Here is a 60,948-nt window from a genome sequence, read left to right on the forward strand (position 1 = left end):
AGCATGACTGAATTGTAGTGTATTGTGACTGTTTACTCAGTGTTTACTCAGTGCTTAGCACGCAGGGAGCTATCAGTGCTTTTGAAACTCATTAACTTAATTTGAGCCCCTTAACGTAAACAAAAACAAAATTCGACATTTTATTGAAGTGCGCACAACCTTGTTCTTCGCATCGCAAAAGTCCGTTTTCTGAAATAATGTAAACCATTTAAGTTTTTAGCCTCACCAATTTGCCAGTTTCAGTAATTTATTATAGATGTTTTCATATTATAATTAAGTGTGAAAAAACTCTTGATATGAACATGCTGAGATAGATTTCATTTGTAACAATGGCGATTGTGTACTAGGTGCACCAGAGGGCATGTGTGCAATGGAATAACTTCAAATAACCAGGGACTACCTTTTGAGGAGAGCAAGAGCAAACGCTCTCTACTGCTCTCCTTAAATCTGATATAGGAGAGTGATTTTTAGCTCTCCTTAGTTGACCATTCTCTCCTTGCATTCCATTGTTAATACTCCTTGAAGACTGAAGAAGAGTTATTTAATGCTCTCCTGCAAATTCCAAAAGATAGTCCCTGAATAACTTGAATATAAGGGGGATTTCTTACCCACTGGCATGATAATGATGAACACAGTGAGTTAGCCACATAATAATTCGCTAATTATATTACTCCATCTTTCCAATGCTTAGCACCAGTCAATTGCTCATTGAACCAATGGACAGACTGGTCCGATTGTACCATCACATGTGGCGTGGGTGAGACGACACGTACAAGAACAAAGAATGTTGCACAAAATGGAGGTGAAGATTGCCCAGCAGGTGACCCAATGGAGGAAACAGAATTCTGTAATACTGATGCATGTCCAAGTAAGTTATTGCTTTAATATGTATATTAACCATAACAAGCCCAGGTACTACATGGTGTGATGACGCAATCGCCCTAAGTGATATAATAGGCACGGTTTCGCTGGCCAGCGAAGCCAAGACCAGTGGCAAAGTGTCACCGACCAGTGCTTGGCATGCGAGGGGTCTCAGGTTTGAATCCCACCCAGAGCAAACAACTTCTTTCTTTGTTTCCTCTCTCTATTCCTTCCTTCTTTCCCTTCCCATTGCCAAAAAGCCCCTGAGGCATTAGGGTTCAATCTTAAATATCTTTATGTCAAATGGAAGTTAACTTGACAAATTGTAATTGTATACACTCATAAATATATATTTTTCCACCTCCTTTTTTTCCTGCCAGCTTGATTGTATTTTGAATAGAAAGCGTAAAATTATTGTAACTTAAGCTTATAGAAAGAGTGGTGCTTGTTTCGGGCCTTAGCTTCGCCTCTTATGATTCAAATGTTGTACACTTTGGGTTTGAATGAACAAAAATTTAATGCCAATTAAATAACCATCATTGGTTATTCATTAATTTGTACTATCAATGTCATGTTGCAGTAGTCCACTTTTTGCAGTGGCGATGTCCAAAATATTTTCTGGGGGAAATGAGAGGGCAAAGTGAAATTTTCTGTGGGGGAATTTGGCCTAAAATATTGCAATTTAGGCCCAAAATAGAACAAGTTAGGTCCAAAAAGGGGCAATTTTATAGGGCTAATTTGGTCCCTGACAGGGGGGGCAGGGGCTGGGGAAAGAACAAATATGGAGGTAAATGTCCCCTTACAGATTCCTGTCACACCACCACTGACTATTTGCAACCAAATGCCACATACCTTTAAAGCCATCTAACTTCTGACTTTTGCTAACTATTTTATTGGTGTACAGTTGATGGTAATTGGAACCCATGGAGTGAATGGACACCATGTGATACAACCTGCAATGGCGGTACTACCTTTAGATACCGATTATGCAATGATCCACTTCCTAAGAATGATGGTGCTGATTGTGAAGGCGATCCTATGGAGACCATGGTCTGCAATCCACAGCCATGCAATGGTAAGCTGAAATTTTAGAATTTTGTTATGAATTTAAATAAAATGAACAGTGATGAAGCAACAGTTGAAATTCAAAGTGTAACATTCCTCAATATGGAGGGACAACTAGTAATTTGTTTAACCAGAACACCCTAATATTCTAGAAATTTAGATTTTGCCATATTTTGAGCCACCATGGTGTATGGGGAAGCAATCTAATAAAGACAGAATCTGATATGAATATTGCTACCTATGGTAACAATATTATGCTCTGAATTCTCGCAATAAAACATGCAACCAAATGTATTTTGCATATTCTATGCCCTTTTTTTTTTAAGAAACCATATGTGAGAATGGCAAGGTGTATGAAGAAGGCTGTGTCAGCAGCTGTCCATATCACTGTGCTGACCTTCAAGCAGGCACTCAGTGTGTGGAAGATGTGAATTGTGAACCAGGATGCAGATGCCCTGAAGGAACACTGGAACAGAATGGTGAATGTGTACCACAGGAACAATGTGATTGCTTGGATGAAGAAGGCAACTTGTATGCACCTGATGATAACATAGTGGAGGAATGCAAAAATTGGTGAGAATTTGACATTTAGGCACCACATCTAATTTGTTTATGGCACTATCGAGTCCAGTTAGGTACTGATGACTCTGTTATCATACCCTGGTGATGTCATAAATTGTAACATTTGCATAGTGCTATAATTTTTCATTTAAAGGAGTATTTCGTGATCCTAGCATCCTCTTTTTATGATATCAACAAAAAAGCTTATTCCCAAAATTTCACTTGATTCCGATTTTGCGTTTGCAAGTTATGCATGATTATGTGTATTACACTGCTCCATAGGCCAGTGTTGTGATTTCGTTCTGGTGTACCAGAACGTCATTTAAATATGACAATATTTTTGCTAAACGAATTGATCTGCACAAACAATTTTGCACATAAACATTATGTATCCAGAAGTTTCCTGTGGTACAAAAATCTCGAAGTGGGGGCTGAGGCTGTGGATGACGAAATGCCCCTTTAACTAAAACTATGCAAATGTTCAGGGTATGATACAGGCTGAATCTAAATGATTGGTACCCATCAATTTTGATGTTTATTAAAAAGCCAGCCTCTTCCAAATGCAATGGATGGATACTCTTAAAATGTCCACATTGTGTGGCTTATGACTTGTTATACAATTAATGTACAAATTATTTAGATCTTATTAAGTTCAGAATTCTTAGAAACAAATCCAATTTTGATGGTACATACCTTGATCAATGACAGTTTCGTGCTAACACTTAGCACTTTCTCAAATTGAATGACCAATCCCTGCACCTCAACGGCTACCTAACTGTCATTGATCGAGGTATGTACCATCAAAATTGGATTTGTTTCTAAGAATTCTGAACTTAATATTTCATTGACAGTCCTGATGAACTTATTTGTGGTTATTTAGAATTTTGAATTCTGATGTGTCAGACTTATCCATTATCAATGAAAACCAATGGGTACGAATCATTTTGATACAGCTATGTACAATGAGCCATTGATCAGGGCACCAATAGCACTATAAAACCAAATTAGACGGTGTGCCTTATTGAAAGATGAGGTGATATTAAACAGTTGGTCGGCAGGCAATCTCCTATGGAATAATCTATAATGCGAGTTCATTAACAAAGCCTTTACTTTATCAATATACATAATATTATTTTTGTATAAAAGTCTTACTTGTCAAAATTTTACAGCACATGCATCAATGGTACTTACATGTGTGAGGAATATGACTGCCCTATTGATTGTGGATGGAGCTCCTGGTCAACTTGGACAGAATGTTCTGAAACCTGTGGAAATGGGACACAATACAGATTCAGGTATAGGATGGTCTTTAAAGATGTTTGATAATAATTTTACACTTTATACTTGCAATTGTCTTTATTTTGTTTTTTATTCTGGTTTGACATTGAGAATACAAGTAACATAAAACTTTCACTACTTTAGTTAGGATGGTGAAAAACAATGGCGACATAATATATAAAGTGAAAGACAGAATAATAACTACCGGTACTTGTACTTGAGTTTGATGACATCAGTTAAGTTTTGTTTTTCTTAGTCTGGTTTACACACGTTACATGGGTCCAGTTTGTGGATTGTCTATTAACCCTAACCATACCAGGTACTACAAAATACTACTTGATATATGCCCTGTTCATGCGTGCATCCAACGTGGTGTGATGACGCAATCGCCCTAAGTGATATATAAGCACGGTTTCCCTGGCCAGCGAAGCCCAACACCCATGGTGAAGTGTCGACGACCCAGTGCTTGGCATGCAAGGGGTCCCAGGTTTGAATCCCACCCAGAGCAAACAACTTCTTTCTTTGTTTTCTCACTTTACTCCTTCCTTCTTTCCCTTCCCGTCACCAAAAAGCCCTTAGGCTGTTAGGGTTAAGGGCACTTCATGATTCACGCTCCCAGCCTCATCCCTTTTTATACCTTGGACTACATGTTTGTGTGTATAAACTTTCTTACCAATTATAATAGTGGCCAATGGGGCGTTATAATACACATAATATATCAAAATGTCTGAACCAACTGAAATTTTCGAAATAAGACTTCTTTCCTAGATATCTATATTGAACTATACCCTAAAAAATATCAAAATCACAAAATACCACTTTATTTCAACTATACGTGTTCTTACAAACCAACATATTCTGGGAATGGAAATTATAATATACCAAGCAACTTTAATTCTTTTCACATTAACTTTTTCCCCTTTGTAGATCTGGAAATAATCCTACAGCATTAAATGGCGGTGATGACTGTGTTGGGGATAGTGAAGACCAGACACAGTGTAATTTAAGTGAATGTCCTACTGAGTGTGTCTGTGAACCTGTCACATGCAACCTGGTAGGTGTAATGATCGAGGCTATTCCAGTTGAAATCCATAAACCCTTTTGAAAGACCTTAATCTTCCACAAAAGGAGTGTGAATTTCAAATGTTGTTGCCTGAATGAACGACCCCCATTTTCAACTGGAAAAGCCAAAAAAAACAAATCCATAAATGAGCATTGAAAACTTTAAGCTGCCCATGCACATGTCCTACTGAGTGTGTCTGTGAACCTGTCACATGCAACCTGGTAGGTGTAATGATCGAGGCTATTCCAGTTGAAATCCATAAACCCTTTTGAAAGACCTTAAGGCCAAATAAAAAAATAAACATGTTTCACGTCCCCTCCCGCTTCCTTTTTTGAGGTTTCCTCAAATATATTTTTATTTTTTGAAATTCAGTTATAACTTTTCAAAAAATATGTGTAGGAAGTTGGGATGCATTCTATAGCCTTGTTAAGATACAAGAAACACTTTAGGAAGGTTTTGTGATCATTAGAGGGGGTGTAACTCTCAGAACAACAAATAAAAAAGGGCCTCCTCCTTTTTCCAGGCATTATTGTATACGTTAAAACAGCTCTAAGTATGGGTATTTTACCGTATTTACACCAATTTTGCGATAAAAAATAGAAAATAAAAGCCCCTCTTCCTCCTTTTTTCGAAAACCGGACGTGAAACATGTTTTATTTTTTACTTGGCCTAATCTTCCACAAAAGGAGTGTGAATTTCAAATGTTGTTGCCTGAATGAACGACCCCCATTTTCAACTGGAAAAGCCAAAAAAAACAAATCCATAAATGAGCATTGAAAACTTTAAGCTGCCCATGCACATAAATTTCATATTTAAAATATAGTAGTAAATGATTTTCATGACATACAAATTCATTTTAAACATTTAAATGATTTTCCTATCACATCACATGATTCATGTCAATTTTGCTTATACTTTTTTTGCTGTTGTTGATCAGAACATTTCATCACAAAAAGTAAAAGATTCTCCCTGAATAACAATCCATTCCTCCAAAATGATATGGAATCTTAAGTCTGCACAAAAAGTAATGCAGCTGTTATAAATACGCCTATAGCTTCAGAACTAATAATTGCTTTCACAATATTTTAACATAAAAAGACGGATGATTTATTTCCGCACATTTTGATACCAAATTTATCCAATTTTGTTCAATATTAACAATACAGCTGTGTTTTGAAAGAAAAATACCCGAATTTAAAAGTTGCCGCTATTTGTATTGATTTGAAGTACGCGCAAAGATAATGGCAGGCTTTACGTGTTACAGTGCTGGCATAATTACCATTGATCGCTGTAAACTGCAACTTTTAAATTCGTGTATTTTTCTTTAAAAGCACTACTGTGTTGTTATTATTGAACGGCATTTGACAAATGGGGTATCAAAATGCGCGTAAATAAATCATCCTTGTGAAAACAATTATTAGTCCTGAAGCTATAGGCGTATTTATAACAGCTGCGTTACTTATTATGCAGACTTTATTATTTGAAGTGAAACTTTCAATCATGGTACTTATTTCCAGGGCTATATTCCAGTGTTTATAGAAGCAGAAGATGAATGCTGTCCTGTTTGCAAACCCGTCTCAGGTAGGTCCTTTTGTTTCAAGACCCATTCATTGATTTGCTTGTTTGGTCAATTTCATTACAGATGAGCCATTATGGGCCGCCAATGATGGATTCTTATGTTTTGTTTTGATTTTGGTAATTTCTTTATTTTAACACAATACCATTATAACAATGGCTTTATGGTGTTTATGAATGAAGTTAATGACTGATTCTGATTTTGTTGATGTGCAAATGACAAAAATCACTGCACTTGCCCTTAACTTTTTTCCCATCACAATACGCTGGCGAAGTTACGTAATTAATCGGATTAACTACCATAGCAATAGGTCAAAACAATTTTGAACATATCGCGCTGCACTTGAAGCAGGTTGAACTAATCGCCTGTGTATGTCTGCAATCATAGATTGAATACTATACTGGTCTTTTCAAAGATACTAATCTTACAGGTGCAAGTGATCAGCATGATATGGTTCAATGCAGAGGTACCGCGTGAACGTATCAGTGCGGTATATTCAAAAATTGTTGACCTATTGCTATGGTAGTTAATCCGATTATCACGTAATTTCGCCAGCGTATACACTCTCCCTTGGGGATTCTGCATTGTTATGGTGAATAAATTAAAAAAGGTGCCTGCATTGATTTTTGTCATATACAACACAACAAAATGGGCTTTTTCAGTTGACATCTATACATACCTATGGAAGACATGACCTTAATCTTCCACAGAAGGAGTGTGAATTTCAAATGTGATTACCCGAATGGGTGATTCCATTTAAAATCAACACCCCCTGTGTGGGATATTGAGGTAACATTTGTCTTCCATAAGGAGCGTGTTGATTTCAGCTGAAACAGCCCATTATACCTTTGCTATGAATGCAGGTCCCTCGTCAAAGGATTTTGTTATATTATTTATGAATTTTTGTTTGTTTGTTAACAGAACCAGACATATGTCATGTAACCTATAACACAGCAAATGTCAGTAATGTTGATGACTGTATCGCCACTGATATCATGGTCAGCATGTGTGAGGGCCATTGTAAATCTTCTACAACGGTAAGAATTGGTTGTGGATGTTTAATGTCCTTTATTCATATCCATCAGAGAATAAAGTATATTATTTTTTGTTTTACTGGTGTGCGCCGACATCACTACTCAAAATATTGGACCTGCCTGCTGTCTATCACACGGTAGAGGATAATAAAAACAAAAATATATTGTTTATTCTCATTCTTATGCGGCCCATGCATGATCAATTTGATTGATCAATATTGGGGACCCTAGATGAAGGATTGGATACAAAATATATTTCTCTTCAATATTATTGAAGAGATCTAATCTAGATTGATTTTAATGACGGTTGGACAATAAAATCACTATTGATGTTCGTGTGTACAGTGCACAATAACAAATTTTGTATCCACTCTTGTATCTATGGTCTTTGATATTGATCAATTCAATTGATTGTGTATAAGCCGCATATGTCAGGTAAATATTATTGTAATAACTAACACCTATTTTATTTAGCAAAAATTAAGTTTCTATTATACTTTCTGAAATGAAAGAAACTAGTTTACCATTTCAGTTCTACATACTGTGATCTCATTCATGTACTACACTCTAGAACTGGCTACATATTCGCACTTAAAAGCTTGTTCCATGACAACTGTGAGTTAGACAACATGCACAAACCAATGATATTCAGCACTTACAAGCTAAAGCACAGCCATTGTAGCAGATTTAACCCATCGTGAGACGTTTTCAAACAAATCCAGATTACCAGGCAATCATGCATATCGCGCTAAAGAAGAGGTACAAGTGATTGACCGACAGCCTGGATTTGTTGGAAAAAACATCCCACCATAGGTTGAATCTGCTATAACTAATATGTGTACATCCATATCAAAACGATGCACTTGTCGGCTGCTACATGTGTCTTATTTCACATAATAGCTATGAATGAATACCAGACTCATCTCAAGTAGAGGTCACTTCAAATCATCCTCAGGTCACATGGTTTAGGAATATGTTTTCTGTATTCCTAAATCAAGTGACTTCGGATTTGAGGTGACCTCCACTTGAGATGAGTCTGGTATTTATTCCTAGCTATTATGTAAAATGAGACACATGTAGCAGCCTACAAGTGCATCGTTTTGATATGGATGTACACATATGTATTACACCCAAAGCATTGTTCAGTACCAAAGATGACAAAAACTACAACAATGAATCAAAACTATTACAATCAATCTTTGTCAATGCATCATGATCTTTCTTCCAGGTTCTACTTGGTGTACCACTCCTCCAGCATGACTGTAAATGTTGTCAAGGCATCAAGAGTGAAGACATACAAACCGTTGAAATGACTTGCCAAGACGGCAGCAAAACCAATGGAGAAATACCTATCATTGACTACTGTGAATGTATGACAATTGATTGTCCTGCACCTTAATTTAGTAAGGAACAAAAGCACGTGATTTTTCAAGACAGTTTAAAATCATTGTTGTAAAATGTCAAATATATTAAGTTACTATCTCAGGCTTGCTAAAAACAGTAATTGCTAAACGGAACAGATCCTTCATAAGCAGTGACCTGTATGAGATTTTTTAGTGATAGACAACTTAATTTAACAGATTTGTTTACCAACTGGATGGAGACATACAATAGATATTTATGATTACGCAAAGGTCTCTATTAAATCAAAACATGCCTAACCGGTATACATATCATATATAATAATTTGATATACTATGTCTTGACTCAAGTGATGCATATTGTCAGTGTCTTGCAATACCAGCATGACGACAAAATGATCTTATGGGCCTGTGTATACTCTAGCAAGAATGATTTGAAACTGCCATAGTAAAATATGCATGCTGCGATATTAGCATTTGAGACGAGACACAGTGTAATTTGCAGCTGTTGTTTTGTTTTTGTGTGTTGAATGTTTGTGCAATGGTTTTACTATTACTTAGACCTAAACTTGAAAGCATACCAGTTTTCTTTGCAAGAACCTATGATACCCAGGCCTCGAATTTTAATTTTGCAGGGCACCCATTTTCAAGGCCACTGGGGCAATGATAAAGAAGGGCACCATGGCCAACAAGTGATGAAGAATTCTGTGGAGTTAGACAAAGATCTAGGGCACCACGGCCAAAACTGAAAAGTGGCATGCAATGGCTTTGGTGGCCTCCCTGAAATTTGTGAGTCCTGATACCCACCTCCTGTAACCTATTGCGAATCAGACAGCTATAAATATTGAATCATATGGACTAGAGTTGTACATACACACCTTCTCCAGTGTTCTATGCTTTTGAGGACTGTGTGTTTCTGAGAACATTATTGACATCACATTTGGGTATTCCAGTTGAAATCCATATGCCTGTTATGAAGATATGACCTTAATCTTCCACACAGGGGGGGTGCAGACTTTAAGATTTGAAATGGAGTCATCCATTCAAGTAACCCATTCGAAATTCACATTCCATGTGTGGAAGATTAAGATCATGTCTTCCATAGGTATGTATTTCAATTAGAATAGCCCATTGCCAATCTGAGGACATAGGCTCAAGTTCGGCATCCTCAAACAGGTTACGGGTTTGAGTGTTTTTAGTTTGTTAATTTCTTGTTTTCTGGTTTAATTTCTTTACTCCTTTCTTTATTCCATTTTTGTATGTGGGTTTCTGATCAAATTAACTTCATATTTGGCCATTTTAGCCCCAAAAGTGCCAATTTGTGCGCGCCTCACACATATAATATTCAACTTTTGCACCATATTTCATCATTTTAGTTTCAATATGGCAAAATTTTTCGTGTGCTTCGTGCACATTTAAAATTCACTATACTTTCCAACGCCATCCCCCCCAAAGTCAAAAAGAAATCTATGCCACTGGTAAGTATCGCAACAAGCAAAACTTATAGTGCTAATAACGATGCCTTATTATACAGCTTAATTTGAGGTCTGAATTGGAGAAATGTGTAGTAAATTAACAATTGTATATACTTTCACATATATAAAGTAAAACTTGTCAATTATGCAAACGCATTATAGCAATCCTGATTTGCATTGTAATATATGATAAAGAATTTCTTTCTGTTCATGAAGTGCTGGCGTAAGTGTTTTTCAGTGTCATGGGACTTCAATACTCAGTAGTTGAAGTGTTCTGTTGCCTAAACATTACTGAATGAAATGACACTAAATCTGACTTACATCGTTCAGACATTTTTTGAACAATGCTGATAATAGGTCTGATCCTTTATTTTTTTGAGCAATATATATAAAATTTCAACTATTTTAATATGTGCTTAAAATATTTAGACAAATGTACTAGTCTAATGAGTGAAAATAAATCATAACATGAGATAATATATTTGGATTCTGAAATTTGGATTTGAATATGAAAGACCTGCTATAATATATATGGTTCAAGCACACCAACGTCATTTGAACCCTTTGCATGGCTTGGTAGAGATGCAAGTTTCCTCATTGTAATAAAGTATCATATCTGCAATATATAAAACCTTATATTTACCATTATTATGTTCTCAGAATCTTCTTTCATATACTTTGTACAGAGTTGAAGAGTCCAATATACTGTAAAAGTAGAAATTTTCAGCGAGGTTCTTATTTTCGCGAATTTCATGAAGTGGACATAAAATCGCGAAAATAAAAACTGGCGAAAATAACCTTTTGCATTAGGTTTCTATTGTATCAATTTCAAAACCGCGAAATTTAATTCTCGAGCTATTTACAAAATCGTCAAAATCGCGAAAATATTGACTTTTACAGCACTTGGACTCAAAACTTGGGACTGTGTTGGATAGGCCACTTTCCCCAAAAAATTTTGTTTTCTACAATTTTACCAAAACTCAATTTTGACTTGCTCATTTTTGACCAAAATCACATTTGTGACCAAAAATCACATTTTTGATCAAAAATCATATTTTTGACAAAAAAAAATCACATTTTTGACCCAAAATCACATTTTTTACCAAAAATCAAATTTTTTACCAAAAGTCATGTTTTGACCAAAAAAAGATTCTGAAAACATAATAATGATAAAATAGGATGTTTTTTTCACCCAATACAAAAATTATTGGTCTCGCTATGAGTTTAAAAATATTCGACTTTGTCTCGTCCAATATTTTAAAACTCATAGCTCGACCAATAAATTTGTGTATTGGGTTCAAACCATCCAATTTTATATCAATATTTACTACATACCTTTGTCGTTAAACTACAGTGCTTGATAAAATTGGTTTATCACTTCTGGAAAATATGTTCCCCTACATCCATTATTTGTTAACATGCCGGTTGCTTTGGTGACACCATTGACCATGATGTGCTAATGTCCCGCCTAGAACATAGATTAGGGATTTCAGGTACTGCATTACAGTTGATACGTTCATACCTCACTTGTAGGACCACGCAAGTTCACATCGACGGTTTCTTCTCAGAAAAGCGTTCACTTGACTACGGTATCCCTCAAGGCTCGGTTATCGGTCCACTTATGTTCATCATCTATACACTGCCCATCGGTGAGATTATACATAAACACAGACTCTGTTACCATGAATTACGCAGATGATACGCAACTATACATATCGTTCAATCCTAGGGATCTTAACGCTCACAAGATGGCTCTTCACAAACTTGAATCCTGTATCTCAGAACTCAAAGACTGGATGTGCGTGAACAAATTGAAACTTAACAACAATAAAACTGAATTCTTCATAGCCGGTACTTCTCAAGGTCTTAGTAAACTTCCGCCATTGCAACTTAATGTGGGAGACAGCGTCATTAAACCATCTGATAATGTTCTGAACTTGGGCACAGTGTTTGACTCTCGCCTAACGATGACTCCTCACATTAATAGCATGATTTCTTCAATCAATTTCCAGCTCCGTAATATTCGCCATTAATTCGCTTTTTGGACCACAAAACACTTCACACAGTTGTGCAAGCTCTCGTGATATCACGCCTTGACACCGGGAATGCTCTCCTCTATGGAGCAAAATCAAAAGACCTTGATCGTTTGCAGTCCCTCCAACACAAAGCAGCCAAACTCATATTTTATGCCGCTAGACTTGATAGCCCCACACCATTAATGCACGACCTTCACTGGTTGCCAGTAAGAGATCGAATCAAATTCAAACTCTGTCTGTACGTCTTCAAATGTTTGCATGAATCTGCTCCTTCATACCTCACAGAATTACTCTCATACAGAACGCTCATCTGGACCCATCACAAGATCCTCTATGGATACCAGTCTTCTGAACACTCACATCGGTAAAAATCGCAGTGGTGACATGTCTTTTCGTTCTGCTGGTCCAGCGTTGTGGAACTGCCTCCCGCGTAACATCAGGGAGGCAACCTCAGTGGCAACATTTAAAACATCTCTTAAGGCTCATTATTATCCTTTTTGACTCTTTGCTTTTGTTCATTCTCTTGTTTTTGCATTGTATCACTTAGCGCTTTGATCTTTTTGTAATAGCGCTTTATAAGCTCTAATATGTATGTATGTATGTCAAGCCTCAAGCCTTTACCCACCAATCAATGCTGGATACAATTACATGCACACTACAATCCCGGTCAAAATTGTTGGAACACCTTAACATAGGTACTTCACATATGTCCCCATTGCCCCAATTTTAGTCATGCACCCCTACAGACATCCAGCATTAATTGTTCACACCAAAGAAAGCAAAATTTTACTATGTCAAGTATAATGGAAATAAGGTTCCAACTACTTTTGACTGGGATTATATAGTTACCTAAATACTGAATTTGCAATGATATAATAAGTTATTTGCACAGGTGCAGGAAATTTCACTCATATTTTAGGTTGCGGAGTCAACTATTACCAGATTATTGTGGAGTCATCACTCTAGCTCAAACAGTCGATCAAGATGTGCAATCCTACATCAAATGAGTAAGACTTACCTTCCTTGCACTGTTTTGAAGAGTAACATCAGTGTATTTAATCCAATGCAAATCACAACATTTTAATATATTTGGACCAAGCCATCATCAGCATGTAAAGCATCATCCAACCTATTAAACAAAGAAATAAAACATTATTATACTTCTTCTGTTCAAATATGTTCAGCTTCAACACATAACATCTTTCAGCTGGATTTGAATGATTCCCTCTGAGCACTCTATACTGGTTTCTCTGAAAAATGGCAAATGCAAATATTTGTAAATACAAAGAATATGCAAATAAGCTCATTAATATTCATAAATGTGCAAACAACCTGACACAAAACCATACAGCATTAAGTTGTAATTTATTTGGTTATTGTGTGTAAGCTGTAGAGTGCATACCAACAGGAAGGGGTAAAAATGGCACTCAATTCAAAAATAAAATTGACACCATCATTTAAAATAAAATTGTACTTTGATTATAGGCCAAAATAGTGTACAATTGCACAAATCACACACACAATCTTCTGGTCAAGTGATTGGGGGGGGGAGAGTCGCTGGCATATTTTTGCAATTTAGACCCGATTGGAAATTTTGCCCGGAATCCTAGTGCACATAATTACTTCATTCAATCACTCATTATTTTATCTGTAATACCATTCTTAGCTTCAAGTTTCTAAGCATAGAAATAACACATTACGGAAATCAAGTTTCCAAGCATAGCATAGAAGTGACACATTACGGAAATCAAGTTTCCAAGCATAGCATAGAAGTGACACATTACGGAAATCAAGTTTCCAAGCAAAGCATAAAACATAACACTTGTCATCTCTCTTCTGTGATTTTGTTTTGTTTTTTCCCTTTTTTTCTCTCATGTTTTTTTGTTTTGTTGAACCATTTATCATAAAATTCCAAAATATTTTTCATTGATATTTTCTTTTTGATGAATCGTTTTTTTTTCTTTTAAGAATTCTTTTCTGGTGTTCGATCATAGGTGATTTTTTTCTCCCAATATTTTTTTCAGTTTTTTTTTCTGATCACCATTTTTTGTTTGCCATATTGTATATGGTTCTTTTCAATCTTCTGTCTTTTATGTTCAACAAAATTACATTTGTATGGTTCTTTTTAATTCTCTTTTTTCTTCATGTTCAACAAAATTCCACATTTATTTACAATAAAAAGTAATGATGCCTTCAGCTTTGTAAATGGTTTTAAACGAAATGTGGTTTATATGACATTTCAAGAGGTTTGAATAATAGGGTGCATCATGATTTCAACAATTGACGGAGTCACATTTAATATAGGCCTACTTTATAAATTCTTGTCATATATTTTAATCACTCTCCAACCTTCTATGCATGCCATAGGTAGGGAGTTGTAGCGCAAAAATAAAAATGCTAAAATCTTTATAATGGTAGTACTATTATATCCATATACAAGCGCAAGGCATCATCTTACAATATAACAAGGATATTTATATCATAATTCATATCAAGTATTTCAAGAGTTCTGGGACAAAATGCAACACACAATATTTGCTGCCTTGTGTAACTTTTCTCACCAACATTGGTGTTCAAAACAATTAGTAAGTTTTTAGTACCCTGGTGACACAACCACATAAACGCACTAATGGCACTCTCGTCGGCTCTCAACTTGAGATGAGACAAGATTACCGTGACCATCCCTTATTATTGATGACAAAGGTCAAATAAAATAAAAATACACAAAGCAGCTTTTGGATATTGAATTTTGCATCTGAGATCTCAAAATTCAAGAATAACCCTAGAAGTGACTAAAATTTCAAGAATGACGCTTAAAGTGACTAAGTTTCTTTGTGCCCAAACAGATAACTTCTCCAGTATGATTCATCACGGTCATTAAATTTTGTCCTACATCTAATTATCATAATAATTACTTTTGATTAGAACAAAAGAAGGGAATTGCAAGGGGTTTATCTGAGCAAGCACACTTTTTATTGTGTAGAGTATCTGATAATTAAACGTTCTGTGTTAAAATGAAGAAACCGACACATATGCCACAATCCTTTTCCAACATCAGTATGCACAATTCAATGTTGGGGAAACTCATTCATTGAAGTATTACTGATGAGCCGGTATCTTCTACAATGCTGCATAGCCATTGAGCCTCAATGAACGCGAGTCACTTAACAAGAATGCCTTAAAACAACTTGTTACATCATGCATAATGTGATATAGATAGATGTCAAAAGTGTTAAGTTTCTCAAACATTTAGTTGCCAACATTTCATTTTGTCAATTGTAATGTATCATCCCCCAATGAGTTGGGCAATTAACATAGCAGGATGAGGACATGTAAAACACAAAAAGCCATGATAATGTGCACCAATTAGGCTTTTCTTGTGACTTTAGCAATGTGCGGCATTAACATTTCATTATAAAACAACTAAATAAATCGACCACTTTCACACCTGTTCCACATGGTTTACTTGAACAAAGAATTTAAATTTAAATTTAAGAACAGAATGATGCAATGATCATTTAGATCACCCACTCAAATTTTCAAGTCAACTACAGAAGTATAGAAATTTTTGCAAGCAACATTCTAGTGCATTCAACAAAGGGATTAGACCTAAGAGAGCCCAGACTCTGAATGGCCCAGTGTGTAAACCCCTATATTGGAGTGTCACGATGTAGACTAAAATAGTGTGCCTCCAGCATTAATTGGAACACACATATTAGAGCGTAACAAGTACATACTTCATATCAATGTTTGCATGACGCATGGTGAAACAGCCCGCAGGTATACTATAGAGGTAGTCATTGTGACATCAACGCCACCATCTTGTGGGTACGGAGTGCCTTGTTGCTAACATCACCGCGTTGACGCTTGATTGAAGAGGTGCGTCACATGCTGTAACTTCCGCGTAATCGTGGGCGTAATGTCTTACACATGACATGCAGAACGGCAGTACCCACAAGATGGTGGATCCCGCGGAAAAGGCTGACGGCCTCTATTGTGCCTTCCATGAGTGACATGCAAACAAGGCCAAGTATGGGCTCTCTCAAGTCTTATCTCTTTGCCATTTAATCCAAAGATATTTAACGTATTGTCCATTTGGTTATCTCGAAACAGCGGCAAGGTGTGATGCACATGTGATCAAAAGCAGTGCATCTGTAGGGTGCGGACACTTCACACCTTACAGATGCACTGCCTTTGATCACACGTGTATCACTCGTAAACACCGTCTCAAGGAAGCCAAATGGACTATAGGTCCCAAGGATTGACTCATATTCTAATACCAAGTGCTGACAAAACCCAAGAGGGTCATATATAACATAATACTGTAGAACAAACACAACAAGTCCCAGATTTTAGATCAAAAAGATGACACAATTGCAACAAAAATATGCAACCATAATAGTTGTAAATCATTACTAAAATGGAGCATTTCCATAAAAGGGCCAATCAGCGATTTCTGTACAAAATATTTGAAAACAATTTTCCATCAAATGATCATCAATCATAAGATATATTGCATATAACACATTCTGCATGTATTAGTTGACCATTCGTATTAGTATAATAAGCATGGTTTCTAAATTCAACAGAATCACTACAGAACGAATGAAAGTACACAAACGGCTATTCCAGTTGATATTCATACACCGGTTTACACCCCCTGTGGAAGACATGACCGTTATCTTCCACACAGGGAGTGTGAATTTTAAACGTGATTACCTGAATGGGCGACACCATTTCAAGTCTGCACCCACTGTGTAGAAGATTAAGATCATGTCTTCCGTAATTAAGGTGTGTATGGATTTCAACTAGAATAGCCAATGTACTTTCATTATGTCCTCATGTTGAATGTCATCATCATCAGTCGGCTGCAGAGCAGGCGACTACAAGCTTTCTCCAACTAATGCAATCTTGGGCGAGCGAAACAATTTTGTTTGGCTGCAGCATCCCTTCATCAGAGTGCTTTCAAATTTGGCATTATATGAACTTTATGAGCACACATATATACATTTATGCTTGTTTCATAAATGAATTCTAGGTTGTTCTGCTTTAGCAAATGATTATCTCTTCAAGGAGTGCTCCAATATTTCACATTTAAAATGCTATCCACTCGCTTTGATTTTTAACTTTGTAAGTATATACCCACTCCAGTTTGAAGTATGAAGTCAGTCCATTGAAATCAATTTCGGTGAATTTGGACTCCCTATCCCATACTGTATATAGGCGGCATCAACTATGGAGCAAATATGGGATGTTCCGGTCCATGCTGACCACACATGCACCAAACTAACACAAATTCTGGTCTTCGAGTGTCACGAAAAAAAAAACAGCGATTAGTTTCAAATGCACACTGGCCAAAACACAAAAATACCTCCAAAAGATAACAGCGAGTTCTGAATCTCATTTTCTACATCTGTGACATAATTAGATACATTCATTCTAATTAACAAGCCTGCTTCATTGGGCTATTCCATTTAAAATCCAGACTCCCCCTGTGGAAGATTTTGGAAATATAGGAGAGTATGAATTTCAAATGGAATGAACACATTAGCCGTTCCATTTGAAACTCGCATTCCCTCAGTGAGAGTCGGGTTGAATCTTTCTCAGAGGGTGTATGAAATTAAAATGGAGCTGCCTAATGTGTTCATTCCATTTGAAATTCATACTTCCCCTGTGGAAGATATTTCCAACATCTTCCACAGGGGAAGTGTGGAATTTAAATGGAATAGCCCATTTAAAGGAGGCTGTTCCTCAGGCTGGGAAGTAGAAGCATTGTGATGAAATCACAATCATGCTCCTTTAAGCAGTCCAATGACTTCATACTTCAATATGGACCCGGTATAGCATTTCAACACTAGTTCTGCAACTCATCCTTCGACTTGTTTTACAGTCACTCTAGATCAATTGCAAATTATTTAAATTTAGCCAGCAAATTTTTACTGAAAAAAATACATTTTCGTAGCTACAATTGAGTCAGTAATCTTATTACTCATAAAATTTTGAAACACAGAAATGGTAACAGCATTCACAAATACACAAGAGGGTTAGGGGACCCACTTCTGATGATGCTTCATCATCTGTTCAGGTACAGCTAACAATGCCATCAGTTTATTTGTAAACATTGGGACTTGATTGTGCATTGTGCATAATTATACCAAAGTGGGTCCTAATGATTGGTTTCCAATGCCATTGTTTTGTTTTTACATGAAGATGATGACCGTAGTGCATGCATGCTGTGATGGGAGAGATACATTGTATACAAAATTAATCAAGTCATACTAATGAAAATATTAAGACATTAATTGATAGGTGCATGACATTGCAGAGGTTCCCTTTTGGCTCACGGAATCAACATTGATCCGAACAAACACATTCAATGAGAATCAGAGGGAATCAACAGATTCTTTGTGTTCAGAATGTGCACAATTTTGGAGAAATGATTTTGACTCTTGCAACACAGTTACAGAGAATCATGGCAAGAATCAGTTTAGTGCTACAACTTGGTTACCTCCCTCCATGTTGCTAACAATACAACAAAATGGTTGTGAGTAGGGTCTTAGCTAAATTTGACAAGTGCCCATCATATTCACCAAAACTGCCAGTTCAAAATTTGACCCTGAAAACATAAATCAGACCTCTGCCCCTTCTAGGGGTTCCGTTAGTTTAAATAGATTTTGCTATAGCCTCCATTTATTAGTCTGGTTTGTTTTGAGTTCACAGAACTTATTCAAGCATCATCTGTAGAAGTTAGCATATGTCACAGCCATTAATTTTACCTGTCCCAATGACGAATAAATGGGTAACACCCTGGTTGCGAGTGAATTATGGCATTTTGTGATGTCTTTAACTTCCAAATGCTAAAACACATGCTCATGTTTACAGATGATCAAATATCAGCAAAACACATTTTCTTCTCACAAGTTTTGATACCATTATCAAACTGACACTGCATGGTAATGTATTTATGAATGCTGCTACAGTGGACCATTCCAGTTGAAATCCATACACACCCAAAGGAAGACATAACCTTAATCTCTCACACAGGGAGTGTAGATATCAAATGGAGACCTTAAATCAGGTAATCCCATTTGAAATTCACACTGCCTGTGTGTAAGATTAACATCATGACTTCCATAAGAGGGTGTATGGATTTCAACTGGAACAGCCCCATTCCTACAAATCCATTGCAAACTGTCCATAGTATTCTTCACAGAATAGCTACAATTATGAGGATTTGAAATATATACACATGTATATATAGATACACACTCCTCAGCTAATCTCTAAGTAAGCTCAGTATAAAATACAATTTGTAATAGTGGTCATCATCGACGCCATGCTCTAGCTTCTGAATCTTCATCATCGTCATCGTCGTCTCCCAGGAGCAAGGAATCGTCCAAATCATCTTCCTCTTCTTCCGGTTCCTGAGAAAATGAAGCAAAATAGATCAGACTTTGTCAGAATTCTGAATCAGGGTTGGAATTTTTGGCAAGAAATCTGGGAATTAACTCTCACCAAGATTCCCATAAGATCAAAATTGATTCTTGTCAAAGGGGATTTGTGTGCGAGAATCCAATTATTCCTACAAAATCCCCTTTGCAAGAATCAAAATATTATTGATTCACACACTACATGTATGCAGTTTTGGATTTTTTTATATATATTATGAACTGAATACAAATTATAACATTGCCCATTTTGGATACAAAAGTTTTGGTTAAATCCTGGCACTTGGCTCTAGGTTCAGGGACTCTCCAAATCCCTGAAAAATATATACTGTCCATTGTCTTAATCTTTTTATCTTAAGGCTCACCACTCCCCATGCCAAATATGAAAAAAAAACTTATGTGATTTCCTGATTGTTCCTTCTTCCCTTCCTATTGGGCAATAGAAGGCATGTGGAAGGCAAAACACAATTATTTATCATCATATTTGGCTCATCATAGTGGCCCAGAAAATAATGGTTTACTGGCCCAGGTAGGAATTGTATTCAGCCCATATAAGAAAAAAAATCTTCTGCTGAGGGAAAGTCCACCTACAAAACCTTCAGATTATGGTTATTTGAATTTGTCTAAGTGAAGTGGAATGGTCCATATTGCAATGGCCAATCGGGGTTATTTTCTGACCTTCCCTATATGACCAGGGGTCAATCTTATTTAACTTTACTTAACTTTGTAAGTCTCAAAATCATTCGTAACTTACGCCCAAGTTCCATTTCATTAACTTACTTACAAACGGTACCCTTCATAAGTAATAAGGGGCTCTTTTTAAAGTTATGTCTAGTATTGGGTATTCGTAACTTTACAAACAGTTACTTGAGTTATGAAGGTTTAAAGTGTAGTGAAATTGACCCCTGTCCCGATCGTGAGGTCATGCCACTCACCTGTTCTTCAGGTTCAATCTCCAATTCATCTTCTACTTGTGGTTCTTCTCCTACATCTAGTGCTGCTGCTTCATTGCCAGCGACGCCTACATGTAGATCCAAGCTGGTTACTACAGTTGGTGGTGGTGTGTACCATGACACGGTGAGAACGTTGTCTTTATATTTGGCTCCTTTACTGCCAGCCTGGAGGGAGATATTTTACCATATGATAATAATCAATACTGAAGTATTCAACAATATTGAAATATATATAGGCTACTAACTTGGGCGTTCACAGCCTTAGGAAGGACAGCCAACACATTCTAGCGAAGGGGTACCTGGCTTTTAGCAAAGCCAAAACCCATAAAAGCCTGTAAAAAAACAGCTCCGATTCAACCATTGACCAAAAATTGATCGAATCTATTTTACGACCATGCTTGAATTGACCACCCCATGACACCTAATTGACTTTCTATTGATCACAGAAAACAACCCCAGACATGCTTGTTTAATGACCACTTGAGCATTTGATGAGTGGGTCATTATGTACTTTCTAAACACAAAGTAAATTGATTACGGTTGTGTCATCAACCTGTGTTTATATTATAACCCTACTGCTTTACTGACTTTGTATATTGTTCGCTTGTTAGTATCAAAGCCTCTAGCGAAGCTGTACCGTCAGTGAAGGCAGCAAAGTTTGGCTGAGCTCAGCAAACCATTTGGCTGTACTCCCTTATCAAAAGCCTCATCAAACATTAATTCCATCCCCACTTCAAAATTTAAATGTGGGTACCGCGAGAAAACCTTTACTTCTTTCTCATTAACAATGTGAAATACTATAAAGGACTGTTGTCTGGATATAAGCCAAAATATGTCTTGTTTCAAATTATATAAGTATTCCACAGGACCTAGAAAAAGGAATTTCTTATTTTTTGCACCTTATGTTTAATGAGATTTGAGTCTGAAATCAAATACAACGCTTATCTCTGCAATCCCAAACAAATAACCTATTTTTCCCAAACAAATAATAAATTAATCAATAATACCCAAACTTACCATTTCAGCCTCTAATCTAGTCTTGAAACCTAGTATATACTTGGTACTGACATTATCATATTCAACTGATTCAAATTCACCAAATGCCTGTCACAAAAAAGACATAAAAAGAACAATTATTAAAGGTAGGTGGTGAGATTTGTTCGTATTGTTTTGTACCTCACATTGAGGCCTGTACCAAAGTAATCCCATTGCTAAATTTTGAGGTGAATTGCACTAGCCGTTTTGATATTAGAAGTAAAAACATGTTTCACAATGGCCAATAGAACATTATGTGTGATATACCATGTTTGGGGATCAGGCTATCACTTTTTTGTTCATAACATTTGAACAGAATATATATATTTTAGTCCTAAAATTTCATTGGGATTATGAGAAATATATGAGCTTTCTTCTGATGCCACAATCTCCATTTTGTGAGGAAAAAGTGTGGGGGATGAGGCTAGGTTACCCATCTTTAATTCAATATCATCTCAAGTGCAACAATAACTAATAAATTCTTATATCCACAATATTTAGTGGTTCAATTGAGAACACGACATACACAAACAACAAAATGTAAAACAGAATTTCACACAAAACTACTTACACTAAAATGCATTAGTACTTCGTCTTTGTCCTCTGCATTAAACCCTGATACACTTAGCACACGAGGGCGCTTGTCTAATGTAGTTGTTGTGCGACTATTTCTTCTCCCTCTCTGGAATCCCCGTCCTCTTCCCCGACCAGGACCTTGTGCGTGAGCACCTCTAGAGGTAAGACTGCCTCTGCCTCTGCCTCTGCCTCCTGGTAGTAAACCCAATGACTGTGCCTGAAACAAAACAATTCATACAATATTGCTCACATTTTCAAATCTAAAATAAGTTTACTTAACCCTAACACAGACCAAGGTCTTTTGATATTGTAAGGCAGAGTAGGAATGAAAAAGGAGAGAAGATGAACAAATTCACTTGGCACCCCTGGGGAATTGACCCTGTGATCCTTCAGATACCACGTACACGATCACCAACATCTTCGCTGGTTTTTGCACTGCTGGTCGCGGATAAATTCCCAATCAGTCGCCGTTAAGTTCTATCGGTGACGCTTCGTGGTCACCACCTAAGTGGACGGAGATATCATGCAGAGCCGCCTAATCGGCCAATCAGATTATAAGTAGGTTCTTATGATTGTCACATGATTGAATTTGCCAATCAGAGCCCTACTTTTGAGTTTACGTTCTCAAAATGTAAACAAATGCCTTTTTTTGCCAGCAAGCAAGTGATTTGTGTTCTGCATTGCTTCATTAAACAAAATACACCAATTGCTTTACCTCTTTCCTCAATAGCTCCACTCTTTGCTTTAGCTCACTGGTGTCAGCACCTTCACTTTGCTGGTTGTACAGCTCAAGCTCCATGTCCAACAATTCTTTCTGGGCCTGAATAAAATCAGTGTAACATAATTATGATTACAAAACTTGTTCTTATGTAATGTGGGATTTTAGGCCATCTTACTTTAATAGTTTTCACAAAGCCCTTCCCAAGTTGAAAACCAAATGTAGAATGCGGTTTTTCAATAAGGGGCTGTTTTTGTTAACTTTAATTTTTATTTAAACTGTAGGACAAGCTTTTTGACAAGAATATACCACCTTTCATGTCTCAAGAAGGTTGAAATCATAAAAATATGTGCACATAGTTCCATTGTGGTCAAGATGAAGAATTTTATAGAGATTTATGACTTTTTGAGTTTTACGAGATATTTGTGTGGTGGATTTGGAAGAAAAATGAAATTTACTTAAGGTAGCACTATTGGATATAGATTTTTTTCTAATTAAAAAATGTGTAAGTCCATGCTCTCCAAATTACAAAACTGACAATTTTATGTTAATCGGACATTCGGTTCTCGAAATATGGCCTGTCAAACTGCCGCAAAACCAACAAATTGGCAACAACTTTCTTTTTATTTTCTTTATTTTTGGCATGCAGTGTTGCCAGGTAATTTTCTAATTATATATGCATGAATTATGCAAAGTAAAGTTTTCAGGTACAATTAAAAAAGGTATGGTACTGAAACTTGGTACATAAAAAATATAGAAACTAAAAAGAAAGTTGTTGCCAATTTTGTTGGTTTTGCAACATTTTGACAGGCCATATCTGGATAACCGAATGTCCGATTGAAACCAAATTTTCAGTTTTGTAATCTACAAGTCAAGAGCTTTAACATATTTAAATTGGAAGAAAATCTCAATTTTTGCATTAGCCAATAGGGCTACCTTAATATATCCGGAATAAAAGTGCAATAAGCGGGTGATTTTTACTAATGCGCGCGGGGGCTTTGAGACAAACTATTTAATTAAGGTAGTCATAAATATTGCTTGTACCACATTGTGGTATGAGATTTAAAGTAGCATGTAATCAGTGTGAGTGCACAAAGCGAAATTTAAGAAGTAAATCAACTATTTTCAGACACTACAGAAAAGAAATATAAGAAAACATAAAAATAAGAAGAGGAGGGGGAGAGGAGAAGGGCGAAAGAAAACAAAGCAAGGATGAGGTAAAAGGACAAGGAGGTAAGAAAGGAAAAATTTCAAAAATATTCACATCGCAGGCAAAAATACACCTATTATATGCAAGTCACAGTAGAAACATTACCAATGCTCACAGAGGTACACAAACAACAGGGATTCAACAAAAATCACATATAAGGGAAATATGGAAAAAATACACATCCCTAAATTAACAAAAGAAACTAGCATAGCAAACATAGGCAAATCCTCACGTCACTGCAAAGGCTTAACAACAGCAAATAACAAACAATGTGAACAGTTGAAATCAAGGATTTTGTATGATTATCTTATGTTAGAGCACAATGGGTGTTGGTGAAAATGATGATGATTTTTAAATCTTGTGAAAAGCTCAATTATAGGCATTTGTGGATGAATGTCACCACCTGATCTGCTCAAACAAACCCTAAAACTGGCATAATAGTTTCAATGTCTATGGTGCCTATTTTTTAATTGCCTAAAAGGAATCGCATTAATCTTGCTACACCATTGAGGAACCAAGAATGAAAAACATTATCTACCATATATTAAAGGGCTCTTGGTACTAAATTTGATTGGAAATATTTGGTTGACTGCGTAAAAAGCTTCCTTGCCATTCACAACTTTGTCAACATATGTTGCTTTGCTTAAAAACTCTCACTACGCCCTGTGTATGGCATGAATACACAATTGGTATACCAAACAAGCCTCTAAACGTTGCGATGGACGTAAAAAATCCACTCATGGAATCCTACACAAAATCCTGCACTTCTACCGCCCTCTTAATCCTACACCTCAGAAGCGATACCTGGGAAGGGGCCCTGTTGACTAGGTGCCCTACCTCCTGCTTGTTTTTAGGCACAGTCATCGCTGGTTTGGTAGCCAGACTCATCTCCTTCTTGGTCTTGTCGATGTGCTCCGAGATTGTCTTGATTGACTTCATGATGGCTGCTCTGCCTTCAGCACTCATGTTCTTGTTCTTCTCTAGTTTGCCTATCAGCACCTTGGGAACAGAAATAGAATAATGGATATCAGGTGTCACATTCACTATTCTCACCACATGCATGTATAAAACCTGCTCAAATACAGACACATGTACTCAATTACTAAACATGTACTCAAATATAGAACCATGTACTCAAATAAAGAAACATGTACTCAAATAAAGAAACATGTACTCAGACACATAAACATATTCTAAAAAGTTCCAAAATTCATTTTTAAGTTGAAGAACAATGAACTGGAAAAATTGATTTCTGAATCAACAAATCTCCACTCAAAGGAATAAAAACATAATAAACAAAGCGAGTACAAAATTTAAAACTTCCATGCACACCTTTGAATACATTTAGCAACTTCTCAAATTAAGTAAAGTTTTGTTTCCCTGGGCTTGACAATACTTGTAAACATATATATTACAAGCATGTTGATATCAGGGAACTAATTACTATAGCATCTTCACTACATCTCCATGAAAAACTAATTCATTATCTGTATCTGGAGAAAGATATATGAAAATGCAAAAATACAAACAGTTACTTGAGTGCATCATTTACTGGTTAATGACTGCGCATCAGCTGTTTTGCGGGTGTGGAAAGTCTAATCATTTTGCTTAAATTTTAGAACCAAGGTATATCAATAAGAGCACAGTGCCGACGAATATTCCCAGGTCCAAGAAAAATGTTTAGAATTTTCACAATAGCCAAAAAATAAATGATGCAAAGTCATTAACCTCGTTCATAACCATTACTTAAATTTCTTTTTTAGATCCATTATTCTGTATCATATTTCCAAAGCAAGTAATTATTTTTAGAAAATACATCTTTGATCAATTCAAAGAGGGCTAACACTTAAAATCCCTGAATGTCATTTGACAGATAAACCATAATTTTGTAATACCAACCTTTTGTTGTTCTATTAATTTGCCTAATAATTCCTGTTTTTGTTTCTGAATATTAATCTTCTTCTTGATGGCTTCCTTCCTCTGTTCTTGATGTTTCTTGCGGATGGCTTCTTGCGCCATGGCAAGCTTCTTCTGTGCAGCTGCAATACTTTGAGTGGCGGTAGGACTGGTGGGGATTTCAGTGCTGACGGGTTGATGATTGTCTTGGAGATGCCGAGAGGTCGGACTATTGTCTGCAAAGGAACACAATGAAAACAAGACATTATTAAATTCACATTTAAAGCAATAATGTACAATGTGCTTCACAGCGCCAAGATTAATTTGTCTTGAATTTCTATTTTGTGCATGATTGTAGTACCCAATGATGCACCTAAATATTCTGTGAGAAACCTGTAGTACATCAACTGCACTGAAATTTTTGAGTTTTTAATCAGCTCTGGGGATCCCCAGGGTTTATTCACCTTTAAAATCAGAGATTTTAAATTCATATGATTAAAACTTATGATTAAAAGAAATATTCCTTGGTTCACCTTAATTTCGGTAGTGAGCGTTAATGCTTTTTGCAGTTGCAATGCCAGAGTGCCAACAAACCATCCTTGCACACAAACATGTACGCTCTGGGCGATTAACTTTATGTGTGCAATTTGATACAGTGACTACCGAAATACACACCTACATCACTACCGAACTTGAGCCGAACCAATGTATAAACATTCAACCATCAAAATTTAAATTTTGGTAACTTTAGAATGATACAATTTTTCTCACTAACTATGGGGAATGGTAGTGTTGGAAGGGGTTGCAGACCTTTGTTATTTGGCCATGCGTTTTGAATTGGGCCAGTAAATAGGTGGAGATGTTACATGCGCGCGACATTTTAGGGTTCATCTTTTTAATTTTCTCAGTTAATAAGCAGCCTATGTAGTTAAATTTGGTGTCAAATTAAAGCTTGTGATGAGACCAATACAGGAAACCTTAAAAAAGTTGTAAAAAGTTATTAACATTTGAATAATTTGCATCTAATTAGCATAATGTGCGGGGTGGAGGAGGATCAGGAGGAGGAGGATCAGGAGGAGCAAATTTAATAAAAGTGACCCCCAGGGGTCATATGATGCAAGAGGTCCATTTCTTTTTTCACATTTTTACAATTCACTTTAAACTGCATACTATAACACCATACAATCATATTCCAGGTAATTTAATTTGCTTTGAGAAGCAATTTTGCATATTTTATTTTCCGTTCGGGAATACATTGAAGTCAATGGGAAAATATGCCTTGAAAGAGGCTGGCGCAAAATCATTTTAATATTATTGAACCCTATGATGTTATATATGTATTTAAAGCTCTGACTGAGAGGAATTCAAATATGGAACTTTTAAATATGTGGGGTGAAGCTAACTTTTTTTTTTAATTTGTCAAATTTTACATTTTTCCCTAAAATATTTGGTATTTTCAGTTTCATAACTCCTTAGTGTTACACCCTGTGTCAATTTAAAGTGCATTTTTGGATTCCTTGGTTCATTTGCAGCCAGAAAATGTATACTTTTATATATGTTGGATATAATATGTGAAAGATATTCATATCTAAACGAAAAAACATGCACTTTTCATCTCGCGAAAACATGTAACACATTACCGGCCCAACTCAAAACGCATGGCCATTTTTGTTTCCCTGGGCTTGACAATACTTGTAAACCTAGATATTACAAGCATGTTGATATCAGGGAACTAATTTCTATAGCATCTTCACTAGATCTCCATGAAAAACAAAGTCACAATCATGAGATATCATTGGAAAATGCAAAATTATTAATTACATGTAAATAAATGCCCTATTTAATATGAAAAACACACTTGTAAGGCATTATAAGGTTCTTAGTGCCTAATTCCTTATTGCAGGTGTGTCCTCATTTATGTAGAGAAGAAGCATGGTGTGTGTGCGTGTCCTTGTTTAAAAGCCACACCTTCCTACAGTGGATACAGTGACTACCGAAATACACACCTACATCACTACCAAACTTCAGCCGAACAAATGTATAAACATTCATAAGCGTACACAGCACTTACTCATGGTACATCGATTTAATATCATGTTAAAGGAGAACTGTAGTGATACTACAATCAAGCTTCATATGATACCTTATATAGTTTCTTGTTCATAATTACCAATAAAACTGACATCTAAAGTCTCATAAGATAGAAATAAGCAATTTTTGATGCAATTTTTTGGCTAACGGAGGCTGCCATTTTGCTCATGAATATTCATAGCCTATGTCAGGCTATGACGCAACTGTACTGAACTGCAGCTCTGACTGAACTGCCAGAAAGTAAACAAGCAGTGTTGCTATTATAAGAAAACAATAAATTGGATCTTGCTGTTTCAATCTTCATGAATATTGTATTTGTAACAGTATTTATAATAAATTGTATAAGAAACTTTATAAATAAAATCCCAACCTGGTTTCTGTAACTATTTTTATAAAAACATGCATTCAATAGGTTTTGAAACAATTTCAGGGATTGTAGCATGGGAAGTCATTGCACTATCGAAAGCACGCATCGACATCGTCCCATGTGCAATATTAACCAACTCTAATTCAGAATTCAGGTCAGCGACAGGGGTCATTATTCTTGATAATTCCTATGGACAAGTTTGTGAATTTGTTTCTTATGATAAACAGGTTTGTTGATTTGTGTCAAACATTTTGGGATTCAGTGTGATATAAACAGGTCACTTGAAAGCATTTGTTGTGACTGTCCGCCAGTTCCTATAAACAATCCAGAATTCGCAACTGCTACATATGCCGAGTGAATCAAGAAGTGAAGTGAATGGATGGCCTATCCAGTGAATTTTAACAATTGATTCCATCACAACTCATTTCACCAGTAAAAGAAGAATAAAATAATCCCCGAAAATAATCCATGTAAGTCTACAAAAGTGCAGACAAAATGTATACCTCTATCATTCTCCGCCACATGCATGATAGGCCTATGCTACACACTACTGTCCTGTCTACTGCATATTTCGCCGGCTAACTCACAGCTCTGGTATGGGGTCGATGACTTTGGTGAGCATAAAATCATCCGGGGAAAATTATGTCTCCGAGCAATATCATAGACTGAGTTTTCTTCACAATTGGCTGGCATTGTGTGGATTGAAAGATGTGGTATTGGAAGAGTTGTTCTTATTAACTTCTCATTTTAACAACTTAGTTTAAATGAAGTTCATAGGCAAGTTTTTGTTTTGAAGTTATTTACAACTTCACAGCACTCGCAGTCTCGCACCAGTCCGATACTCAACTAGAAACACTGGGATGAAAATGACGTAGTCTTGATTTAAGTCTTCCGAATCCTGAACAATATTTTCAACATTTTATCCTAAAAATACTTATTTTGACCTATCAAATGATATAATACTAATTACTTTGAATTATTTTTTGTCATTTTAGAGCAAATAAATTAAAATTAATCATGGATAGAGTGGTTGGATGAATGCTAGTCTATGATCAAGTCTCCGATAAATGAATCTGTTTTTGCGTAAAATCAGTCTACTTTTGATGAAATAAATTGCTACTTTTTGCACAAAATAGCTGTAAATTACTGAAAATATGAGATTTCAATTATGATTTAAAGTCAATTTATCACCTTTTGCATTGAGACTGCTCCTACATTTATTTATGACTGCCATATGGTAGTTCACCTTTCAGCCTCTCAGTGCATCTAGTACACAAACTCAAGGAACTTTCAGTACAATGACGTCATAAATCCATCCCATAATATATGCCCCTATCCCATCGGCACCTTCGGCAGTAGTGGCAAATTTGAAATATTACTGGGCGAGAGAATGTTGTTTTTATTCATATTTTGCACTAATATGGTGAAAAAACTTTTTTGAATAATCAGGCTATGCTTGATAAATATTTTAGAATCATTTGATATTAATTTGTTTCTTCACTACAGTTCTCCTTTAAGTCTGACGAGTGGTCATACAATGGCAAGGAACGTCAAACTGATGTTACACCGGATCTCATATTGCAAACACGCTGAAAATCTAGTATTTCCTGTTATCATGTGACAACTTACCTTTTGTTGGGAGGTTTGAGCTGCTTCTGGTTTATTTCTTACAAATGTCATCTGCGCTTTGGTAGGGAGTTTTCCTAGCCTTTCCTTCAGTGATGGCTTAGACGGCTGAGATGAGGCGGATGCTTTATTGTCAGAAACCTGAAAATATCACACACAAAACAAGCAAAATTAGCTTCCCTCTCAGAACTTGATGAGAAAAGTTATTCTGCTAGGGATTTATCCCCAAAGCTTCAGATTAAATATCTGTACTTGATTGTGATTCAAAATCAGCTGCTCTAGTGGTTCATTTCCATACTTGCCAAGATAGGGGATGTATGATATAAGTCTTATCATACAGATCACAAATCATGTATGATCACAAATTACATTAATCCAGAACGGCTCACCAAAAACAAGATTACAAATGTATTCAACTATGTTTGGGTAGGTTTTGGTATCTTCAAGAAAAGTTAAGAGACCTGTTACTTTATCAAAGCAATACTGGCTCTTATATTTCTATCCTTGAAGCAACACGAAACACCCCATCTCCCAAAAAAATTTAAGAAACTTAATTTTCGCTGTGAAAAGCAGTGGAGAATATATGCTCAATGCATTTTAAAAAAAAGGAACATAAGCTTACCTCATCCCTATGCCAAAAGACTTTTATAAATCGGTTATTAAACACCGCATCTTGGCAATTATGTGCTGCTTTTGCTTGGTAATGTGTGGCAAATGTGATCAATGCTGACTCAGGATCATTATTACATGCAACCTGTCAAAAGAGAAAAAAATACATGGATTTTGCTGAAACACTTGTCCGGGGTGTATTTCACTTACACTTATTATACACAGTATTATAAGTCTCAAAATCTATCTGAAGTTACGATATATTGGAACTTCCATTTCACTATGAAGGTCTATGATTGGAGTGCATCAGGCTATTCCAGTTGAAACCCATATGGAAGATGTGACCTTAATATCCCACATGGGGTGTGATTTCAAATGGAGCCAAAAATTCAGGTAACCCCATTTGAAATCCAATGACTGCCAAGAACACCAAGTTGCTTTAAGGAGGTTGGTGAGAAAGGGTATTGGACTAAACTGATGGTCCTACATCTTAAAGAGACACATTTTAGTGGTCTTCTCACTCTTCTGAGGATCATGTGGGACCGATTATTCACTTGGTGGGAACCAGGATGAGAACTTCACAGACATGCTTGCTTTCCGGGCAAACTCTTACAGATGTTTTGTCTCCTGTCACTTTTTCACACAAAGTTTGAAGTTGCAAGGTAAGGAATCTGCATAGGTAGTATTATTTTCTACCAAGGAGGTGTTTGCAAAACACATTAATTCACATTCTCTGTGTGGAAGATGAAGGATATGTCTTCCATAGGCGTGTATATGGATTTCAACTGAAATAGCCCAAGTAATAGGCACTTTACACATGCGATGATGAGTAAAGAGCACCTTTAACTTTACAACAGGTTACTTATGATACAATGTGTTCAAAGTTAAGCAAAACACACCCCTGGTCTCGCAATGTCCGAAGCCACATCTATTCATGGCACTGATTTCAATCTCATCCCATGGTTTCATTGTGGATCACAGTTTACAATTGACAAGAACAACGTGTCACATAGCAGCACAAATCAAGGGTGTAACCCGATCCACCGCTTGTCACCTCCGATTATCCTTCTTCAAAACTCAGGTTTTTGGTATATGAATATATTTTCATTACCCCATTAAAATTTAACACCCCAGATACATTGTATATTTCGTTTAGATGGTGGAACAAAAACATGGTGAATTGTGGTAACCATAACTGGAAGTACTATCGTATGGGGCATTGTAATACAAGTATATGCCTCTCATATCAAAACCGCTTGAGCAACACAACTCCACAAATTTGGAACAATTTGACCACACCCCTTTAATCTCCAGTTTTAACGCTGCTGCACGCATTTCTGGTTAAATACCACTAATAGGCCTGGGCGATGCATGGAAATACAACAATGAACTATTTAGCCATTTTCCCATTGAAAACCGTGTAATAGATAATTAGTGGTATTTAACCTTCTAGATTTTATTAAACTTACCTGGTGATGTACCTCAAAATCCGCTTCCAAACCAACTACATTAATTTATAATGAATTGCCATACCACACAGGCACAAAATCAATAGAAAATTCACACTTACCTGTAGATTAACTATACTGCCAAATTTTTGGAAATACTCATTGAGTTTAGATATATTGTTCAGTTCTCTGGGAACTTTCTTGAGCTCAAGAGTCCTATTATTCTCAGTGATTCGTCCTTTTGGTTTATTGGACTTAAAGTCCACCACTCTTTTGTGTGGTGATTCCATATTGTTCGGATGTCCACCGTGCGGCCTCTTTCGGCTCGCCCCTTGGGACTCGACAACTTTGCGATAATCATCAGCAGGCTGCTGCTGCTGCTGCTGTTGATGATGTCTGGCACTTTGGTGATGATGATGATGATGATGGGTATCTACTACAGTTCTTGAGCTTTCTTGAGCTGGGAATGATGATGGTTGCTTTTTATTGCCATCTATTTCTTCTAATTCTGCAACAACAAAAAGAAAGCAAAATATGTTCATCTTGGATTCTAAATATTTTACATGATCAAACACTAACATGTTTGACACTCAATTAGTAGCGAAGGTTCTATAAAACATATGAATACCTGAGTGGAAGAAGGGCCCAACTCCAATTTTTTACAAAAATGAGTTAGACCCAGCATTTTATTGCCAGCAGACAGTTCTTCCTTGTGTGTGAAAGATGAGCCAAAATCCACTCTCTAAATATAGTCTTCCACGTACACTTAATCATGGTTTTCACGGAAGAAAGGCCCAACTCCATGGAGTTGGGCCCTTCTTCCACAAATATTGGGTTAAAGTGGAATTTTGTTCATCCATGAAAACTGCTTTTCACTACAATAAACTTTCTTGCTAACATATCACATGTGCAACTAATGGATAATTATCAAATTTCTGTAGCTTTTTATAACGCATCTGGTTACGGAAGTGGCACTTACAGTATATTAGTGGAAGAAGGGCCCAACTCCAGCTTGTATTAAGACCTGTACCGTTGCCATGGAAACATCATATATAATTTTGAATGTATGTAATATTGTATATTCATGTGTTAAAGGTCCCCTGAAGATGACAACATTCTGTCTATAAAACTTTTCCAAATATTAAGTTTTTCCTTAATATCTCAAAAACAGTTTTGATGGAGTTGGGCCCTTCTTCCACTCAGGTATTCATATCCATGTAAGAAGTATTTTTATGAGACTTAATCATTTGAAACCTACTTGTCCGATTTCTAAGTCGTCAGTTATGACTTGATCCGGCAACATTGGTGGTGTTTCTAGAATATGTCCAGTAGTGTTTTTCTGGATCAAACGGTCATAAATGTGACTGAGCAAAGCTCCTCCACAGAGAAGATGAAAAATATCCCAGATGGATAAGAGAATCCATATGGATTCGTCGCAGAAACGACAAAGCAAAGAACTACCAAAGTGGGTGCATCATTCAACCTCAGTCACAGTTACGAACAATTCTAGAAACACTACCAGCACTGCCGGATCAAGTCATCCCTCATGCCGAAGAAACCAGACAAGTAGGTTTCCAAACGTCAAGTCTCCATAAAAATTTGAGTACTTTGTACAAGAATATGTTTATAGAACCTTAGCTAAAATTACCAAACTATCCAAATAAAACCTCTTCCTGAATGTTTGACACTCGTATGATACAAGGGAACATGTCTGTCTACTTCTTAAATGGGCATTTGGAACAATAGAATTTTTCTCCCTAACTATGAGGAATGGTAGTGTTGGAAGGGGTTGCAGCTAGGACTTCGTTATTTTTGTTTCCCTGGGCTTGACAATACTTGTAAACCTAGACATTACAAGCATGTTGATATCAGGGAACTAATTACTATAGCATCTTCACTACATCTCCATGAAAAACTAATACATTATCAGGAGATATCATTGGAAATGCAAAATTATTAATTACATTATGGAAAACACACTTGCAAGGTATTATATGTGCTTAGTGCCCAATTCCTTAGGCCAAGAAAAAAAAATTGAATTTTAACAATTGGGTCGGTCGGTCGGGATTTCTTTTTTTTTTCTTTTTTTTTTGGATTACTAGCAAACTCTACTGTTTGTATTAAAAGGCTCAAAATATGAAAAATCAGACAATTTTGGTGTCAAAATGAATCAACTAGCATTACAAAACAACTAAAATGTTGAAGAAATAAAATTTTTTTACATCTTCAGAATGCAAAAATTTGAAAAGAAAAGAAAACTTTTTCAGGAATTTCCAAAAATAGGGTCGTTATTCTTTTGTACAGTAAATAGAAAAAAAACCCTTTTTTCTGATTTCCAAAATTAGGGTCGGTCGGTAGAGGGCAAGCAAACATTTTTTTTTGGCCTTATTGCAGGTGTGTCCTCATTTATTTAGAGAAGAAGCATGATGTGTGTGCATGTCCTTATTTGAAACCATAACCGCAAACAACAACCCGTAATGGTCACCACCGGCAATTATGGACAGCCATACACCACTTGGGTGTTTTCAGTAACTACTCCCTATTCCAAAAAAACACAACACTAATTTTTTGGAATTAAAAAAATATTATTGTTTGCCAAATGAAACATAGCTAAATCCTAATCCTTTAGTTAGTTCTAACTGGCAATGAAAGACAAAATTTTAATATTTTTGAAATTTGAGGGAAAATGGGCCAAAACATGCAATTTTGCATGTTTTCTTACAATTGTAGTCACAAAATTCTAAGACTTGGCACAAGACTAAGCATTCAAAATCTTGAGTATAGGCCAAGAGTTAGCTCATAATGTTAGCATTTTATTTTATTTTTGATATCTGGAATAGGGAGTAACTGCAGACACACAGCTTAAGTTTTCTTCAAATCCCCTTCCTACAGTGGATCCTTAAGTTTTCCCTGTCCAAGTGCAGACTGACCCTACACCTCCAACTAGTCATGGTTTAGGTGTATTTATGATGTTTTCAATCTAGAAACACAGTGCCTACTGCAACACAGATATTTCTCTTGTGCATCCTCATTTGCCAGCATTTACAAACACAAACATACACCCACCACAACCCACACACACCCCTACGTGTTTTCACCGACAAACATGGACCTATGAGCCTCCTATGTATTTAACAGCGTAATATTGGACCTCTACGCACTGACATTTCACTATTGAAATTGTGGACTTTGGTGGCAAGATATATTTAACTGCCGAATTGTGGACCTGGTATTACACCTACAATTGGGGACCTATACCCAATATGCATTATTACGACATGTAGCACCTTCTGCTGCTCTCTTTATGACGATGGACTTTTATGAGTGGAATGTCATAGGTGGGTCCAAGTTTGTAGGTGAAAACAAAAGCACCCACAAACAGGCTCTTAGCTAGAAATTGAGGGTTGCCCGTCATTTGAATAAAATTGCCTGTCCTAATTTGACCTTTAAAAACATTTACCTCTGGACATCTATAGCCCATCGGGGGTTCAATGAGTTCAAATATGTGCTGATATGGCCTTGTTCTACAAATTCGGTCTACTAAAAAGGGCAATTAGCTTCTCAAAACATACAATTTATAATATAGCATCTGTCAAAGGCATTAATTTTGCCCGTCCCAGGAGCAAACTGGCCGTCTAAAATGACGGCCAGACGGGTGGCTAGCTACGACTCTGCCCACAAACACACAAACATATGTGGCCTGCCTGTTACCTTTGGGGTCAGCTGTAGGTACTGTAGGAACCCCAATCAGGGTTCTTAGGTTTGCTGACGGGACCCGTTGAGGTGATCCATGTTGTGGCTCATAATTACTGCTACTGCTTACAAGACTTGGATCCTCTGGGTTATAGCCATCAGCATCTGCATCTGCTGTATATGAAATGCACTTAGTTTAATAGTTGGGAAATTAACAATGCTCAGTGTGACTTACTTCTATAAGAAGTTAAGCTGATGTAATAATTAAGACTTATTCAGCTTAATAAGAACATCACAAAAATCCCTCATAAATAAGTCCTACAAGATACAGGGATTGAGTTTAAAGGCGCGCAATTGCGATTGCACACCATCGCACACCATAAATTGCCTGTCCTAGTACAATTTAGAGCACACCTCAATTCCATAAACTTCTTACGGACTGCAATTTAATAGCACACCTAACAGCCCGCCATAACATTTCCAGAAGTGCTATTTGTAGCATGACTGTTATTTTCAAAATTCAATTCCTGTATTATTTCTTATGAAACAAAACAATTTGTTTGGGGATAATACAATTTGGTGTAGGGGGCAACAACTGTAGGTAGACCAGAGGAGCGAATATATTGGCAGGATAAAGTGGGGGCTGTAATGTTCAAAACTCAAGCCCTGACAAGATTACTTACAAGTCCTGTTGACATTGTGCTCTGCTTAGGCTGAAAAGAGGGTTTGTCTCGGACAAAAATTAGTGGTGGTATGCATAGATTTTTTTAGTTGAAAAAGCATTAAGTATTTTGTTTTTTTATTGCTTCAGTAGGCAACTTTTATCCCAGCTGACTTTCTTTACTTTTTTTCTAATGCCAGCAGAAAAATCTCAAAAGCCTGAAAAAAATGTTTTTTCTTAAAATGTCCAGCTCTATTAAATGCTGTGCATGCAATCTTCAGAATGTTTGTCTTAGCGTGTAAAACATTTGTTTAAAATATGATTTACATAGATACATACTTGAGTATTTGGGTTTTACATCGCTTGAAGCAGGCTCTTCCATTCTTGGAGGGGTATTTTCCATACTTGGGGGTGGAGGCTGATCCATTCTTGGTGGAGGGGGACGATCCATTCTTGGCGGAGGGGCGATCCATTCTTGGTGGAGGGGACGATCCATTCTTGGTGGAGGGGGATGATCCATTCTTGGTGGAGGGGGGTGATTCAGTCTTGGAGGTGGTCCATCCATTCTTGGTGGAAAGGGCCTCATATCTGGGGGTGGTGGACCTAAAAATGAAGTAAGCAAAGTTTTGTTAAACACAATGCTTGAAGAAACATGTTCCACACAAACTACTCATATTCTGATAACCAGGCCTTTGTTATTTTTGTTTCCCTGGGCTTGACAATACTTGTAAACATAGATATTACAAGCATGTTGATATCAGGGAACTAAATACTATAGCATCTTCACTAGATCTCCATGAAAACTGATTCATAATCAGGAGATACACAATACATGAAAAATGCAAAAATAACTACACTGACTTTTTTTAAATCAACAAATTTTTATTCGCTAGACACAACACACATGACAGTTATTGGCTTCTTTATTTTTAAATATCGCAGTCTATTAATTATTCTGCTTTTTTCATATGTATTATGTACAGGTATGCTCATTCAAAGTTACTCAAAACAAGTTTTAGTTCACTGCAAAATCTGCAAAGTCACATAATCATCGTTTGGCAGAAAAACTTCTTGTGTATTTGTGGCCCTTGAACATGTTTAAAACAAAACTGCCAAGAGAATACATACGTTTTTGCTTTAAACATGTTCAGGGCCAATGACACATCAGAGGTTTTTCATGCCCAACGACGATCGTGAGCAAGCATAAGGTTTTGAATGACCCTTCCATCTTACCTGTTACGCCTGGTGGTAGTGGCATCCCCGGTGGCGGTGGCCCAGGAGGCATAGGCGGCATTGGTGGCCCTCTAGGGGGTCTCTGAAACGGAGGTCCACTTGTCGGAGGCGGCCCCCTGAAAGGCGGAGGTCCAGGAGGAGGAAATCTCGCAAGATGTGGTGGAACCATTCCATTTCCTGGCAGCGGAGGTGGAGGTCCGTCAAAATTCAGAGGAGGACGGAGGAAAGGGGGCATGGGTGGTGGTGGCCCAGGCCCCATCATTATACCTGGTGGTGGCGGAGGGCCTTGTGGTGGTGGGGGAGGTTGAGATGGAGGGGGTTGAGGGGGTAATGGAGGTCTGTTTGCCATAGTTGATGGGTGCATAATAGGGGGTCCAGGAGGAGGGGGACCAGGTGGAGGAGGCCCACCAGGACCAGAGGGTGGTGGACGGTCATTCAGAATCATCCCTGAGACATCTTCAACAACTACAGGATCTACACCATGATCATATGGGCACATGTCACCTCGCATGCAAAATCCTTTCTCTGTAAATAAAATTCATAACCATTAAAAATACATCAGAGCATCCAAGGCTTATATTAAGCAGGCACCCAGGCTTTTTTTACCCCAAGGCTGCGCAGTTTGACTCCTGGTTTGTCCAATATTTTACACTACAAACTATAGGACCAGGAGCATTCTTTGGGACCAGGAGCTCATTTTAGCTCCTGGTTCAGGCATACAGCATACTTAAGACCTGGGAGCATTAATTAAAAACAAATGTTAAAAAACTAATTAATTGATTTGCAAATCTGTAACACATTACTGCAGACTATGTACATTAGGCAATTCTTGGCCAAGCTCAAACATACCAGTATAGAGGCCTTGCATGTGACGTATCATCCCGTAAATATGGCGGACTACTCAAATGCATTCAACAAAAGCATGATTGCAATCTACCGTGACAGTTCGTCTCGCTCATATAACCCTGCACTACGATCGAATAGGTTGATGACAACATTTGATTGAATGGACTGCACTCCGCCATAACTACGGTGAAGGACACCGGTTCAAATCCTTTGTTTGGAGCCAATCGATAAAAAGAATGCAAGGCCTCTATGCATTATAAGGTGCATGGAATCTACTGGACCGTGTTATTACGCGCATGTGTTTATCTTGGCCAAGAATTGCCTAATATATCTATCGACTGTTCAGCTCATAATTGGCTGGCCTTGTGACATCACAGATTAATATCAATATATTTTATTTCGAGAATTGTCTTGTGACATCTCGCAACAAGCATCACAAATTATTAATTAAAGTTAAAATCCTATAATTTTGGCTACTTTCTATAACATGCAAAATGTAGACCAGACAGGTCAATTATATATCACTCTTAAATTAATGTAGGTCTACTTTTTGGCATAGTAGTAAAAGCTTAACAAATCCTGCCGATTACGAACTGATCAAACTATAAGAATGCGTTGGGATAGCCGTTGATTTGTCATTTGTTATTAATAATGGTTTGTCCCAATATGACACATGTGATGGATAATAATTTATATCAAGCATTCACAACCATAATTTTGCATTCATCATCGCCATCACTGTTAAAAAATTCATTCAATGATCCTATTATAGGATTCTACAATGTAAAGTAAGTTTCACAAAATGAAGGCAAAGAAAAAATGCAATCTGCCAGTTAACCTACCATCATAATCCCTGCACCTTTCTCTTGAAGGGAATGTCCTTAGATTGCCCCCAGGCCTGTCTCTTTCCCATGCACCGCTACCTGTACTCCCAGATACAACGGTGATTACGCTGTTTACGGCCGGAGGGTTGTGCGACGTACTTGATGATGATGGTGAACGTGATCGTGACCTTGTCCTTGACCTTGGTCTTCTATATCTGTCATCGCCGTCACGTTGCTCGTAGTTCCTATCGTGATTCCTATGACCTGTGATGGTGTCAAACATTCATGAGTACAGCATTAAATTTCAAGGACTTTCAAGGTCCAAAGGCATGATTTTCAAGGACTTAATTACCACAACACAAAAGTCATGATGCGGCTCAGTCTACATGCAGCACGTATTAACGGAAGTGACATCTCTCCACTCCCCAAATTTTGTCAAAAATATACTTCAGGTAAAATTCCAATTTTCAAGGACTTTCAAGGACCTTGTGCAAATTTCCAGGTCTTACAAGGCCTTGAAAAGGTGTTTTCAAATTCAAGAACTTTCAAGGACTCTCCAGGACTGTGGGAACACTGTGTAGTGTTTCTCTGTGATCAGAAGGAAGAGAAACAGCCAAATTCCTGGCTGAACCCTTTACATACCCCTATAATCCCTGTCTCGTCCTCTGTTGTACCTCTCCCTGTCTCTGTAATCTCCATAGCGTCTTGAGTTACCATGGCGATCGTATCTATCATCTCTGGTATCTCTGTGTCGTGATCTTTCGTCGTCTCTCCTTCTCCTCCTGAAGTGAGACAAATAATGTAAACTCATAGAAAATATAATATTTACACAAGTTATTCATTGGTAGAACACCAGCGCAGTCACCTTCCGAGCCTTATCATTTCACCCGTATTAAAAGTGCATTTCGTGATCCACAGCATCATCCCTCCACTTTTCTCCAAAAAAATTGAGATTTTTATATCACTGGAAACCTCTGGCTACATAATGTTTATGTACAAAAGAATTCTTGCTGATTAATTCGTTTAGCAAAGATATCGTGAAATTTGAATTTCGATCTGGTATACCAGAACGAAATTACAATACATTGTCTATGGAGCAGTGTAATACACATAATCATGCATAACTCACAAACGCAAAATCAGAATCAACTGAAATTTTGGGATTAAGCTTTTTTCGTGGATATCTACTGACAAATGTCATAAAAAGAGAATGCTAGGATCACGAAATACTCCTTTAAGATGAGCACTTCATAATAGTAAGTCTGGGAAGGTGGCTCGGAAAAAGTTCCTTGAACTGCATATTCTCTTGTCGTCTTGGATTTGACATCAAAACTTGTCTCTGATGTGTCTGGACTTTGGGCCAGATGTTGGTGGCTTAATCTTCATTCTCAAGGTGATCCTTCCACAATAATGTCTACGCATTGCACAATCAAGAACTGAATGAAAACCTGGCACTCTTCACTTACAAATATTAAAGATTACAACCTATGGATGACGAGGCCTAAGCTACACCAGCAAGTGCTATATCGTTGCAACGTTAACATATAAATCCAATATAAATTCATTCTAAGCCTGTGAGTGAGTCTATATATGGATATTCCTTATAATTATCTTAATAGTCAGAGATAAAATTAATTGACAAATTATTACGTGCTACTTTACATTATAACTAACCTTGGACTTCTACTGCGACTTCTACTCTTGGTGCGGCTTCTTCTCCTTGATGTCCTTTGCTCATGGTCTCTGTCACGCTTTCCACGATCATCATCGTGGCTTGTCTGGAGTAAAAATTTAATTCACAAACGGAATGAATATTCATGAGGCAATTAACCAATAGGAGCTGATATTTGAAAGGTTTAATTTGTTCATGCATTGATTTTTGTTGAGGCAGACGCGGACGATTTGTGTCCGCATTTTACTAAGTAAGACATCTACACATCGTTGGCTTAGTCAATTTAGTTACGGATAAGCAATTCTGGCCAACTAATGATGCATTTGTATGTCAGTTTTGACTTTAGTCATATTTTAATACCTTTATAACCAGGAGTAGGCTATTATATACAGAGGTAAACTGTAAGGGTTATGTTTCAAGGTTCCTAAGAGCTCCAGCTTCTTTGATACAGGATGGCCTCCTGAGCATTTTGACACCTTTTTTTATTGAAATTGGCTAAAATAATTTGTAAGTGCCAGCCAAAAAACATATTTGGATGGGGGGTCCTGAAAATTGTCATTTTGCATGAAAAAATATGATTCTCTTCAATACGCTATTGATTTTTGCATTGTTTTTATATTTTCTTGATGTCAAAGATTCAATTTTGAAAGTTGCATAAGATTTGAATCAACTGCATTTTTCAAAACCAATGTGTACAACAAAGTTGAATAGAACAAAATGCTGTGTATTATATGTTTCCCTGGGCTTGACAATACTTGTAAACAGATATTACAAGCATGTTGATATCAGGGAACTAATTACTATAGCATCGTCTCTACATCTCCATGAAAACTAATTCATTATCAGAAGATAGACAATACAATGGAAAATGCACACAATAACTACACTTACAATCCCCATACAGCACTTTTGTTTTGAGGCGAGCGGGATATGTCACTCTCCTACAGCTCTCCTTAAATGCTTTTGGAGTGAGCTATAAAACACTCCCCTTAAAAATGCAATCATTGGTACAAATACAGTAGGTCATGTGTCTTATGGTGGGACCCCAAAATACCTGGTGGCGTTACATTTTTCTCTCCTCTTTCTGATTTAACTTGTTGTCACAAAGCTATTCTTGGTCCAATTGCATCAAGTTTGGGCTCATTATACAGCTTGATTATTCTAATTTCCAAATATGTTTCACAATTTGGAATTCAAAGTTGTTTAATTAGTGAAAAATATTAAAATGTTAATGAAGATAAACCTGGTGGATAAGTGGTAGAGGATAAGTGGTAGAGGAGTATGTACAATCTCTATGGCAAATGCTTTGAAGACATGACATCTGTTTAAATTTTAAATTATACCATTGTCAAATTGTGTGCTATACATGCAAATCATAGCTCAAATGAAAGCTTGTTCATTCATTATTCATATTCAACTATTAATTTTATCTAATTGTGTTTACAAGTATTCACAGAGGACTGCAAGTCACAAGAACCACAATTTTTTCCTATTCACTTACACACAAATGCCAAGATTTTCAGTCACAACATGCGTTTTGGCTTTCAATTGTTGTATCTTGAGAAATATACACCCTAAGATAGGAAAAGTATACATTTTTGGAAAGCTCTTTACCCCAGGAATCTAAATATGCAGTTAAAATAAATGTAGGATACACTCTAAAGAAATTATTTTCAAAAATATAATCAACATTTGGTGCATTAAGTTACGTATATTTATCACACCCTGTATCACCACTTTGGACAATCATAACATAGCAAAAGTATACATTTTATTAAAGCTCATAGTGTGGCCTGTCATCAAATTAGATTTTATTTGAGGTATTCCATATCAGTTAGCAAATGCAATAAATTATAAATTTACTAGTAAAATTTAATTTTTTCATGATATCACCCTATATATTTTCTTACGCACCCTGTACACCAACTTAAATTGTGCATAGTTGTCTTCCTTGGAACATAAGCTTTCCAAAAATGTATAGTTTTGCTGGTGTGAGATGTATAGTTTTAGATTTGTATCAATTTTAAGTGATGAGGAAGACAGATGATCAAAATCAGTGCTTGTAACGCAAATGTGCCCCACCATACGACACATGACCAGTAGTTTACATTGTGATCCATCTGAATAACACTCTGCAGAACCCCAATATTGTATACCATGCTGCATTTTATGTATACCATTATTTTAATAGAATTGAGAGACTTACTTATCAAACAATTATCCACAATTCAAAAGCACATATTTGCCTATCTTGGAATGAAAAATTGAAGATCCCAGTTACCCAATAACAATCTGCTGTTTTTGAATGCTAAAACCTTAGTGCCAAATACCCTGATTTTGTGACTGTTTTTTCAAGTTACACAAATTTAATCCAAACTTACCGCCTGTTTGTTATTTGCATCTGTGGGATCTGTTGAACTTGCCGATTGGTTCACCCCTAGTTGCACAGAGGAATCTCCTCTGCTCTCTTCTTCCTTCTCTTGTGCAGGTTCGTCTGGGGGTGGTGCTGGCACCGACTCCGGAGGTTGTGCTGGCTCCGGTGGTGGTGGTACATAGCCAGGGATGTACGACCTGGTATTTAATGTCTCAAATAATGCATCCACAAACCCGTCAGTTTCTGCAAGACAGTGAGTTACAAAGATATTTCACCACATCACAAAGGGTTTCTCGTTTGTTTTTGTTTTTTCTAGACCTTTGGTGGTAAGTTACGCATGCTGAAAGAATCGCCTAATAAGTAATGTGTTGTTTTTCTGCAATTTTTTTTACATGTATCTTGAATTCTTGACTTCAAACATATTGCAAATGTATGTGCAATGCAGGGTTGTAGCTACGCCGGGCACCCAGCACAAAATTTTTTTTTTTTTTTAATAAATGATTTTTTCATCATAAGAAGAGCCTAGCTACAACCCTGGTGCAATGTGCAAAATATGTAAAAGAATCATAAAAAAGCATCCATGGTGACAATGACAAAACAAGGGTCAGATCCATCCTAAAGTCTCCATTTTATACCCACAATGCTCATGGGGGGACATGCCACTACTTTGGGGGCTACTTTTGAAAAAAAAAGTTGCCCCGAAATTTAAATTCCAGGAGTTACTTTCATGATTTGAGGAGATCTAAACACCCAGAATTCCCATTTATTTTTTGCACCATAAGCCTCAAAATAGTTTCCATTTTTCCAGGGGCTATTTTCTGTGCTACAACCTTGGCGGAAATTTGTTGCCACACCTGCACGTTCTGGTGTTAAAAGCACGCAATCGTAGCCAAATATGTGATAGTTCCGTATTATTTTGTATAATAGTTGCAAATGTATACGCAGCTTACACTCGCCCCTTCCCCCCCCCCCCCTTTTTCAATGTTGGGAGACTGTAATGTAGAAACGATGACGATTTTGTCCAAATCAACATTGCAATAGGGGAGCGGGGCAGGATGTTGGCCAATTAACGCTCAGGTGTGGCAACATTTTTCGCCAAGGTTGTAGTTTGGCATTTTCAGGGGAAAAAAATCACCCTTTGCCCCTGTCTATTTTGAGCTCTGCTGATGCCACCTCCCCCCCACCCCACCCCACATATTCCAGCCATGTAGAAATTCATGTTGCTACCAACTTACCTGTCAACAGAAATACTTCCAGCTGATCGATAACCAATTTCCTCAGATTCTCCTCATTCTTATCTTTCTTGACCAGAGCCACTACATATTTTGCTAGTGCTGAAGGATCTGCCTCACATCTGCAATGGACAAAATACAATATATACTACAATGTAGTAAGTACGTACATTGACAAACTTTCTTACTTTTAGGTAGCTCTTCAGCAAACCTACGACAGTGCACCACCCTCCTATCAGACACGGAGTCAAGATTACAGTTGAGCAGCCCATCATGATATGAACTGTATCTCCTCCCAGGATTGTTCTACAGGCTCTTTTTTGAATAGACTCAAGGTCTTTGGATTGTTTAATTGAAATACTAGAATGCCACACAAGAAATGAGGTACATTTTAGCGGTACCTCTTTTTTAATCATAAATAACGTGCAGCTTGTCTTCAGTCACTGAAATTCCAGTGTAGTAACTGGTTTCCTTGCCCTATAATATACATAACTTTTTTTTACCAGTGTGTTATTATTAGTCACAAATTTATCAAAGGGTGTACTACCACCTTAAACAAGTTGACAATTTTTCCCTTGATCAGACCAAACCAACTTTCACAATGATTGCAAATTTACATTGTTAACCTTAAAATGAACCCCATTTATATATTCCCCCCGATATTTGGTGATTTTATTTTCATCAAATCAATTCTATTTCTACTCTGACTCTGTCAGCCCGGGTCAGAGTGTTGTCATAAATGAATGCATGAACCACTCTCAAACATTGGAATGCAGTGAGAGATTGTTCAATGTGCTATTGCAGCGGTGGATGGAAAAGTTCACAGAATTGAAACAGCAGCCTCATCACCTATAAACTTATTCTTAAATACTTGAGAAAGTTCCTGCAACCTTTCCAGTTCTTAGCTGTGTGATATGACACGATACTCCTACTCGCTATTTGAACCAATCGGAGGTGCATGCATACAACCTATTAACCTAAGACTTACGGGCTAAGAAGGCTAAGACTTACTACCCCTAACTGACTTGGGGACCTCGTCCTCGAGTCCTTCTCATTTGCAGGCATGAGAATTTTTTTTTTTTTTAAATTGCCCTGAAAAAGTCAGTGAATTCGTCCTTTAACATGTTTAAAAGGCAAGGCCCAGTCCCAGAACACGCTAAAAAAATAAAAATGCGTAACTTTGGACAACAAACTGCCCGAATTCCTGAGCCTGAGGCAAAAGCCTGAAAATTCTCATGCCCGTCATCCAGGATAGGATTCAACGCTTAACACTCCTTCAAGTCTCACTCAACTGGCACTCCAGATCCGGGGGAAGTGGGGCACCGGGCGGGCAGGCATGGCAGGGGAGATTAGAGGAGAGCGTGGCCTAGCGGTTAAGGCATAGGACTGTGAACCCAAGGGTCAAGGGTTCGAATCCCAGGTCCGGCTCTTTGTGTCCTTGAGCAAGACACTTCACTCTACTTGCTTAGTGCTTCGGAGGGCACTTTAAGCTGTCGGTCCGTGTACATGCATATTTTCTCACATTAATGTAGTGTGCACGTTAAAGAACGTCTGAGGCTATTCGAAAAGAGCAGGGATCATCCCGGTCATGTTGACTGTACTTCAAAATACACTCATCTACTCTAGGTTCCAGAGTAGAAAAATAAGTACAGCTTGTCTGTACGCAGTGCGACAATACTCATACATATGAGGGAGGCACTTATAAGGAAGAAGAAGAAGAGTTTGAAAGTGATTATTGGTTCATGGTGATGGTCGGTAATAAATACATGAATAAAAATGAAAAATAAACCCAGCACCAGCAGGCCTAGTTATTTTTGCTCAATTTAATAACTTACATTGGTGTAAGCCTTTTATTCAACCATATTTTCAGATCATCTACATTCTGAATAGGTGGCATCCTTGATTGGTCGGTAGATTTAGCAAGCAAAAACAGGTTTATGTAATTGTAAGCTTACATACAAGCACAAAACGTGCGTGCATGTATGCCAGTCTGATCCACACACACACATGTGTTGTATTCATTTGTCGTGTGTTCGATCCGGCAGATTTACGATCCTTTCTACAGTTCACAGACGTTTATCAACCGTGTCTCTGCATTTGGAATTTCTTGTTTGGTTTCAGAATGCACACATTTAGCTAAATAATAGGTCAATTTCCAATTTCATCATAAACATGCTGCAAGATTCGCAATGTTTTTCCCCGAAAGTGTTCAAGATGGCTGTGCAATTATCAATCTCGGAAAATCTCATTGCACGAACGAGAAGTAAATTACCCAGAGTTGCCAGCTCCACTTCTGTCATTATCAGTTCTCCGATTCATGTGCCCAAGAAATCTCTTAATTTGTTATACTATCACGGATCCGATTGTTCAAACCGGAAGTTGTATTGGTGACGGGGGAAAAACGTACGGTCATAAAGGGTTTGGACCTCTAAAAAAAGGGGGAAAAAAGTTTTGGTCCTCTAGCTCTGAAGAGGGAGGATCAAAAAAGTTTTTTTTTATTATATGCCTACCAAGTCAGTATGGTAGGGGTTGACATTTTTTTTTAAGGCCGTGTAAAATTAATATTTTGGTTCTCGTCCCTCCCTCCTCAATTTCTGGGATTTGTCAGATTTTTATTTTTTTAGATTTTTCAATTTTTTAGACTTTGGAATGATTTATGAAATCTTCATACATATAAATAAGTTTATTAGAGAACAAGCATAACTTCCAAGTCTTTTTGTGGTACTCTAGGGGGTTTATCCCTCAGAATCTCACATTTGAAAAAAAAAAAAAAAGGCCTCATCGTTTCCTCGAGCACTGTTGGAGAAGACCGAAAACTACTGACAATGCTAATTTTACATTGAAAAAAAAAAAAAAAAAAAAACACCTCCCTCCTCATCAATTCATGAAAATCCTCTGGACGAGAACCAAAACATTAATTTTATACGGCCTAAAGTAGAGGGATTGAGACAATCGTGTCCCTCTATTCAAGCTTAGGCCGTATAAAATTAATATTTTGGTTCTCGTCCAGAGGATTTTCATGAATTGATGAGGGAGGGAGGTATTTTTTTTTTTTTTTTTTTTTCAGTGTAAAATCAGCATTGTCTGTAGTTTTCGGTCTTTTCCAACAGTGCTCGAGGAAACGATGAGGCACTTTTTTTTTTTTCAAATGTGAGATTCTGAGGTATAAACCCCTAGAGTACCACAAAAGACTTGGAAGTGGTCCTTGTTCTCTAATAAACTTATTTATATGTATGAAAAATTCATAGGCCTAAATCATTCCAAAGTCTAAAATAATTGAAAAATCTAAAAAAAAAAAAAAAAATCGGACAAATCCCAGAAATTGAGGAGGGGGGACGAGAACCAAAACATTAATTTTATACGGCCTTATTCAATGAATTCAGACTATATTAGGCCTAATTACTATTAGTATTAAAAGGGCATTTCGTGATCCACAGCCTCATCCCCCCACTTTTTTTCAAAAATATTTGAGATTTTTATACCAGTGGAAACCTTTGGCTGCATAGGCTAATGTTTATGTACCAAAAATTTCTTGCAGACTATATTCGTTTAGCAAAAATATCGTCAGATTTGAATTTCGTCCTGGTATAGGCCCCCCTACCAGAACGAAATTACAACAGCGGCCTATATGGAGTAGTGTATACACAGCGGTTTTCCACTTTTCAAGCCCAGTACTGGGCCAGTGTTGAGCAAGATCTAGCGGCACGGATTGAGCTATAAAAAAAGCCCCAACACTAGGCCTGCAAAAGTGACACTTTTACTGGGCAATTCTAGCGTACTCGCAATTGCCCAGTTCAAGCCACAAGTACTGGCCCAGTTCTAGTAGTACCACGGGCTGTCCCTAAAGTTGCCTGAAATTAAAATAATTTTAATGGGACGCCGTGGGTTTGGTTATCATGTTTATTGGATTTATTCTCGGAACCAGTACTATTTACCCAAAAAGCTAACATTTAGCAGTATGAAGAAGCAGTATATAGACGTGTGAACTGGTTTGTGAGTTTGGCACAGCTTTAACTACTGAGTGAAGTTCAACACCGTGGTGTTTTATACGGTAAGTAAATCATGACATGATGATGAAATGAGTATGATAAGCCTCAGTATGCATGTCAATGTCATTGATTGTATGGTCGTGTGTCTTGAGCTCGCCACCAAAAAAAGGTGGTGACGTTACATTTTGCCAAAGTCGACTCAAAACAAATGATGATATCTCTGTCAAGCAAGAAGTTATTTTCATGCTTGTTGTCTCATTTTATTCCTAAATAAAATGCACTTTCAACCCTGTAAAAAGAAATACTTGAACTTTTTTAATACTGACACTGTGCTTCATAGAATTCCAAATGGGCAGGGTGGCGGTGGTGGGGGATGTGGTGGTGGGGGATGTGGTACACACAAACTCTATGGGATTGGTATTTTTAGTGCGTAATCTGCTTCTGTAAAGGCTGTAAATTGGATTTGTACTCTATTTAGCATCTAAAAAACTAATGGCCTTACAGCTAAACAATTCTACTAATTGTTTTTAATCATTTATGATTGGTTTAGTCTAGAAAATAGAAACTTTTCCATACAAAACTACCCGTTGTCATATTAAACACTGTAGTAAGTAATGCAGATGTCTTCAAAATCTAAAAGTTACTGTAAAATGTTAATTACTTATCCTATCAGTCAAAGTATAGATTTTCTGAAGGGAAATTTGACGAGGAATCTAAATATGGACATATTTTATCTGTATGGGTTAGGGGGAAAATGTTTAGGTTCAAAGTATGTTGAATTGTAACAAAATCTAACATACTTTGGGACACCCTATATTCCGAGATTAACAAACAGCTGTGATTTTGGTTTCTTCCAAAGTCAATTGGCTCTCCATATCCTCTAACCAAATGAATGCTGTTTATTTCCAGTTTATTACTGTAAGTTGGTAATAAGCAATGCATTGAGTGGCCCATTTAAAAAAAAATCAAAATCTGCTTTATTCCACCCTGTATAACTTGCAGGTCACACTGTATAATGAGTTGAAATGTATATATTTGAATTGCGTATGCCTTCAGCTTTCCAAAAATGTATACTGTTGCTAGTTTAGGGTTGATGATTGTGGAGATAATCTAATTAGAAACCCGGTTGGTGTAAAACTTCATAATATTTGTCATGTAACGCTAAGGGTGGCGAGTTTAGGACACACGGCCGTATACATGTATCAATGTATGCATGCCATGCATAGTCACTGTAGTATAGCATGGCTAAGCCTAGCGCTTTTTGATTGTTTTATTTTTGTTTCAATTTCTCTGACCAGTTGGGTATGTCACCGTATAAATATCATCATGATCATAGGCCTAAAGTATTATTCAGATTTCCTTTTACAAATTAAGCGTACTGCTAGCTGTCCAGCGCATATTATTTTGCACATGGTCCAATGCACACGCTTGACGTCGCGCACATATATGCGATGGTTAATTTGTAAAAGGAAATCTGAATATTACTTTAATAATTAGACTAGTGGCGTGCGCAAAAGAAGGGGTTGGGGGCTATGCCCCCCCACTTTTGTTGGTCATTCGGGGAAAATGTTAAAAACATCAAAATTTGCTCCTAATCAGACTCCATTCGGGGGAACTTAACAACCTGCCCCCCCACTTTCAATGTGCTGGCCACGCCACTGGTCACCATAGGTAGATTAGGTAGATGGGAGAAATTTTGTCCCCGGGAATTTTGTTTGCACAAACCATGACTGGGCCGCTATTTAAAACTTATACCATATTTTCCACCTTGATTTGGCAGTGAACATGTAAGGCGCGTGAAAGTCGATTCGAGTTTATCGTCCCCGCCAGCGTCACTTTTTGGAAACCAAAAACACCCGCGTCAAATTTTCAAAAATGCCAAAATAATTCATTATTTTCAAAGTATCAGTGTTTTCACCAGTTTTAGCAATTGGAAACATATATTTTTGTTTGTAAAACATATAAATTTATAACTTGGAACCAAAACCAGGCTCTTTTCTAACTTTTCTAGTCCCTACCCATATAAAAACATGTTTATAAATAACATGTATGAGCAGCCCTCAATTAAGGATCTGAAGGGGCACGGCAACTTTGTTAGGGCAAGTTAATAATTGCCTTGGCTTTTCAATGAAAAGGCAAGGCAGCATGGCAGTTTGTAATATTTCAAGAGGGCATCATGGCAACTGTTGAAAATTTGAGAAGGGCACCAAAGCAATTTCTCAAAAGTGAAGAAAACACACACAAACATAGATTGATGATTTTATAATGAAGGGGCAGGGCTGGGGCACCGGCGGCAACTTCATTAGAGGGCACTGACAAGTGACTGCCTTGGGTAAAGGACATATTTTGAGGGCATTACGGCAGTGGGGATGGGGCACCCACGGCAAAATGCCATGGGTGCCGTGAGTTAATTCGAGGGCTGTGTATGCATGAGTGTGGCTTTAAATCAACACGCACTTTAGGTCAATAATGAAATCTGATGAAATAATGAAAAATAAAAAAGTCACCTCACCAACCTGGGAAAAAAAAGGGACGATAAACTCGGAATTGACTTTCATGGGCCTAATGCGCATGTCGCCCCACCCCAGTCAGACTCTGCATGTAGTTATCAGAGAAGTTTGGCACTTTTTGTCATTTGACTTTATCATACATGTAGGCCTACACTTGCTGCGTAAAAACGGAAAGTGGGGTTGTTAATGGCTAATTGAATCATGTTGTTAGCTCTTGAAAAGTATTAAATGCTGACACCACATTCATTCATAAAATGATACTAACCTGACCCCAAAATGGAAGAGGGCTTATGATTGCACGAGTAAAAGTCATGCCAGTGGTGGTAAATGCAATATTATGTGTCTTTGGGCGAATAATGAACCAGTGGTGATGTTTTATTATGCAATTCAATTGGCTAAAATCCAAACCCCACTTTTGTGTTTACGGTTTACCAAATGCCTGTACGCTATAGTACTGGCAAAAAGGTGCCAAAGAACTACATGTAGTGTAGGCCTACCATTCTACTATCTTTGTTCAACTCATTTGACTCGTAACATTTTGATAGAGACTGGGGAGTCTTGCGCGCATTTGTAACAAGGTCTTTTGTCATTGGTCATCTGCCCTGCCATTACCAGATGAGCCACGGGAAGAGCAGAATTATTTTTTTTGTCCTGCGGGGAATTGAGCCCGGGACCTCTTGCACAAAGTGTGCTTTGCGTATATTAACGTGACTGACACATGCTTTTATGAATTTATACAAGTGTAAATTGTGACTTGTAGCCAACAATCAAGCTTATTAATACCCTGATTGGAACCGACTGTAACAAGGTCTTTTGTCACGGGTCATCTGCCCTGCCATTATCAGATGAGCCACGGGAAGAGCGGAATTAATTTATTTTTGTCCTGCGGGAATTGAACCGGGACATCTTGCACAAAGTGTGCTTTATGACATTAACGTGACTGACACATGCTTTTATGAATTTATGCGAGTGTAAATTGGGACTTTTGGGCAAGAATGAATGAGAATAAACAATATGATATAAACCCAAGGTAGGGGGTCACTGTCATCAAAAGCATGGACTCTGATTGGGACTCCCTTGAGTCTATATAAAATTGATGTTTTGGTTCATTGCCCTCTCCCTCCTGGCCTCATCAGTTTCTGGGGTTTGTCAGATTTTTTTTTCTTTTCTCAAAACATTAATTTTATACAACCTTACAAGCCTTGGGCCATTTGATTCGAGCACTTCAGGCTACAAAAAGTTGGGGGTCAACAACAATAGCTGGGCAAAAAATATTTCCGTCAGTACATTCACAGGTTTGGGGTGCCAATTTGTATCCTTTCCCCTGCGCACCACAATCCCAGATTAGCACACCTGGGCACTTAACAATGAGTGAAGCTTATCACAGGTAGGCAGGCTGACATAGGTGGCGCTATTCGTCCATAGGGAAGTGGAATGTGCCTGTGCGGTCCAAAAATGGCTTTACTGTGGGGCTCAATGGAAAAAATCACTAAAAATTAATTTTGACAACCAAAACCTAAATGACTTTGACTTACTTTGGTACCGGTACTGGCATGATACTGGATTCATAAACTATCACATAGTGCAATCTATGATCCACCAACTCGACACTCGTTAAAGCGCAAAAGCAATTTGTGTTTAAATCAAGACCATCCAAAACAGCTTTCTTACAGTAAAGAATAGGAGGTCATCTGGGGTCACATACAGTAGTACTGTCACAATTTCACACACAAAATTTTGGGCAATTTGGTGGCGCTTATTTTTGTCTGTAACTTCAAAACAGGGCTGTCAACTCTCACGCATTGGCCGTGAGTCTCACACATTGGGTCACTTTCTCATGGTCTCACGCCAAGGTAGTATAATATCACGCCTGAAAGTAAATCTCACACAAAAAGCTGAAAATTGAGTAAAATCTCACGCATCGACATGAAAAAATTGTTGTTGCTACCCCCCGCTTTTCACATTTTCGAGCGCCGTGGCTTAAATAATCATGGGTCAAAATGAACATTGAAGTCGGCAAATCCCGGTAGGCCTCTGTCTCACGCCAAGCAATTCCAAAAAGTTGACAGCCCTGCTTCAAAAGTATATGCACTAGAAACATCATTGACCCCTTACTGTTTAGGTAATTTGATTCTCTTTCAAATGAAAGAACTTTCAGCTAAAAATATTAAACTTCAAAATTTTATGAACATCCCTATCACAGGCATGAGACTGCACTTTCCTAAAAAAACTAAAAATGCAAGTGAAATTGGGCAAACCAAAAAGTACCCAAAAGCTACGCCACTGCACTATAATCATGTCAAAAAGTAAATTTTAACCTAGGGAGTGTTTAGAACCCGGGAGTGTTCAGAAATACTCTGGTGGGGGGCTGGAAAATATGTATACTATGATCAGCTCTTAATAGGCGGGATTTATTCGGGTTTTTGTTACTGCGCGAATGAATAAAGTCCCAACTTACGCACACATAAATTCACAAAAGCATGCGTCTTTACGCAAAGCTCAGTTCGCGTAACTGCTGCGCCCACGCCGCCCAGCTGTGTGTACGCCGTTCTATATCAAATTATCAATCCACGATGTTATGAGTCCTCACCTATTAAGAGCTGATCAGAGTATAGGGGGGTCATAAAATTTTAGGAGTTCTGAATAGGGGGGGTTAAAAAGTTTTGGGTGTATGAACAGGTGGGGTTAAAAAAAAATTGATGCGTGGGGGGTAAAAACTTTGCGGCGCTTCTTGGTGTGCGCAAATGTTCCAGTATTGAACCACAACAAAAGTGCATTTGATCCAGTGTTAAAAATTGCCTGGCCTCCAGACTTGTACCCGAGTCCAGCTCATCCGAGTCCAAGCTGAGTCAAGTCCACTTGTATCCAAGTCCGAATCCTATTGTGCCCGAGTCCGCATTGGAGTCCAAGTCCAGTGGTGACAAGTCTGAGCCAAGTCCGAGTCCAACAAAAATAAGCCCCAAGTCCAGCTCAAGTCCGGACTCGGTCAGAGTCCATGCCATTTTTTGGGGGGAGGGGGGTCATTACTGACATTGCTTAGTAGGAGCCTATTTGTATAAAGATGGGTCATTTGGTGTAAAAAAAATTGGGTATAAAACTTTGAAAGAAGGGGGTCATTGGTATAACATTTTGAAAAAAATGGATCACCGGGTGGAACATAATTTCATAAAATGGAGCAAAATTTAATATTTTGTTTCTAATTTAAAAATTTGACAGTTTCTGCTTTTAAATTATATGGAATTTTTGAAGATAAAATTGTACAAAAAGAAGGTCATTGGTCAAAGATCACTACACCACACCACATATTGCTCTCCTATACAAACCCACAAATACATTTCACTTCAAAGACACATACACATGAACATACTGATGAATACGAACTACATGTATCAGACCACCTGTATCAGAAAGCAGTCAGGTGGGGGTATTTGCATGTGTGCCGTGGTACAGGTGTGACACACAGCTACACACTGCATGTAAATTGTCAACTCACAGTTAACTTGCAGTGTCCCTATAGGTTGTGTGCATCATACATGTAAATGAAGGGCAATGTATTCAAATATTATAGAAAAATATCATCATCATCATCATCATCTTACTATAAATAGGGGAATGTTGTATGTATCTATCTACCGGTATGTGGGTTAATCAAAGGCTCCGTCAGTTTCGATCCAAATGTCCCCAAATTCATACGGGAGATCGAGGAATATTCAGGAACGTTTATAATCTTTATTTGGTTGAAAATGGTCAAGAATTGGCTGCAAAAACAGTGAAAATATGGGTAAAAACGGGATTTTTGTTATGAAAATAGGTTGCCAGCCTACGCGTCACTGCAGCTGGCAGGCAGCGCGTCGGTGCCGCATGCGTAATGCGCACTAAGCCAATCTTGGCGTGTAAACGGCGCAGAGCCATGCGACTTGCGAGCCAGAGACCAATGGACATGATAATACGGAAAGATGGAAAAATAAAGGACAAAAAGGTACATGGACGGGTCACAGGATTATGAGATGAACACGTCCGCAGACACGCTATATGAGAGAACGGAATAAATACAGGAAAAAGATGTGTGTTGTATTATAAATAACAGATTTAGATAAATAAAATGTACATTTACCTGTTCAGTAATTCTTCCTGTTATAGTGAACGCTCCCATTTACTCATCTAGCGGGGACCAGCAGCGCCTTGCTGGTATCCCGCTAGTAATAATAATAACTGAAAGTTACCTTTTCAGAAATATTTGGCTGTGTGATATTAATTAATATAAATTATAAACATCTCAAAATTGGACAAATGTCCTAGACAAATGTGCAGTGATGAGTACCAATTTACTGGGTGGGAGCTGAGATGTATATGGCCCAGTCTCTCTAAAAACAAAACCGGTATGTATTCGGGGGGCTCCAACTTTGGAGGTGGCAGTATGTAGGGCTGTTTTAACAGCCCTACATACCATATCCATTTCATATTGAAGTGCCCCCCGGTATGTATTTGCAATTGCAATTTCTTTTTCGTCTGTGCCACTGTACATGTGTATTTTGGTCTTAAAAGACCCCCTTTTTCAGCATCGCTGTCACCCAAAGACCCCATATTTTTTTACTTAACAGATGCTCTGTCACCCGAAGACCCTTATTTTTCCATTTGATCTGTCACCCAAAGACCCTTACATGTTCAATTTGAACAGCAATTTTCATTTATCACTGATTTTGCTACTTATTTTGAAAAAACAATGAAATTTGAAGCCATTTAGAACTAAAAATTCGATTTTCGAGGTTTCTGTGGCGCTGTTTCTCACCCAATGACCCCATATTTTTTACATTTTGCTCTCACCGAATGCCAAAAATCATGCTCTCACCCAATGACCCCATATTTTTTACATTTTGCTCTCACCGAATGCCCTACACCTATATCCATTTCATATTGAAGTGCCCCCCCACCGGTATGTATTTGCAATTGCAATTTCTTTTTAAGTCTGTGCCACTGTATTTTGGGCTAAAATGGTCTAAGATTTTTGCGGCTTCACGCATAACAAAAAAAAAGTCCCAGTAAAACCAGAACAAAATATACTCGTCCCCGACCCCCACCTAGATTGTAATGTTTCCGTCGCCACTGATTCCAATCATAAATGTATAGTTTATTAATACTGGGTTCAGTGGGTTGCATAAACATACTTATGCTACTTTGAAACATTTCCTCAATTCCACATATTCTATACCAATGAAATGAGTACTGCGCCAATAAAGTATCCTTACACTTGGATAAATAATCACAATTTCAAAAGTGAACCATATTGGGGTAAATTTGATTTTTTAATAGATGCACTATCTAATCCTGCACATTATGACACCACATTGAATCCAATGTGACATCAAGAAATAAAGTTATAAGCAATTGAATAGTCGAAGGTCCAGTTTTAAAAGTGACAAACTGGCCTATACAAGCGCAAAAAGATTCCAACAAAGCGCAACAAAGAGACAACACAGTTTCTTCAATGAAGCGTTATTTAAAGCAGTTTTTATTTCAGTTTTACTTCTCTGTACTTTTCATAACTTTCATTTTATTTTATTTGTCAGTTCTTTTGTTTCAGTTTTCTTTTGTTCCTTTTGTTCTAAATTAAAGCCAAACAAATAAATTAGTCATTCACCACTCTCAAACCATATGTCTAGTCTGTGGAGTTTTGTATAGTTTTGTATAGTTTTGTATAGGCCAGTTTGTCACTTTTAAAACGGGACCTTCGTCTAATCAAATGCTTGTAACTTTGCTTCTTGAAGTCACATTGGATTCAATGTGGTGTCATAATGTGCAGGATTAGATAGTGCATCTATTAAAAAAACATTTACCCCAATATTGTTCAGTTTGGAAATTGTGATTATTTTTCTAAATGTAAGGATACTTTATTGGCGCAGTATATTTCATTGCACATGAATACAAATTTTAGCATCATTAATATGTTTCCTCTGCCATTTGATGTAGAATGGTACATTATGATGGGGGGGTAAAATAGTTTTGAACCTACATGAGGGGGGGTCAAAAAGTTTTAGGTCCATTAAGAGGGGGGGTCAAAAAGTTTTGGGTTCATAAAGAGGGGGTTAAAAATTTTTCGACATGAAAAGAATATTTTCCAGCCCCCCACCAAAGTATTTCTGAACACTCCCCTATAAAGGATCCACAGGCTGTAAGATTCCACTGCCCCTATTAAATACATGATAAAAGGCTACCAAAAACTTTCATAATTTTGTAAAAAACTTAACAATTTGATGTTAAAAGGTATTTAGAGAGAACTTAAAATGTGTGAAAATTTAAAGACCCAATTTTGAAAAAACCTTATTTCCCAGGGAAAGATCTGAGAGCAGGCCACACCATGACCAGATGATTAAATTAAGCCATGCAGTATGTATTTCTCAAGTTTATGCTATCCATAGTTTGTTCTTAATCGCCCATTGCACGATTCTGCCATTCATGCAAGGAGAGCCTCAATCTAGCAGCATGCATGAATGGGCGAATTGAACATGTTGAATGGGTTCTATGGATGGAGGAGGCATGGACTCCAACATGTTTCTTTGCATCTGGGCCAGTGTTTTATGACAAAACTGTATCTTCAGGCAATGATTTTGTGCTTGTTATTTTGGTGCAATTTTTGCCTAAGTCACTTGTGTGGGTGTGGATGCATATTTTCCTCATCATGTTCATTTGCTATTTTAAATGATTAATTTCAGGCAGCTTAAATTTATACATGTACATCTCTTGTCTTTTATTTTCTGGGGTATCAACTAATAAGGGTCTGGTTTTTGTTTTATTATTCAGGTGCAGATCACTTCAAATCACAGAAGACTTGTACATGTATCAATTGAGGACATGTTTTCTGCATATTGATCCATCATTAAATACATGTAAATTGATGTAATGCTGCAATACATAAAGGCTGACTGGTGGAAGGTGTCAGAAGTCACAACTGACAGAAATTTACGCAATCAAAGTGCTATTTTGACCAGACTAATAACAGAACAAAATTAATGTAAGTGTGAATCGCTGAATTACTGTAAGTCACAATGTATGGTTTTAAATGAATTTCTTTTTCAAACCTGATTTGTTTTGCATATATTTGTTTACACATGTCCCATCTTAATGAAATCCAGCCAAGTTCATCAATTGTGCCTGAAGGACAACAGAGCAATTTAAAGATATTAAATCTCCTACAAAACACCACAGTTAAGCAGTAAGTGGGTAAGATAGTAAACTTGTGGATTTGCTGACCAAATTCATTTGCCCGGTACCGTAATTTAATTGTTCTAGGACACCATGTAGCCTACATCTACATGTATGTATTTTCTCAAAATGCATTGCTAGAATTGGTATGGTACCCTTCTTTGGTAGCAAATTATCCACCCTCTTTTCTGTCATGGACTAGTAAAGGTGGGTGACTAGATTGCCAGCCTCATCCCGGGGCCTCATCCCCCCCACTTAATTGTTATCCCATCAATATGCAGATTTTGTTATTAGGTGAAATCTCATATTTCTCATAACCCCAGTGAAATTTTAGGACTGAAATAGATAGTTGAGGCAGTATGAACAAAAACATGGTAGTTGAGTGGTTATAACCCCAGAGACAGGGCGCAAATTTGCCTGCCCTTTTTAGATCGGCCGAAGGAAAAGACCTTATGGCATCATGAGCACAGCATTTTTATACAGTTAGTTTGGAATTGGGTGGAGTTAAAAATGGGTCCAGAGCATAAAATCTCAAAACAGCGCCCTCTCCCAAGGGATGGATAACCTTGTGGTCACGAAATTTACAGGGTAGTAATTATGTTGATCCACCCTTACTGTGTGCTATTAGGCAACTTCCTATTGAAACTCCTTCATAGTTAGGGAACCCCTCAAACATTGCCCAAGGCCTGCCAAGATGTACTGTTCTATGAACAACTGGAATACAGATAATTCTAGAATCCAAATCACTGGAGCAAATTTGGAATAAGAATGTTTGGGTGACGTGCCTCAATGTGAGGTAGAAAACAAAAAGTGTTACCACTTGGACCACAATCTGGTCACACACCCTCAAGATTTTTAATGATGTTGATTTCAAAATATCATTGAGCAACATGGTTTAAAATAGTCGGGGTTGTTGTCTACTGAAGATAGCAGTATGCTTGAAATATCATTAGTGAGTAGTGTAATGTAACAAATAAAATGGACTGTAAAAATAAAACATAGGATTGAAAGTGCAGCCTGGGAAGTGCAGGGATTTTAAGAACATTTTACACTATAACTTGACAGGCTTCAGCTGTGGATAACAAAATAACTTCACAGGCTTCTGCTGTGGATAATAATAATGAAATTGTCCAACAGCTCTGTTTATAACTTGTGTATCAATATTGTTATTTTGTTGTTTCAGAAAGGACCGTCAGAAAGTACCATGACTTGATCAAACAGTGTTGACAGTGCCATGGTGGCAGTGAAAGTAGTCGATTGGGATCACTGAAAATCAATATCATGGAGACCTCACATCTTCCACTGTAACTCTTGTTAAATGCTCGGACTCTACATATTCTTAGCCTTCACTATGATAGGAATGCATGCCTTTCAGACCAATTGCAGCTACCAACCAGGCTGGAATTCTTTGGACACTTGAACAAAAAGTGGAAATATACTACCTTTATTTCCAAGCAAGTAAATGTGAAGCTGGGAAATGTGGAAAATAGACTTTTAAACTCAAAATTTCAGAAAACTGTTGGTGTTCTACATACACAATCAGTATCATGACTTCCAATTGGTGGAGAATCAGGAAAGCAATCACTTTATTGCACAAATATTCTCACAGGATAGATTAGCAGAATATAATAAGGTGGTTGAAAATTCTGGGAAGTGCAGGGATTTTTAATTCTGGATTGTGAGGGTAACATATTATCTGATTAAGAAATAAAGGGTAAATCCGTCACTGGGCGGAAAAGCCTCATATGTACTTTTGGCCATTGAACATATGAATAAAGCCTTGTAGGTGTAGACTTTATATTGAAGAGTTTGCTTCATCCATGTTCAAGGGCAAAAGTACATGCAGGAAAAAAGTCATATTTACTTTTGGCCCTTGAACATGGACTTTATATTGAAGGGTTTGCTTCATCCATATTCAGGGGACAAATGTACATATGACAAAATATTAATCAGAAGGGTTCTACATGAAATAAACTTGAGACTGAAAAGAAAGATTGAAAAGAAGCATGATCATTTATTATGCACCTAACATGAAGGTACATTTTTATATATTTATGTCACTCTAGGATTTATGACACCTAATGATGATATTAATGGTTCAATCCTAAATACTGAAGGTCAAATCTATTAAAAAGCAGATTTAAGGTTAGATGTGAAAATTGCAATTTTGTTCAAAACTAATACAAGGTTGATTTTTAAATTTCAATTATATTTGAAATAACTGCATTTCATTAAGCGAGTCTCCATTATTTTTTTAGGCCAAGTAAAATAACATGTATATTGTCCCCTCCCTCATCCATTTTTGGCAATTTGTTCAAGCTAGTGGTAGTAATACTGTCAAAAATATCAGGGCCTCCACATGTGTTGACAAAGCCTTTGCAATTGAAATTTTACACAGAAATGAATAATAAATTTGTAACAAATAAT

The 60,948-nt window shown here is 37.3% G+C and overlaps 2 protein-coding genes and 1 long non-coding RNA gene across 3 annotated transcripts; 2 read left to right on the forward strand and 1 right to left on the reverse strand.

The window, feature by feature from the left end:
* Positions 1–828: 828 nt before the first annotated feature.
* On the forward strand, positions 829–7,098 carry LOC140160098 (SCO-spondin-like). Its single transcript, XM_072183375.1, has 7 exons — positions 829–868; positions 1,766–1,936; positions 2,253–2,499; positions 3,657–3,782; positions 4,693–4,819; positions 6,346–6,409; positions 7,067–7,098. The coding sequence occupies exons 1-7, from the start codon at positions 829–831 to the stop codon at positions 7,096–7,098; spliced, it is 807 nt and encodes a 268-aa protein (XP_072039476.1).
* A 10,663-nt stretch (positions 7,099–17,761) lies between these two features.
* On the reverse strand, positions 17,762–47,037 carry LOC140161030 (RNA-binding protein 26-like). Its single transcript, XM_072184410.1, is given in 20 exon segments — positions 17,762–19,734; positions 20,694–20,876; positions 21,729–21,815; positions 22,318–22,539; positions 23,038–23,142; positions 25,055–25,249; positions 26,150–26,320; positions 26,323–26,375; positions 30,230–30,371; positions 30,853–30,984; positions 32,410–32,795; positions 35,999–36,154; positions 36,981–37,244; positions 37,875–38,399; positions 39,563–39,808; positions 40,187–40,326; positions 41,219–41,322; positions 43,598–43,833; positions 44,826–44,944; positions 46,658–47,037. Coding segments are annotated over 20 exon segments (3,627 nt in total). The 5' UTR covers positions 46,720–47,037; the 3' UTR covers positions 17,762–19,635.
* Positions 47,038–48,639: 1,602 nt separating this feature from the next.
* Positions 48,640–60,741, forward strand: LOC140161031 (uncharacterized). Its single transcript, XR_011860064.1, has 3 exons — positions 48,640–48,873; positions 58,120–58,330; positions 59,705–60,741. It is a non-coding gene; the product is annotated as an uncharacterized lncRNA (long non-coding RNA).
* Positions 60,742–60,948: the final 207 nt, after the last annotated feature.

This window comes from Amphiura filiformis, chromosome 9 (assembly GCF_039555335.1).
Source record: "Amphiura filiformis chromosome 9, Afil_fr2py, whole genome shotgun sequence".
Taxonomy (NCBI): domain Eukaryota; kingdom Metazoa; phylum Echinodermata; class Ophiuroidea; order Amphilepidida; family Amphiuridae; genus Amphiura; species Amphiura filiformis.

Excerpts from the sequence above, each read along its gene's own strand:
- LOC140160098 (XM_072183375.1), top strand. The coding sequence starts at position 829 with ATGGAGGAAACAGAATTCTGTAATACTGATGCATGTCCAA. Across the intron at positions 1,937-2,252 it reads CAATCCACAGCCATGCAATG|AAACCATATGTGAGAATGGC; the intron begins GTAAGCTGAAAT and ends TTTTTTTTTAAG. Across the intron at positions 6,410-7,066 it reads TGTTTGCAAACCCGTCTCAG|TTGACATCTATACATACCTA; the intron begins GTAGGTCCTTTT and ends GGGCTTTTTCAG.